The sequence below is a fragment of the Arctopsyche grandis genome, chromosome 1 (genome assembly GCF_051622035.1).
Source record: "Arctopsyche grandis isolate Sample6627 chromosome 1, ASM5162203v2, whole genome shotgun sequence".
NCBI classification, from domain to species: Eukaryota; Metazoa; Arthropoda; class Insecta; order Trichoptera; family Hydropsychidae; genus Arctopsyche; species Arctopsyche grandis.
The window spans coordinates 29,321,266-29,381,273 of NC_135355.1; the positions used below are offsets into that span (position 1 = coordinate 29,321,266).

Below are 60,008 nucleotides of genomic sequence, written 5' to 3' on the forward strand. Positions count from 1 at the left end.
TATAAACCAGTTCGTACTTTAAACACCATTGCTTATACATAAGTACGAAGCAAACATGCTTCATTTCAGTCTATTATCACAGCTGAATCTTTACGCTAAGATCGCTTCATTAAGTTCATCTACGTGTAGTGTTAATTTATCTTATCCGAGCTATGAAATGTCTTATCACAATCGTATTGTTGCGTATATTAAGTACACAATGTACTGGATTATTCTAAGACATGATCTCGAACGACCTCATATGTAGAAAGTTTATAGTTGCAAATGAATTTGAAGTGTCATGGTACGAGGTTGGGATTGGTGGGAAAGTTGAATTGTGATAACAAGTTGTGTGTGTTTTGATACTGAGCTACGAGTAGTGGAATATTACGGTTGTGTTGCGAGATAGAGCTGCTATCAACTTCGATAGCAGAGGGCATTACTGCCGACCGGAACTTAACGCACAATCTTGTTTGTGTGCTATGAAATTACATATATGTACATATATATTACATATATGTATGTATTTAACAACGTAAAACAACCATTTGAACTTTGCCAATTCCAAATTGGAATCCAAAGGATACAACTTGAGCCATTTTGTTAGCGAATGCGAAGCGACCATCGGTCTTATAGTCGGTTTACAAAATTTTATGAAGTGAAAAAAATTTGCAGGTGAAATTTTTTTTCGGATGTTTGAGAAAACCTGGTGTAGAATATGAGCTTAAGGGAGTAATCACAGAGGGAAAAATGGCAGGTCGTGTGCGTGGTTGTGTGCAGGGTGGTCTCCTTCAAAAATGGGATACACCGTTATCGATCACTGTCAAGCAAGGATAAATACAAGGATACAATTTTACCGAAAACACTCCAGAGGGTCATTTTGGGGCGGGACGTGCTGGGCGTTCCATGAATATGTGCAAGGCACGGCACATTTCTTTAGAATGTTTAAAAGTATCTAAAAAACCACGTGCCACGTGCATCGCTGTGTGTTTTCGCCATAATGGGTCACCGTTCGGAGAGAAATGTCTTCAAAAGTCTTACATACAAAAGTCAGACTGTTTTTCATATTTACATCTTAGTTTTGTTATTAAAATAACTATCGCTAATTTCATTTTTATTGTAAATAAAAATTTAATATCATAAGTAGAGGTAGGATAGTCACAGTGCTATCCATTGTTCGGCAAACCTTTAACAATGCATTTACAACCTTTGAACAATACACGGCCCCCTCAGGCTCCGGTGACTAATCATAAGGAACAGACTGTTGAGATCGATAATCTAACTTGAAAATTTTACATCGTTTGTTTTCTAATTCTGTAGAAAATTCCATTTCTGAAGCCAAATCCGACCTGCTACTCAAACATGCCAATACATAATCAAATGATTTGTTGTAATTTTTGTTTTGAAAATGAAATAAACTTAAGTCATTGACTTTAGTAATTCGGCACACTTTCCATCGTTCACCTAAGGCAATTAATTACATCGCTCGTTTTACTCTCGTGCCGGCCCTGGTAGAAACCCAGGTTTTTAAGACTTTGATTACAATTACATACATACATACCAATTTTCTGTCGACATTTACTTGTTAGTCTTATCATTAACATATTGATATATAGTAATTATCAGAATTGCAATACTAAATACTACGTCTCTTCTTTATTCGAGAGTCCTGGATCATTCAGGTACAATCGAGCTAGAGTTTATAACAGAATACATATGTACATATCTATAAGTACATATGTAAATAATTAAAAAATATATTATTGCAGTAACTAAAAGTTTCTGCTTTGTATGGATTGCGTCAAAGATGGTTATTGACCATGTATATTTTTCCAATATCAATGAGAAGTAATCATCGGTATTTTATTGCCATAAAATGTAAATATTGTTTATAAATGTAAATGTAAAAACGTATGTGTTTTTTAATACGATATTCATAAATGTTCTCACGTTTCCGAAGAAGAAATGCGAATACTAATCGGTTATTTAATATAATTCGTCGAAATAGTCTCTGTAACACGTAATACACAATAAATTCAACTAACCACTCAATTTACTTTAAAAAATCTCATTGATAGTTTATAATACATTTGTATGTACTTGAAAACTACCACATGTACATATGTACATACATCACCCATCCTTGTACTTCCTCCGTGCACATTTCTGTTTCTGTTTTGGGCAACTCTTATCCATCTCGCTTCACACATTTTTCTGATTTCATCCACCCATCTCCCTTGCACTTCCTACATTCTCTTGGGTACCAATCGAGCACTTATTTTGTTCTACTACCAACAGTTCTTCTAGCTACGTGACTCACCCATTTCCATTTCAATCTCATTACCTTCGCCATTACACCAACCACCTTTGTCATACTTCTAACCCATGTATTCTGGTTTTTATCTCTATGTCAAACATACTGCGTTCCATATTGCTTGAGTGCAGTATGTAAAAAGATGAATTATTTGGACGCCGGAATTATTTGGACATATGTATACATGTACCAATATTTTGCTGGTTATAAAATTGAATCATCTTCGACGAATAAAAAAACGAAACTTGAATCGAGATCATATCAATGGCAGTATGAAAAATTATTGTAGTTATTGATTTGGAAACACTTTGCATGATTGTAATTTAGCACTACAACACAGCTATTGTCAGTATTGACATTAATTATCTTATTAATCATTTGCGTAAGATGTTTTGGAAGCTGTCGGATTTCGACACGAACATTACCACCACACAGTGAACGTCGTACGCAAATTGAATTTCACATCTTGCGATGATTCTTTTGATGCAAAAATTTCTAATTACCATTAAATTGGATTATTATAGCGGCGTTAAATCAAAATTGGAATTGTGACGCAATTAATTGCAGCTAAATGATGCAACCGGAACGAAACTCCGAGTCAATACGGTCTCCACTATCGCTCGATGCGATAAAAATGTATGCGATGATTAGAGTTACATGATATTATGTTTAATTTTTCATTACACGATTTTCAAGTGGAGAAAAAACGTGAGTGGTTGATGTATTGACCATTCTTATGGCATTGTTTACGCAACGCAACTAGCATAGTGAACGATGGACGACAATTACAGTGTCATTGCTCCTGCATACATACTACAATCTCAAAGCGTTTTAAGCTACTATACAAACACAAATAAATGTTAAATATAACTGCAGTCGATGACTGATAACAATACCAAGGAGCCTTTGCACAATTTATGAAGTTAGTACATTCATACAATTGCTAACATAGCAACTTGAACCGCTTATAAAATATCAGAAATTTGTTCTGGTGTATAAGTATTGAAAAAAAACCGTCCTATACAAATTTGGAGGTTTTGTTTTGAAAAATATAGATTTTTTACGGCGAACAACCTCATCTTTACATAAAAGATTTATTTAAAGGAAAGTTTTGGATGACTTCTATTGAAAGAAAGCCAACGTTTCATATGTAATTTGCTCCACAGAATGCATTGAAACACTAGCAATTTCGTTTTAAATTTGAGGTTTAATTAAAAAAATAATGCTCAGTTTAATTTCAATTCCTTTATTTCACTGCATCGAAAAAATATATATATTCCAACCCGGGCAAACATCATAAACAAAAAGTTCTGTAACAGTTAGTTTTTCTTTTGCTTATTACATATTTCACTGGTCATTTTATTGTTGTTATTATTTTAAAATAATAATAAATTAAATAAATAAATATTTGAACCAAAGAGATAAAACTTCGATTGCAATATTCGAGTAAGGCCTGGCTTAATTTATAAATTCTAATGTTCGTATTCATGATATGGCAGATATGGCAGATATGTGTATAAATACAATGTGACCAGTCGCTGATAACTTTAAATATAATTAGACCACTACTGATAATAATGAATTATCCGTTGAGTGTTTTTACACCGAGCATCATTTTGCCAAACATCATTGTGACTTATTTCGTTGGTTTTCTAAAACTGCGGATGTACATATGTATGCAGGCTCAAAAGTCATTCATGGCATTGAAAATACATATTCAACGACAAAGATTATTCTATTATAAAAAGTAATAATATTTTTTATTAGCGTTTAAAATCATTATCTCAAAAAAGTTCTTCCGTCAACTTCTTTGTTCTGACCGCAATATTATCTCTCTCCATATATGTACATACATATTTTTTAAAACCATTCGCATGATTATATTAACTATGTATGTACTTAATTTTCATTTGTTTTTATAAGTATTGAGATATTTAAAAGCAACCAAAACTATACGCATTTGAAAAGGAGGTTGCATACAAATTTTCGATTTTCTATTGGATACATCATGGTTAACTTGTAGGATTGAATCAGCATGATATTATTTGTAGGTGTGTATTTGTACTCTACATAAGTATGGACTTGTAAGTATGGAGTAACTGAGACTTTCACTACTGAGAATTAACTGATCGTATCTAAATTAAGTTATTTGAGCTAAATAGCATATTATTGAACGTTTTGAGAATCTGAGACGTAACAAAGCGTGCACATATCAACCACTTTATTTACACACGCGAAGCACTGTTTGCCAGTCGTTCTGCTTCTGACCATTTTTTGTTTCAATTTGTTATTGCTTATTTGTGTCTGCCATGCTTGTTGGCCGTGAATCAATTGACTCTGAAAATTTCTGGAAGACCTATCCGACGAAGGATGAAGGATAGAACACAAGTCACTGTTTTCCGATGGGAAATTGCGGCTCTTGTATTGAATTTATACATATTAACTAAATACCTAGGTATGCATTTCAATGTAAACGATAAATATTATCATTCCTAATAAAGTAAACAAAACATGTATCAGTGTTTATAAAGAAAATATTTATTATATGCCTAACAAATAAAATACATAAGTCACAAAGAAAATTTGATTATCAACATTTAAAACAATTAATGAACAGGTGATATTTTTTAACAAAGATTCACCACAACCTTACAAGTGTAAATGTATAAAAAATACGACAACGGTCTATTTTTTCAGGAAGAGTTGGAGTGAATTATTTGACATTTCATCCTTCCAAAATTGGATCCTGCACCAGATTTGTAATCATTCCAGAATATGTAGCTATTCTCTCTGCCTTTTTTATTCGCTTTCTTCGATTACAGGTTGGTGACCACGTGTTCTGTTGGAAACGTAGTAAAATCAATTCCTCGAGCATCTGTTGCAGGGTTTTGATAAGTTAATGTTTATTTGCCTATCGATTTGTTGAACAAAGATACATGTACTTGAAACGTGACCCAAGTGGAATGAGTAGCCTTCTAAGAATATTGAATTCCTTTTAGTGTTCGTCGATAAATATCCTTTCGTTCTTAAAATAGATATTGTGCAATTACTGAAACTTTAAACGGTTACCCATTCTGCAATGTTTATTACACATTGTAAGAGCAGTTGACTCGTTTCTCGCGAACAAAAGCCACTCAAAATCGACTTGCAACCACTTTGCAAAACTTGTTTTCGTTCGAAATCTCGCTCGTCGTCACGCAGAGTTCCTTATTTTATTATTTATTTCTTCCTTTATGTTTTTCGTCTCGCATATGCTTCTTTTTTCTCCTTTGTGTGAAGAGAAATTTTATTTTCAAGTATGACTCAATCAAAATGTGCATACATACGTACATACATACGTACATATATGTATATATTCATAAACAAAAATAAGTACATACGATAATTCTCTTTCTAAAATGAGTGAAAATTATTTACTTTACAAATGCAATAAAACATATAATGAATGATAGAATCAATAAAAGGATATAATCGATAACTATTATTATATAGGTACACATGTATGAATTAAATTGTACTTCTATACCAGCATATGTACGTACATAAATGACTAACTTCAAATTGATCTTTTCGAATTATTTACATATATATAACATGAATAACTATCGACATCCTAATTTTAACATACGTAAATTCAAATTACTTCCGAGATTAACAGATCATTCAGAATAGGTGAACTAAACATACAAGCATAAATCAAGTAGTAATATGTACAGTGGTGTAGTGCTAAATAAAAAAAGAACCAGGTCGGTTTGAATGTTTATATCAAAAACAATGTTAATATCAATAAAAGTGCCAGGGCGGCGATCTGGTCCAACCTGGCCCGACTACACCACTGAATATGTACATACATACAGTAGTCTTGACTTGACTTAACATTGACAGTATAAATTAATTTTAAAGAATGATTTGTGAAAATTTACAGCAGAAAGTCAATTATTGGTTTACCGATAAACCGATAAATGGCTCAAATATAAATTCACGTATGTATTACATAAGATGAATTTCAAGTGATCGTCAATAGTCAATTTTTAAATTTTGACTTCGCGTTGGGTGCGTATATTTAATTTAATTCCTATATTATCATCTGTTTTTATCACACTTCGTCCATGTCGTTGATACATATGTACATATGTAGTTTATGTTTTATGATTTTTATCTTGAACAAAATACAAATTCATAGCTCCGACCTCTAAACGAAAGCGATTTAAATATATCACAAATAATTTAATTCAAATAAAATGAACAGAAACGCACACAAACATTATGTGTAACTTTTATAATGATGCAATAAATCGCTCGAATACAAACCAAAGATATGCCAAATATTCCGTTGAGATACATAAAATTTTCGTCGCTGGAATTAATAGTCCATTTACAGCGACTCTTCGATGTGAAATTGCCTTTTGAATTGCCGACAAACGTATACGTAATAATTTTTTGTCTTTTCCGAGATCAAAATCAGTTTTTTGTCCTTACTGTTTTAAAATGTAAAATATGTTTCCACATACGGACAAAGGGTTGTTTGTATACAAATACAAATGAGTTAGTTTTTACATTCCTTTTCTATTTTATCTCCATATATTTTATGATGTAACATTGGGATAAAAAATATTTTAAAGTGAATTATGGAAAGGAATAGGAATAGTAACGACAAAACAATCACATACCACGGTTAAATTTTTGAGAACATTTGAGACTTTTATTAATTGGTAAGTACCTAAGTAGGATGAAAACTATATAATAAGTAAAATAAAATGGCCAGAAATTAAAGAAGATAATACAAAAAAATTTTTTTTATTTATTTTATACATTTAATTATTATTATATATTGTTTTATTAATATTTATTTAGAGATTTAGAAATGTATATTTACATACTATGGTGCCATTACGGGCTTCGCCCCAAAGCAATACATTTGGCCAAATTAGTACATACTTTATATAAATTATTATTATAAATTTGAAACTATATTCAAATAATGAAAGGTTTTGGAACCGTTTCATCAATGTAAACAGATAAATTGGCAAACTCTGATAAGAAATAATCGACTTGGAGTCACATACATACATATTAGTGGCGTGTGGTGAAATTCTCTCTCTTTTTGTCGTACAGCCTTATTTAATGTGCGTGAGCAGGATTCTAGAGGAACAGGCTGTTCCCCTTGTATCCTGCTCACGCACATTTAGTAAGGCTGTACGACAAAAAGAGAGAGAATTTCACCGCACGCCAATGATTCATATATCGATAAACGGGTTACATCCCAAATGTGAATCGCTACCAGGGTAACTGCCGCTACGAAAATCGCTATCACTCGCGAGGGTTTCCCGTCGCACGAAAATTCGTCACACAGGAAAATTGCCGTACAGAAAACTGCCCGAATATTAATCAACAAATGTTTTTTTATACGAAATTTAGGTTGTTTTCTGTACGGCACTCTCCTGTGTGACGAATTTTCGTGCGACAGGAGATCCGCGCAAGCGATTTTCGTAGCGACGATTATCCTGGTAGCGATTCACATGTGGGATGTAATCATCGAGCCATATACATACATATATTCATGGTATGGCTAGCAAAACCGAGTCAGGGATAGACCCCATGACACCTCAGTTGATAGCATTATATGCAATCCACTGATTTATGTTGCTATTTATAATTATTTTTCGCATTAAAATAATTAAAAAAAAAACAAACACAATTCCGAACTGTTACATTTAGTAGTAATTTACATATACATAAGTAAATATACTCAAAACTGCCTTCTTAGAAATAATAATAAAATATTGCCATTATCTCAGATTTTTCGGTCGTGAAAATCTTAATTACAAAAGAAACATACATATATGCGTTCCTCGACCCGAACGTGTTTAACATCGATTCGATATAATGATATTTAAAATCAAATAAGCAATGTAAGTATATGTATATGCATGTGTATGTATTTACATATGTACATACATACAATGTACCTATGTATGTACATGGGAAAAAATGATTCAAATATTTGCATGCATAAGTGTAAGTATGTATGTAGAAGTGACATTGTATATCAATGGTTATTCACCTGTCACATAAATTTTCAAAGGTATAACGTAAAAACAATACAAAGTATTTGTAAAAAAACTATTTTGTTTTCCGACTCTGTAAAAGTTATTCCACTGGTTTTTTTATCGAAGCCGTCAATGGATTTTTTCACGGTGGTTCGATATCGATTTTCCGCAATCAATCAGCAATGGACCACCTTCGAAACGTGGAACAGAGATGAGAATGATAAAAAAAAACAAAAAACAAAACCATTTGGTAAACTAGTTTGCGACAATGCGACTGATAAACAGGCGAGATAGTGCGACTCCATAATGCGCCATCAGGTTCATTAACATTTCCCAATTGACCTCCACTTGATATCGGTGAATGTACACAGGAGTTGTGATGATTATTGCTTTATTTCTTATCGCGCGACATTTTATTGAATCTTTCACCTACAATATGGGTAAACCCTTATTGCAGCAGGTGTCTCGACACAAGTGGAAGGTCAAAAAAGTCGATATGAATATGATTTGGGATGATCTCGTCGATATATTATGTAAAAAGTTGACTTAACTCCGGTTGTCGAGGCTGTGCCAACCGGTAGTTAGACTTAGAATCCTTGAAATGTTCTACGACTACGTGATTCGACATCAAATAACACATCGGCTCCTCACACGAAATTCTCTATCTGCTAAATATTATTCATTATACATATGTACATATACAGTCGCAAGATTTTATAACATTTATTTATCTCTAGTGCCCGTTTGCCCGTTGATATTTCAACGGGTGGTTTTAGAAAAGCAATTGATACATGAATTGAAATATATGTAGTTATATCTAATACATAATTTCGAAAGAGACTTTGTATATACATACATATATAACATTCGTTGGGAACTTTGTAAACAAGTTAAAGTTTTCATGACGACGTTAGGACGGGGGACGGGCCTTCACCCCCGGGGCGGCGCGCCCTTCTCCCCTTCACGCCCTTCACCTCCGGGGGCGAAGGCCCAGGGGGGCGCTGGGGGTGAAGGCCTGGGGGGGGGGGGCCGCCGGAGGCGAAGGCCTGGGTGGGCCGCCGGATTATGGTATAATCTAATATATAATTTCGAAAGAGACTTTGTATATACATATGTAACTATCGTCGGTTCGTAGAATCCGTGACGTTAAATTTAATAAAACAAAAACAAATGAATATTCAAATAAATTTGGCCATTTTTAAGCGGTTTATATTACAAACACCGAGCAAAGCCAGGTAAAACCACTAGTGTATAATAATAATAATAAACAACAACAATTATCATCGTAATCGTAATCGCAACCTAGGTTGAAACCGAAATCGAAACCGATATCGAAACCGAAATCGAAAATGCAATCGAAGCCAAAGAAGTCGAAATCGATATAAATTTGTTTTTTTGAAATAACATATCCACAAACATCCCTTTAATTTGTATATATATAATAATTATCTAATGCATGCGTGCGTGCGTGCGTGTGTACGAAGTACCCGCCGTTAACACGATGCTCCGTCTCTCTTTCTCCCCTTGAAATCGTATATTGTGGAAAGGGACCCGGCATATCAACTCGTTCACATAAGTGGCCGACAATAACAAGAGTTTTTTTTTCAAAAAAAATAATTTAATTTTAAATTATTGTTGCGTAATGGTAGGACGACCAGTGCACGCCGCCCAATCAGCGTGCGGCACTCATCGTCCACTCAGAGAACCCGACTCATTGACCAATAAAACCGCGCAAATACCTGTATGCGCTGAGCGCCCAATATGTATGTATATGTAAATATGGGCACTCTCGAACTCTGATTCATTCGGAACTTGGCGACCAACTGAAGAGCAGCAATAAAGACCTGAAACCTACATGCTTGTTTTCTTGTACCTCAACCTGACTCCACTTACCTCTGAATACTATTCATTATTAATTCCGTTGATCCGAATTACGATCATTTACCGAGAGTACAATTATGTGCACACAGAACACTAGTATATTATAATTATAATGTCACAAATATGTGATTCAACCAAAAAGTTTATTAAATGATGCCCCATGAAAATTTTTACCAAAATAATGTTGTTTTAAGCTTAACTCAATTCAAGTTAATCTTGGTTTTCGCCAATTTTCATAAATAAAATAAAATTGGAAATAATAAATCTTTTGTCCGTTTCTTGAGATAGTTCTAAAGAAAATTATGACCTACATATACACACATATATATGTACATATATGTACGTAAGCCTACCCTTTAACTTGGCGTACAAGTTGAGATACTTCAACCGAAATTTTTTTGAATTAATTGATACCTTTCAGATTTACGAAGACATGCTATAAAAGTTCGTTTCGTAATCATTTTGCCTTCTAAGAACTCCTTAATGTGCCCAGTTCTTTTAAGTTTCAAATTCACATACATATATACCTCTGTAGAAGCCACTTCAACAATTATTTAACAAATTACTAATTTAATTATGGTAAATTTCATTTTTATATACAAACGTACGAATGTTTTGATTTTACAATCAAGCAATGTACATGTTACGGTTGAAGTGTACCTTTGGCTAGTTAGAATATACATATTCCAACTAACCTGGTACCAACTACTGCTATGGTTGAAGTGTATTTACAGTTGTAAAATATTTTGACCAGTTGGAATATATATGTACATACATATATCGTAATACGATTATAATTCGAATTACCTATCAAATATTAACGCATTATATAATTATAAGGCATTCGTAAAAACATCACAACCGTCAAAAGTCAACTGTTATAACTTATATTACAAATTACAACTGGCACACATTGTTGAAAGTGTATTTGCGTTTGTGAGACTTCATTTACTAGTTGATTTGTATTCGAATATGAATTACCTTAAACGCTAATTGGAATATATTACAACTGAAAATACACTTCGACTGTATCATACATAAACAAGCGACCAAACCGATTGAACCGTTGCAATCTGAAAATTAAAACCTTCGTTTTGCAGAAGATCAGTGGTTCGCGAGCCGGATGAGGCTTACCCAAAATAATTAAGTACACACACATAAAATAGCATACAATGGGGTTTTTTTTGAATAATTGAAATGTGAATGTGTGTGGGCGATGAATGCCAATGAAGGTCGAGCTGATCGAAGGAGAGTTTCTCGAGAATTCGCAAGCATCCGGCTACATAATGTCACACCATTAATTTTATCGAAATTGTTGAAAATGGTGTATGTATTTCAACAAAATACAATCCATGAAATTTTATTCTAAACAATGATGGCACCCGTCCGTTTTCTGCTCAGAAAAAGAAATGTAAGTGCTCGAGTTAAGCGTCAAACTGAAAGTGAAAACGTCTCAGATTCAATTTCTAATATAAATTCAACAATAAATAATGGAGCTAAACAAATTCGATTAATTTTACATTTTCCATTGGACATTTGGATAATTTAATTTGATTCAATTTTTTTTTTAATTATGATGATGAAAGTTGAAAAAAAAGCTTCTAAGGATTCCTAAACCTTGGCTAAAACCTGTCTGCGGTTTAAGCCTTTGACCCCAAAGCATTAAACGCATTTTTAGATTAATTGCGTAATTATTTTGTGCATAAATGTCTGACCGCACTAGGCGACAGTGTGCTGCAGCGACGTAGCGCAGCACATCACAGTTGGTACAAAAGGCGAATTTGACACGCAGTGCGTCGCTACTCGTAGTGCGTTCTATCTCATACAATGTCATACAAACAATATTTGACCGCGCTGCATCACTGCAGTGCAGCCTAGTACGGTCTAAGCTTAAAGCCTTTTGTACCAACCTTGTCAGATTTGCCTTTTGTACCAACCTGATGTGCTGCGCTGCGTCGCTGCAGTTCACTGTCACCTAGTGCGGTCAGACCTAAATGCAAAACGCACAGTGTGGTTTGTTCGTAAGTCAAAGTACCATGAAATAGTACCTGTAAACTGTAGACAAATAGATGCATACATATGTACATACAAACAAATGTTTCAGATATCTGGAGCAACCACTTTTTTGAGTTGCTCCGCTCTGACACCTCAGTACTTGCTCCAACTCCGCTCCGTGCTCCGAATAGTTTTAATAGGAATCATATTATTTATCATCTTTATTTATTTAATTTATTGATTTTATTCATATATGTACATATGATAAAAAAATTATAAAATTTTATTTATAAACAATTTATTTATTATTAAAATATTTAATATACATCATGAAAATACATACATATGTATGTAAATATAACTACACGGTGTGCACATGGTTGTCCCATACTACCATAGTAACAAGAATAGAGAAAATAATCACGAATATAATTTGATCACGATGGAAAAATAAATAAAAACATTAATTTGTACAAAACAACAATAAATGTATAAAGTGTATAAAACAAAATATTTATAAAATAATATAACCAAACTACATGATGTGCCACATGTCAAATGATTCCAGTATAATAAACCATCAAATATTGAATTAATCTTAAATTGAAAAACAAATTTTAAAAAAGCATTCATTTAATTTTTAAATTCTGAAAGGGATTCTAAAATATCCATAAAAACCAAATATCGGAGCAGTGGAGCGCTACAAATTTTCGTGCTCCGACATCGCTCCTGCTCCGGGCAAAAACTCGTTGCTCCACGCTCCGCTCCAGATCTCTGTAAGGTTTATTTTTGAAGGCATACATGTATTTTTTCGGTTTCAATGTTATAAAAATTATTGCTAGCAGTCATATATGATGTGGTATATGTATGTACCTACATATGCATAAGTATGTATGCACATCCCTACTGCTTGTAAAAGAATTCGACCACTCCAGAAGTGAATTTAATGTTATTTTTACGACCGACAACGGTGTATTGTTTTCCAAGTCGACGATCCCCGCTTTTGCACGCTGCATTGTTTTCGCGCGCTTTTTTTCCCGTTTGCCTTTTTTCAATTCCGCAATTTCTTCCGCCATCGCAACAGCGAGATTTGGTCTCGAGCGGCGGACGATATCGACCATTGTCGACGGATTATCGTCAGTGAAATTTTCACGGTCATAGTCTCTGTATTTTTTTTCAAGCACAAATAGCGAAAGTTTACCATTGTTTTAATGGAACGTTTCAATTTTCAATTTTCAGTACGTATACGACGCATTATGTTTTGAAATTGAGTAGTTGAGTAAAAAAGAAGGGATTAATTATATTAAATACATATATATTTTTACAGCACCTCCATTCTAAGAAAATGGCTTTGACCTATGAGCGTAAACAAGTTTCATACAATGGATTTGATCAACTAATTTTCTGCATGCTATCAAATATCACTTTGGTGTGTAATGCTTTCAATTAAATGTTCATGGGCCCATTCCTTGGCCCGATGTTGTTGGCCAGACCTTAGATACACGTAACTACAGGTTGATCGTTTCCTATCAGAGTTTGCCAATTTATCTGATTTCATTGTTGAAACGGTTCCATCAAATTTGGTTCTACCAAACGGTTCCACCAATTGGTAAACTATCATGTTTCTCGCAAATTTGCTGTTTATATCATCACGAATTTGTTGATTATTGTGTAAATATGCTACCCACGCTGTAAAATGTATGTATTTTTGAATTACTAGCATTATCGAATTTATCCATAGATGTCTCTATGATATTGTATAAATATAATTGTTTATCGATGTTTGTAATTGGCCAGAAAAGCGCATTGGATATAGTATGTACAAAATAAATAAATTTGCCAGTTTAAAATACACACAACTCAGTAGATAGAACGCACACAAACTGTCAATTGTTAAGTGAGTTTTTATTTATTATAAGATCCTTTATTTTTTCATATTTAACAATATATAGATGGCTTGGTGCACAGATATTGTATTTTTAGTGGATGCTGGAATAATAATAATAAGTTTTTTTTTTCAAGGTAATTTATGTATACCACATATATCCTTGAATTATTCCAGCATCTACTAACTTAAATTTCGATACAAACTTAAAATTTGACACAAATTCAAAAATGGACATACAATGTCTGTGCACCAAGCCATCGATATGTTGTAAATAAAATATTTTGTACCACATACATAACTTAAGTTCAAAGATGCGATCATTTTTTTTTCAATGTGATATCAAAAATGTATTTGACAAAAAAATCAAAAAAAATATTGTAAGTAGTGATAGAACATCAAACAAATCGGACGGTAAATCGCTTTGTCTGAAGTCCTCATTAATCATGGTATCAAAGGACTAGCTATCATATGTACATAGATCTGTCTATATGTTTTGCTAGAAATTAAATTTATCTATGATTCTTCACGCGTGCTGTCAATTGAATTTGAATGACGTTTATACGCAATAGAAACTTTTAATTAAAAAAAATGCAAAGTAAATCGAAGAAACCTTGCTCAAAACACTAAAAGGATCGTACACCACGCTATCTAACAAAAAAACGAAATTTATAAGGCTGGCCATAGTCCATTACCGATCGCAACAGCCGATCATCCCTTTTAGGATTAGCGTTATCTTATTTCCAAAAATGGATAGATGCCTACTCTTCTAAATAAATGGCTTCTTAAGAAATGCACCATAACTTGGCTATCATGCAAATTATGATGTTGACTGCAATTGCTGTAAGTTGGGTGTGCGTCTGACTTTACTGGAGTCGTGCGTGTGATTGTCAATTATGCACCGGTCAACGACACGACGTGCAACAGATGCACAGACGCTGCACCAGAACAGATGCACCACACACCATTCTAATTATTGCAAATGTTGCATCCATTCTGGTAATGTGATGGTGAGATCTCTTTCTTCATCGCCATCCTCAACAATTCTGCCACTTGTTTCTCAGAGGGCCAATGTCTAAGCATTCAATTCTGAGAATTTTAAAATGAGTTGAGATATTCACTGCGTTAATAATTCGCCATTTTAATGAATTAAGGTTTTCCATTTATTAAGGTTTGCCCACCCCTGCTGTATTTCTGAAGAAAGGTGATAGGTCGTTATAAAAAAACGAGTCCTTTTGAACTCTGATTTTATTCTAATGATGGATTTTTGCACTTATCGGTGGTAGTGCTGGGTTGACAGTTTGATATCGAGTATGTGCATATTTCTAATTCTGTATCTTTAACTGACCTGACGCTGACCATACATATTTTATTTAAGAGGACAGTCCTTTAATTCACTGCTCTGTCCTTTAAATTTGTTTATTCTTTAAAATTACCTTAAAGTATCCTTATATTTAAAATAATTGAAGCATACATTAATTGAAAAGTTTTTAATTATAAATATCTAAAAAGTAATTTTAGATTTAGATGCTATGTTAATGCCAAAATATTGCAATCCATACATTTTATCAAACCTGTATTGATTAATTATTTGAATAACTGGGACAAATGTTTCGTGAAAATAGAAGTATTTGATCGGGTCCTATTACGAGATTTCCCTCACTAGTCGAAGATCGAGGAAAACTATTTGTTTATTTTTAGTCACTGGTTCTTAAATATAGTACTTGCCGGCGAATTATTCGATGAAGTTTCTTGCATTAAAATTTATGTGAAAAATGAAAAGGTCGAAGAATAGCGACAAAATGACTAACCCTGCCAACATATGTAGGTTGGTTGAAAAGTTCCTTTCAAAATTTTTTTAAAATCGATGAATTTTTCTTATTACTTACTGGATCTAATGCCCCCCCCCCCATTGAAAGAATTGAACGAATATTTTAATTAGTGAAGAATTTGTGTACCAGTGAAAAAACCTAATTAAAAATAGACACACAGAAGCATGCATTTATTCCATCATTCTGCCATTCATTATTAATCCAGAAATACGACAACCAAGGGGCTGCACATACATAGTACATATGTACATTATTTCCATGATCGATCAAGCAATTTTTTTTTTTATTTGATTCTATCCTGTTTACAAGCATTGATTTTTTTAAAATAAAATCAATTGAGTTAAACGTAAACGTGTTTTATTTACTCAATATGAATGCTAAACATCATTGGATTGCGTGAGTGCTGTCAATTTCGTCAGCCTCGTGTTGTTGACAATACATAAAATTAAAACTGATCGAATTCGTACGCAAATCGGTTGAGAAACAGCGGATCGGTCCTCAATTCAAAGAAACAATCGGGTTAAAGTTGACACAATCGACGATGCGAATGTTGCAATGGCGAATTGTCGATTTTGGATCTGCAATTCTCAAACTAAGATTCGCTGATTCTATTGTACCAAAATCAACTCGAACTGAATTGAAAACATCATTTATAAGGGTATTTATTCCATAATATTTTTTTTAAATTTCTATATGTTGATACGTTTTAAAATTGTTATGTCACTGACAATCGAGCAAAGTTATATTGATTCTACAATAATACGCTTAGAATTTAGATCCCGTTGTATTTATATCGCTGTTTTATGTCAGAGTTAAATTCAAAATCAAATGGCCAATTCAAACGTTATCACGGATAAAAGTTACAATTAAAGAATTAGACAAATAAAATGTGTGGAAGCGCACTGGATGAAATCTTCCATTTGTGAAGGCTTGTTTCCACTCCATGGAAAAATATAGCAGATACAGAAGAATTCGCCAATCAATGGATGGTTAATATTTAATTACATAACTGCATATGATAATGATTTGTACCCACGCGAAGTAGAAGAGATTTTTAATATGTAGTTGCTCGTAACAGAACGACTGGTGAAAATCGAATTCATTAGGATATTATTGAACTATCCATTAATTTATTATTTGTAGAAGAAGACGACGAATCCCCTGATATGATCATTGTTAGTTTCCGATCGAAAACCAATAATGAATCCAAGCTATAAATATTGTGAGAAAAATTATATACCAAAACGAAATGTTTTTGAAACATTGTAAGGTGTGTTTGGATCAGTGGCGTGCCGTGGCTTTAAAACAGGGGACTAGGAATGGACAAATATATTAAATTATTATTTTTTTTAATTATAATAATCTGTTTTGAAGTGATGGGTATAATTTTTAATTTTTTAGCTAAAAGAAATATCCTAAGTAGCCTACCTATCTTAATAACATATTGTTTGTCTTCAAAACTTAATCTTCTGATTGACTTGTCGAACAATCGATCAAGAATGCAAAACTCCAAGTCCTGGTTATTTGTTTCCGCGAAGTCCACTGATTTGTTCTGAGGGAATCGTTTCACGAGCCAAGTCCCTTGCCATATTTGTACTCAAGAAACTCTGAGTAAATATGTATTATTTAAAAAAAATATATATAGTTCAGAATGATGTTTGATAGCCACAAATCAGAATATTCTTAGTGAAAATTCCATAAATGCTTGAAGAGACGATTAAATTAAAAAATGTATTGTATTGGAATGCTTATACGTAAAAATTCGCCAGTACCACGAAGGGAACAGAATTGAGACGGTGGGTCCGTGTAAGTGAACGACGCGGTGGACCATACCATAACAATCCACTACCACAACCACTACCTCAGGTAGGACCGATCCCAGTTTTTGAACTTCGCTAATCTGAATTAATTAAATATCAATATGGACAACGATTTGAATTGATTGTAATTGAATTGTTGATATTTTAAAATTTTGGGTAAAAGATTTTAGGGGACTAGCCTAGTCCCCCTAGTCCAATGACGGCACGTCACTGGCTTAGATGTATGTACATATATGGTATTTTTTTGTCGACGATAGTTCAACATGAACATTCAACATGGGCATAAAAGCCATACGAACACTGTAATTACAAATGAGTATATGTACCGCACCGCGACAGGAAGGAAATGACTTTCTAATCGATAGTGTATGAATACAGCAAACTGTTATTGTACCATGGCTCATTATGATATGCAACATCCTGCCATACTGCTTTGATATACCTATCTACGCATTTTAACATCGTAAACCAAAAAGAGCAACTTTTAATTCGGCCAAGTGCTTAGCTGACTATTCGGCTTCGACCCAGTAAGTAATGCTTCAGCACCTTGAAAGTGAGAAGTTGTGTAACATTGGTGCGGTTGAGCAAGCGTGTCACACTCATCTGCTCTCGCCCAAACGGTGGCTCTCTTGTTCTTGGGTAAATATTTGGGAAATCGTTTCCACACGTATTCTCATACACATGTAGGCTCTGAGATGGAACTGTATGCTATGAAAGCACTGGAATTGACTGTGCATTATATATGTATGTATATTATGGGAATGCCGTCGTATCAGTACTATCCATAATGATGGTATTTTGTCTGGGTGAGTAGATATCAAGTTAAAACATGAAAATTAATAATGAAATCAGATTTGCTTGCAGTATATTTATTAAACACTATAGTCATGATCATTTTTACAAAAAGTAGGAGTAAAATTCCCACATAAAGAATTCATAATTTTTGCATCATCATTTTTCTAATTTATACAAATGCTAATGCATTTTATTTTATTGTTTTAATTCATTCATTTATTTATTCAATTAATTTTAAAACTCATATTTTTTCTTTTCTTTTCTTATATTAATATTGTGTTTTTTTGTTTTATTGTTCTATGTATTATTATTGTTCAATGGTCCTTGCGGCCGTATATAAAATAAAATAAAATAAAATAAAAATAATATGTACAGATGTACTGTATGCTTATTTATTAGAGGTTACCTTTAATAGGCTTAATTGACCGAGTTTACATACATAAAAACGACATATGACCTTTTGAACCTTTAGAAACGAAAGATAAGTATAAATTTTATATAAATAACTAGCACAAGTTGCTCTTGTGTATATTTCGTTCCCAAATTACTAATAATAATTTATTTGGTATGCACACATACACTTGTATGCACAGAGTGACTGAACGTCAAACGACGTGTCATCTTCACTTTTTACTGATTTTCACTCTACTAGCCCTTCTCATGCGATGTCTTCGATAACAACGCAAGACAGCCAAAAACCAAGTAAATCTAATGGCCTCGGCGATCTGCCGGACAATCGATTGGGTAATTTATTATTAACTAGCTGAACACGGCATGCGTTGCAATGCCTCAATAACGTAACGTAACGTTCCCGTTCCCATTTGTCGGAAAAAACGCAGGCGGCGAACACATTATTCAATTGTTTATTTTACCCAAACAACGCAGGTGGCGATGTGAACACAATTCCACAATTCCTGTATCCTTTTCCTCCCGTATTCTGCGCGCGCACATTAATACGGGAGGAAAAGCCCGTTCCTCTTGTTCCTGTTGTATCCTGCTCGCGCAAATTAAGTGAGTATGTACCGTTTACCATGCACCCTTTTTTTTATCTTTCAACTTCAGATCTTTCGATTTTCGATCTTTGCCTTCCGATATTTGTGTTTTCTGTAATTTAACATTCTGGCTCGTCACGGAGACCGACAAATACATATATCGACTACATGTCTTCAAATTTCTTTGTTATGCTTGTGACGTTTTTTGGCATAAACCGTAGTTGATCACCACAATTGATCATGGAATATTTGCTTCTTACTTTCAATTCTACATAGCTCATGCTTCATCAACGTATTTTTAACTTTCGCACTCTTCCTGTCTGTGTTGTCTTGGCGTTGAAGATGATGATCCTTTTGACTTATCTTAATTTTGAAACGAATAAGCCTTTTGCAAATGTATTTATGCTATCCTGTGTTCAAGGTCGCCAAATTCTGGTGTGTTTGTTGCCACTAAAGAAGTACCACATATGTATATATGTATGTAGGATGTGACAGAAATGACCAAGCGGCGGCCATCTTTGGCAAACGCTGTCACGTCTGGTCAGCGGACGAGAGCTGAATCGTATGTTACGAATGAGTATGTTATGCTAGTCCAGGCTGTCTGTCTGTCGGTTCAGTTTCATCACATCGGCTTTCACAAGAGACGACGACACCTTTCAAAACTTGGGCTGGCGGCAGCAAAGGTCGCCGGAGTGAAGGTCGGTTTCAGCATCTTCGATCTTTGACGCTTTTAAAACCTTGCTTGGCAGCCGGCAGAGTCAACAACCCATTTATGAATTTTCTCAGAAGTTATATGGCTCCATTCGAAGGTCGCCATTGTATGGAGAGGAAGCTTTACGGTCGACTTTTATGCCCCTTGCCTACCTCGTCTTCTTCCATGGATCTTTTCCGCAACATGCGCACCAACCTTTTCCATATACATGTGTATCTCCCTTCTTCCATGGTAGTCAATATAAGGATTCATCTACAAAAATTATCTACCTAAGTTAAGGTTGGCTACTTAAACATATTAAGAAACTTTTTCCTGTCATAGTAGATATAACGATTACACGGTCCTTATTGGAAATGTATGTACATAATAATATTTACGAAATTCCATGAATTCCTCAAGATCTTGTGCCATCGATATACATATAATTCTAAATCGATATCTTGTGCACAATGAAGGGGGGGGGGGGGGATACAAAAACAGTAATAATTTGAAGACTCGTGGGTAAGTGACGACAAAGTAAAGCTTACGGTGGCATTTGGGAACGCGCGACGAAGATACGAAGATAATATGGATGTCCAAGCAAAATCATTTTTTTAATATTTTTGACATAAAATCTAGACAAGAAACTACATATGTAACTAAATAAATAAAGCAAGATTTAATGATTGAGGAAAACGACCGAAAATACACCGAAAAATCTATTATAGAGGAACGTCAGTCACGAAAAACCATTTTGATAAAAAAAAATTACACCGTATCGATTAAGCATTTCAGAAATCGATACTTTAAGTTTCAGTTCGATAGGATTAACGGTGTTCGAAAAATCCCCAAAATACACACACACACATACTAACAGATACACACACACACACACACACACACACACACATTTTTTCTAGATCATGAAAACGTGCGCATCGGTCAAAATTTCGAGTTCGAATTTTTGCATGATCATAAAACTTCATCTATTGTTACTACGTACATACAAGATAAAGTAAAAATTAAGACACGACTGAATCACCAGGTGAATTAATATCTTTGACTGTCCTGATGGTTGTTAGGATCAAATGAATATGTGGTTTTTTTTAATTATCATATTCTTAATTTGTAGTACATATATATTTAATTTTTGATCTCAAACACCAAATTTAATTATAATTTAAAATAAAGTTTATGAAGATTGCGTTTATAGGCCTTATTACCCTACCATAGTATAATAAGGCCTATAATTTCTCTTTTTAAAAAGATTTAATTTTTTTATTATTTTTGGGAGAAATTCCATTTTAATTTTTCAGCTGGTGTCTATGATAATGTTAGATTAATGTTAATATATAATTTCGAAAGAGACTTTGTATATATGGAGGTTTTGGTTCGTAGAATTCGTGACGCTAAAGTTAATAAAAATACAAATGAATATTCAAATAAATTTAAACAAAATAAAACTATTCAAATAAATTTAATATTTTTTTTACTATTAGATAAGCCATGTTGAGCAGTTTATATTACAAATGCCGAGCGAAGCCGGGTGAAACCACTAGTTGATTATATGCAGTATTTTTCATTTTATTTCAAATCTCCCTTAGTTAGACCATAATACCTGAAGTTACCTAACATACATACATACATGTGAACTGATTTTTGAAAATAATAACGAGGCTTTCCTCCTACTTTATGAATCTGATCAAATTATCGTGAAGTTCAAACTGGTAGATGACCAATAATAAAGCAGAAATTGTGAAAGTGCAATTTTAATGCGATTCCTTTTAGTATTGGCGTATACCCAATTACGCGTCAGTCAAGAGCGATACAATGTACATATGTAAATCGAAATTTCTCAGGTTTCAATCTGATTCAAATTATCATTTGTGTATGTGTGTGTGTGTGTGTGTGCGTGTTTTCAAGGTATCATGTGTAGGTGTATAATTATGTCCAGCGTGTACCATGCACTTTCAGCCAATTTAAAGTGCATCATCCCTCGATTATTAAATCAAGATTTGATACCTAAAAAAATTGATAATTGAGAATTAGATCTGGGTAAAGTTCGTAACACCGTCCGATTGATCAGTTTTATCAGTTCGGTTTGGCGTCTTCGTTGTGATATAATGGCCGAAAGTTCGGTACCGAAGCGAGGCGGGGGAACGCTTTGTGTGAAACAAAAGTGAAATCAAAAACATCTGAACGACGAGTCGAGATGCTGCAGAACCTGTTCTGGCTCTCCCTCCCTCCCTCTCTTGCTCCCCCTCCCACACCCATCCACTCTTGGACTACCCTGGTCTGACTTGTCCGGTCAGACTCTGACCGCTACTTCACCTCGAAGACCAAACTGACGCCAAAACTATTCTTTTTCGTCTTCTTATTTCAATCTAATTGGAGGTTTATTCTGTGTTTATTTGGATGAACTTATTTTCATTAAAATTCACCGACTTTGATTTGGAATTGTCCTATTCACTTCTCGCTATAAATATGAACAAAAATACTAAAATTCTATAAAAAGGATTATAAGTATGTATGTATGTATAGTCACATAACAGACCAAAAAGAAAAAACATATATACTACGTAAGTAACCAGGTGCACGCATTCGTGCACTTGATAAAAAGTAAGCACCGTTTAAAAAAACTGGATTGTCGGTGTATTCAAACAATCAATGTGATTGATGAATGATGATACATACATACATATAACCAGCAATATAACTCAGTGGTTAGCGTGTAATGCTTTCAACTGGTTCATGGGTTCATTCCTTGACCCGGTGTTGCTGGCCAGACCTTGGATATGTGTGACTCCAGGTCGATCGTTTCCTATTAGTTTTTCGAATTATCTGAAATGGTTCCACAAAAATTGGCAACCTATCCTGCCTCTCGCGAATTCGAGTTTATAGCATCGTTAATTTGTTGATTATTATATAAATATGCAACCCACTCTGTAAAATGTATATATTTCTCGAAATATTAGTATTATATCGAATTTTTCCGTAGATGTCTCTATGATACTGTATAAATATAATTGTTTATCGATGTTTGTAACTGGCCAGGAAAAGTGCATCAGGATTACCTGTTAGGCCTTCCTGATATACATATATACATACATAATACATGTATGTACATATATATAATATATCATAGCTCGGTCGAGGATGATACGTGTATTATTAATCAATTAAAAAAAAAAACAGTTTTATAACATCTTAACATATGTATGTGGGTATATCTTTATTTGGCCGCAAGCATCACTGTTATCGATTTCTTAAATCCACATACATATTATTTACTTTCATACATTCACATAAAATAAACAAATTGATGCTACAAATTTTATAAATTTATATTATTATATTTTAATAAAAAAAAACGATGATACAAAAAGCAATAAGTTAAACCGACAATTTTAGGTAAAAAATTCGAGGCAATGTAGATAGCTCGGTCGTTAAGCTTCTGCTTAACACCGAGAGGCGCCGTGTTCGATCCCATGAGCTGACCTCGATTGGAAAATATTTTTTCTGAGTATGTAGTGCTGCTGGTCAGACCTGGATATTTGTGACTCCAGGTCGATCTCTTCCTATCAGAGTTTGCCAATTTTCTCTGATTTCATTGTTGAAACAGTTCCTGGTAAAATTGGCTAAATATCCTTCCTACCTACTATGTCACCACTATTTGAGATTGATTAATGTATGTACAATAAAATTTATGTACAATTCATAGATGTCTCGTTAATTTGCGAGTTTTTCAGTGTCTCGTAATTCAGCGACTTGTATAATAAAAAAAATGCTGCAATGTTTGTAATTGGCCAGGAAGGCGCATTGGGGTTACCTATAAGGCCTTCCTGGTATATATGTAAAAATAAAAAATAAAAAATATATGTAAAAATAAAATATAACTTATCTATCTCGCCAACATTTTTCATGAAAATCTTAAAAATTTTATACGAAAATTGTGAATATGATTTTCCTCAAATGCTATCAAATCAAAATGATGCCAGTTAAATTAAAAGAAGTATAAAAAATAATGTATTAATAAGTATAAAAAAAATGAAATATTCTTACAGTTAAACTAACTCCGCTAGTTAAATTTCTTACCTTAACTGCAACCTAAAAGTTAAATATAATATTTTAAATTAAAGGTATTATTAAATGAAATTGCATACAAATATAAAACAGCGTGAAAAATCACCATCTATTTATACATATACATATGTATGTAGTCTCCATAGCAATAGCGCATTGGCTATTGCTATAGCAATAGCAATAACTATTGCTATGGAGACTACATACAATAGCGCATTGGCCAATCATTTTCGTCAATATACATTTAAAAAGATTGTACATAATTTAACAAACACTGATATTTATTGTTGATACCGTTTAGAATTATAATAATGATTTTAAAAATTTAAATTCACTTCATACAAAACAAATGAATTTATTTTTCAAACACGAAGAAAATTTCAACATAACTAATTAATTTATTATTAAAACCACGCATTAAAATCACTTTTTTTACAATACGCAGCTAATATAGTCATTAGTAGTCACCGGAGCCTGAGGGGGCCGTGTATTGTTCAAAGGTTGTAAATGCATTGTTAAAGGTTTGCCGAACAATGGATAGCACTGTGACTTTCCTACCTCTAGTCATTAGTAACCGGTGCGAGTGATGATCTATGTATCTGTACAGAAAACGCGGATGCTGTGTAAAAATTACGGATTCGCAGATGACTATGCATGTACATATGTATGTATATTCAATAAAACTATAGTTAACACTTGAATTGCGATTATTTTTTTTGGAAATTTTCAGCTTCATTTGTGAACGATATAATTGTATTGATCGTATTTAATATTTTTGATGACGAACAATAGTGTGATGCTTGCCCATTATTCGTTGACTGGAATTGAATAAAAATAAACAAGTTAATTGAATGTATTTCATTTCAAATGCATATTTATTTTAGAGCTTTTTGTATCGTTTGATTATTATATTTGACAAAAACATTAAGGCGATCTATTTATCCTTATTTACATACATATATGGATTACTCGTAGAGTTCATTTAATTGTATAGTAGCAGAAATATGTGCCTTACATCTACATATGTACTTATACAATGTAAATAAAGTAAAAATTCTCAAGCCTCTGAGGCGTATGTGATATATTTCATTGTTGAATTTGAATATACTTTTTAATGTCCAACTCATTTTCCTCTTATCTCTCTACTTTCCAAAACGAATAAAAACAAGCTTTCAAGTGTTTCACAAATTGAAAGCAATTGAATACGACAAGGATATGAAAAATGACGATCATTCATGTACAAAAGTACATATGTACATATGTACATAAACTGTCATTAGACAGAAATTTATAATATAAGGAGATAAGCTCAAACTTCATAGAAATTGACAACATTGTATAAAAGTTTGATGGCAAATCTTCTGCGGAAGAACTCGTCCATATCGAATGTTTTTTTTATCAATATGTATAAACAATGTGTAGGTATAAAGGAGTAGTCTATTTATTATACTCGGTACACATAAATGACTATTTATGTGTACCGAGTTAACCCATTTGAACCCAGAGCTCGCGTGAAAACACATGTCCCATGTGCCCAGGACTATTTTTTCGTTAATTTTCCAAAATCTTTGAGTTATATCATGGGAAATATTTTTTATAGGATAGGGATGGATAATTAATTGGTTTTTCAACATTTTTAATTTTTTTCAAGGTGGTGTCGTGAACGACCTTTGGGGCTAATGAAACATGTTTTTTAAAATAAAACAAAAATCACAATGGAGTCACATAATCAGTTATAATACTTTCTCACTGGTTATTTGTAATTTTATTGTTAAGAAATTTATAAAATTAATTTTAAAAATAACAAACACGCATCTCTTCGATAAAATGGTATTTTCAAATCGCATAACATAACACACGTAGGTACATATATTGTGACATATACACATCGTCAACAAAAAAAAGGGTGCACCCTTTTAAAAGAAGAAATGTCATAAACGAGATTTTGGGTTCAAAAGTCGTAAAAACAAAATACACGAAGACAAAATAATTAATTATTATGATACGGTACAAAACATTTGTCATGCAATGGAATTTCACAGTTACCACAAGCGGAAAACGTTTTATTTTTACAGTGTCCACAATTTCTCCTTTTCTGTTTGACCAATATCAAATGTCTTCCAACTTTTTTTGCCGGGTCTGAATGGGACCAATTATTTTCGTTTTTGACCACAACACTTGCACAACGTCTCTGTTACCTGTCTGATAAATCCTAATTTATCAAATTTACAACCAAAACTTTTGCTTAGAATCCAAGCGTTATTCACAGCTACATCGATGTTCCAAAACAGAATAGGCATGTACCATTTTTTCCCTCTAATACTTATATTATAGTTAGAAATATGGTTATCCATTTGATCAACCCCACCCATATATTTATTATACATATTTATACTAAATGGTTGATTGATTTCCACCCTACTTTTTTCTTTAACCGAATATCAGTTTCCAGGGGTGGTAATATGTATGTATGTGGAATCCGGAAGTTGAGACTCGTCCCAATTATCAATTTCTTCCCGTATCTCTGCAGTAGTAAAATTGCATTCTCTGGAAAAAAATATGTGTCATTATCCCAAGGAGTCATATACGACTCCGTCGACTTTTGATTTTTTTTTTCAGGAATATGAGATATATAAACGCAATTTCTCTTATGCATATTATACAATAAGTCCTACTGTATTAGAAACATAAAGATAAATAAAAAATATGTAAAAATAAAAAACTTACGTATGTTTTCTCTTCGACATATCTGCAAGTCGAAAAGCGCTCGATGTTATTCCCTCAAAACTCCAAAAGGAACTGATTTAATTTCGTGTGACTTTCTTAAAATTCATCACCAACATCTAACCAAGCGTAACGAAAGGTTTTACGGCCGGCCTGAGTGATCCCTTTATTTTACGACGCAAAATTGTAAAATGCCGTGAATGACCGCGCTGGCATACATCGTGTAAGTTCATAACTGACCGCGTGGGTTCAAATGGGTTAAATTATGAAAAGAGAAATCTCGTTGAAAACTCGTTCGACTGCAGTGATTATTATTAACATAATAAATTCTGCTTCACGTGGAGCCGAGCAATAGCCGTGACGTCACCTCGAATCATAAATTAATTCCATCATTACAGATTCGGTTTTTTTTAATGTAATTATTATGTAAAATTTGGCTTATAGTTTGTTACGAGGCGTTTTGCTAAATGTGTAATTAATCGGCGATGATTATTACTCAACTTCATTATTGAAATTTACATTACAATTTCGAATGTACGTATTTTTAGCGATGATTTAAATCAGGGCTATGGAATGGAAGCCGAAATTGAAATTTGAATCGAATCAGAGTGTGTTAAGGATTTCTACTGACACTACATAATTGATCTTGCGATTTCGAACCAAGCTCAAGCACCCACTGGTGGTCGCACGGCGAATAAGTAGTAAAGATCTGGATCCTCATAGGGAAGTGTAAAAACCTCTAGTTTTATTACACAACGTATAAGATTTTTGCATTCATCTTGAAGATATGAAAGCGAGTCAAGATTTAAGTGATTTTTTATTATTTTTTTCATTCTGGTATTTTGGTAATAGAATTAATTAAGTTTTTTCGACATATTCCAATCCAGCAGGTAAAAATTTACAATCAAAATCATATTTTATGAATTTTAATGCGGAACTGTAAAACTAATCATAACACAAATGTTTCATTTAATTGATTATTATTATTATCATTATATTATATTTATAATTCATTATTTATAAGTATTACCTTTATATTATTTTTATGAACGATGGGGATTGCAGTATTCTCCTTATCGTCTGGAATAAAAAGTTACTGTTATGTATAAATTAGCCAATAAAATTTTTATGACTTTAAAATTTAGCCTCCGATATTATGAGACTATGTTTTTATATAATTATTCAAATAAATGCGATGTGTGATGTCCGTATTTTTTATCGCATTTTTTAATACACGCATGTTTATAAGACTTACATATCATTTGATAGGAGTTTTTTTTATATTAAGCCAAAGTATGATATGAATTGAATGATTGCATACAATAAAACTAGTTATTATTCATATATTTTATAGATTATATAGTTATAGTTATTAATTTAATAAACACATGTAAGTATATACATATATGTATGTACAATAATGAAGTTTCAAGTTTTGTTTATTTATTTTTTACAAATGTCAAATATACCAATACTAAAAAAGAGTCAACTATAAACTAACATTTATAATATCATTTCTTAATTTAAAACATCTAATACGAGACGGTGAGGAACTATATATATATGTATATATGTATGTACATATTAATACAAACAAACTGCTTTAATTTTACATAGTCGTATACCTTGAAAGTGTTATTGTTTATAGAGTCGTTAATCTTATAAATAAAGTGAAAAAATAATAAAATAAGCTTACAATAAACAAGACGATAAATATTCGCATAAATTGTACAACAATAATAATTATAATTATTTTGCTTGTATATGTAATAAACATGCATACATATATATTTCAAAGATTAATTCTAAAATCAGTTTATTTCCCAAATAATTTATTGAGTGCAGTGAAGGTGGCGCCAGTTAACTTTTTATTAAAATATTTATTGATTATTATGCAATTTTACTTTTACGTTCCATTGGTTTTAATTAATTTCGACTGGTAGCACGAATTTATCGATAGTAAACAAGTATATTGACTTTGATTGGTCAATTCAAAAATACTCTCTCGACTGTAATTGGTCTAAATTGCCACCATTTCTTGTATGTAATTCACTACAGGCTTACTGGAAAATCCTTGCAATTTTGAAATATTATATTATAAATGCTGACTCAAGGACGTGTATTTAAGCATTTCCAGGGAGGGGGGGGGGGCAAAAGTTGCGCAATTTGTGGTTGCTATTTATAAAACTTTTTTTTTTTGGAAGCTTCCGATTGATATTCTGAACTTATTGCAGTTTCTACAATTTTATGAGCAATATAAACTTGCTTTTGATATACACTACTAAAAAATGAATTTGGGGGACTTGGACCATATTTTAAAATATTTTCAGGCAAATAGACCATTGTAAAACAGACATATAGAACGTACATACATGTATGTATTTCTGTACAACGTATGTACATGTATGTATTTTTTGGTTTTTTAGCACCAAGGCCCTTTTTTATTTACGGTATTCATATGTACATATTTCAAGAATAGTACATACATATGTACATATATGTATGTATACACATTGGCGGACTGGGATTGAAATCAGTGTTTGCCGGAGTCAAAGGGGGCCCACTCAGGGTTAAAAAAAATTGTCTTCCCCCTCTCCCATATAAGAAAGTTTTCTTCTTTCCATCACGCTTAAAATCAAGAGTAAAATATAATTAAAATTTTCAAAAATGCACGAATCAAAAATTAAAAGTGCAATTATAATCAAATGTTATTTTTAAAGTATGAAGTAAATTTAAATCGCTGGTTGATAATGAATCGTCCTATCAAAATTGTTTTAAGCAATTCTGTCGAGAATTGCTTAAAACAATTTTGATAGGATATATGTAGGTTGGAAATGGTCCGCGCAAAAGGTGCCGCACAAAAGGGCCCGCGCAAAAGAGCCCACGCAAATGTTGAAAACTTACATTTCGATCCTTATAAAAGAAGTTAACTAATCATTGGGCTGTAAAAGCAGGTATTAAGTTCTTTGTCTATCGTAAGAAATACCAAAAGTGCAATATCCTGTAAAATTTGTAATCCTGGATAGTTAAAAAGTTATTTAATTTTACTGAGGGCCCATATTTTCTACAGATAGTGGGGCTCACTTAGGCAATGTCGATTGTATGTACAGTCCGGCACTGTGTTTACAAAATATACCTACTTATATTATACCTACTTATATTATATTATCATATACAGATGACCATGAGAATTAAATTCTACGACAATTCATATTAAGCGTGTAAATTGAAATATTAATAAAGAAGTTTTTATAATTACTCAGTAGTTGCAATACAAAATGATGTCGTTATTTCGGCCTGTCACTTCTCAGTTGTGAGATAAACGAAAGCACAATTAAAACATAACAATATGCAATTATCTTACAAACAATAAAATATATTAATAGCGTGTTAGTCGATAAAAATAAAATATAGCATTACATTTTGTTATCTAGAGACAGCCATATTTTTGCGTGGAGTCCAATATAAATGTATGTAAATACGTTATTTATAAATGAATCGCACACTTTATGCGATATATGTATTGTTTTATCAACTTTATTTGTATCGTTGTATGTATCCTGTTTCGTAGAGTAAACAACACAGCTTATAGTATTTAGAAAGACCACAAGAAATTTACAAATAAACTTAGTTTCATTTTTTTTATACTATTGTTACGAACGCCGCGGATTGAGCGAATTGCACTTAGACTAACGGATATCTGTTATCGGATTAACTAAATGCATGCACTTACTTCCAAAGATTATATCTGGACTCTAAGTGCATTTAGGCTAAACAATGACCGTTATTAGTTATTTCTCAGAATCGGTACGGGAAGACCCAATGTCTTGGAAATAGATATCCGAATACGTGACTATACAACAGGTAAACAGATTAGGCGTCCTGAGAGATCTACCCTTTATAAGGCGGTACGTAGGCGATATAATTCATTCTGGACTTAGCCGTGACACTGCGTGTATCTCCTTAATCATCAATAAATGCTGTGAAACGACTGTTGGTCTTTTACTTGGATCCTCCACCCACCCCTACGCAACACTATTATAGATATATTGGTGAATTATCCACTAGCTATTAAAGATCTGATTACTACATATATACATATATATGAGATATTTATGTACATATGAAATGAAAATGGAATGCATTCGGATGAATGAACGCCGATTTTAAATCAAAAAAGCCATTGCCTGAAGAAAAAGATCTTCAATAAATGTTTTTTGTCAGTGATGATGTATGGATGTGAAATTTGAACTTTCAATGCCAAAATGTTCATCAACACAAAATTCAATGCACTCAAAGAAGTATGGAACGCTCTACGCTTGGCATAACGAGCAGAGATAGAAAACGGAATACGTAGTTGATAAGTATGAAAAGGGTAGTAGATATAGTGAAGAGAGTGGATTGAAATGGCAATGGGTGGGTCACGTAGCTAACTAACGGAGTAAATGTAGATAAAGGAAGTGTTAGAATGGTACCCGAGAGAATGTAAAAAAACGAAAAGAAAGCCGCAAGGACAATGGGTGAACGAAATTTGAAAAGTGTGTGGGATTAGATGGATGAGAGTTGCCTAAAGCGGAGACGAATCGAAGAGTATTGGAAAGGCCTTCATCCAGAAATGGGTGGTGAATGGTAGCAAATGTTGATGATGATGATGACATAACTATGTATGTATATGGTTTGTTTCGGGGGTACGGATTCGGTTCAAAAGACTTCGACTCCGACTTTATCTTATGATTGAACTCTGACTCTGAAACCGACTCCAAACTCCGACTACAACTTGAACGATTTTGGTATGATCTATTTTTCTTGCCAACGTATAAAATTATTAGTATTAACAATAATATCGTATTAAGGTAATGAAATAAGTGTAAATAAAAGTACATTTATAGAATTTCATACATAAACAAATCAATTTAATAACTAGTAAAAAAGTACGGGACGGAGGAAACAATCGGTTTTGGCCACAACACATCGAAATACATTCAATATCGAAATTATTAAATTTCAATTTATTGGGGGGCTTACTTCTATAAAATTGGAGATTGCGTAGTACCTAGTTGACACATAGGTACTACGCAATCAAGAAAATAGTTACAAGGAGTCGGAGTCGGTTGACTTTTTACGATGCCGACTCCGACTCCACCGGCCCAGTTTATTCACTCTATTCCGAATGAGAATTTCTGATCTTATATTTATTCTGGGTGCGGCTGAAGTTGATCTGAGCTGTTTGTAATACAATAATCATAATCAATTAGCAATAACTTAGTTATTTGATCAAATGTAGTATCAGAACTATACATACATAACTAAAAACAAGCTGTGAGCATTAAAAATTAATTGTGTATGTAATTGCAGCTGTTTTTAGATAATACTCGTATTATCTAAAATATAAGAATTTAGATAAAACTCAACTTGAAAATTTTTCATTTGTTTGACAATTCCAATTTTATTTATAGTATTTAGAAAATATAATGACACAGAAACAGCTTGTCAATCAATACCATTTTTAATTAAAGGAATATGTAAGTACATAATTCTTATCAAAATAACGCTACAATTAAAATAAGGAGTCAATAACCACTATATTCTAACGATCAAATTGCAATTATCGTCAATACCACATTGGCATACGATTTGAAATTAATTGCATATCAAAATTTCGTAAAGTGTTTAGAAGTTGAATTTATGTAATACATGTTATATTTAAACGCGTACTATTTATATGTAGATTCAATTGTGGACTAAAAATTGAGAGTGGTTCCCAAAAAAGAAAAGAACAAAGTGGTTCATAGATTTAGTGTGAAGAGATGGGCGAAGTGGGTACATTTATGATCGGTAGGTAAGTGTTAACGTCCAATTAAGGAAAATTCCGATTTGGGGTGAGCATGATTTATGCGTTCAGGCCTCTGGTCATACCCATGGGCAATTATTGTTGGTGCACCATTCATTTTGGTTGGTTCACCGGTCGAACAGGATTTCGGTGAGCTTCGGACGCGGCTCGCAAATCTTGTTAATCATACATCTCACTTTATATTTTCTTGGTATTTTGATGTAAAATAATCATATCAATAAATAAGTTTTAATTATTCAAACGCTTTTAGCAACTCTTGAATGTGTAGAATTTGGTTTGACGAAGTTGCGCAAGTAGTTGTTGACTGGTATGTATACATAAATACACTCTGTAGGTACATACCTCCTTGCATCAAACCAGTTTGAATAAATACGTATACTTTATTGATTTGACAATATAACCGTGTAAACTGCCATTTCTAATAGTCCAACTTGAAGTTTTAAGAATACATTTCATATTTCAAATCTGTACGTTCATCAATACTAGATTAAGTAGACTAATGGTTCGTTTATAGTACAGACCGACAACTACGGCAGTACGAATTCACATTCATGTGTTCCGTAATGTATTAGTGACGTTTCCAAACAGCAGTAGCCGACACGATCTATTCACATTATACAGCAGTACATATCACCGAAACGTATCAAGCAGGACCGGTTTTCCTTGGCCACTGTGAAAATATTCACGCATGACGTGACGTCATAGTGGCGAGTGTACCCGTATTAACGAAAGTGCTGTCATGTGCGCATGAATATTTTCGGGAACTTCATATTGTGACAATATTGACTCGACTATATGATATAAGCAGGATCGGTTCAAACGTGCAAGAGACTAAGCACGTGCCTAGAGCGCCATAGACAAGGGGCACTATTTTTCTTTTTTTTATTATCAAATTGAAAAAATAAAAATTTCGTCAGTACAAATGGTCATTTGGAATTGTATTTTTTTATAAAATACCGCTGAAACATATGTAAGTATATCTATATACATAAATACCAGGGATGGATTTGCTTCATGAAATTAAATATCTTAACCAATCATAACCGAAAGAACAAATGTCACTCTATAAAACTCTTCAATTCATTATTGAATATAAATTTATGTCTTCGTCACCGAATGTATTCATAGTTATCCGTATTTTATTTTATTAATTTTTATACATAAAACGTGACTATTTTGAATATAAAATTTTAAATTTAATTTTAATATATTTTCCTTCAACATAAAATTTCAAGAACTTTCATGAAATTTATTGTTTAAAAATTTAAAGGGGGGGGGGGGGGCGCTGAATTAATCTGCCTAGGGGCGCCATATACCCTCGGGTCGGGCCTGGGTGCAAGCAATATTGCACCGTATCGTCGCGCTATGTAATGTATATGTAAGCCAATTTTTCCTTGCTCTCGTCCAAAACAAGTATGGACGTGCCGGAAACGGGCGGTGCTGTATAATATGAATATAAGTTGTATTTTCCGTGCAGTGTTGTGCCGAGATTTTACGTGCAGTGCTGGATAATATAAACGGACCTTAGCAAGGAATTTCAAAAAGAATATTAACGGAAATTAAAAATTTAACCTTCATATTTCTAGCTTACATAGCTTTCGGTCATAGTCAAGGTAGAACTTTAACTCATCAATACATTTGTCTTTCGAGCCGAGACTGCAGACATATAGAACTATTTCCAACATAGTATACATACAATTTATTTGCTGATTCCAATCTCATTCTTTATCTTCTAATTGAATGTAAATATTTTGGGATGTTTATGTGACTATTTTAGTTCGCATTATATCACAGAGATTCAAATCGTTCCAAAGCGGGTTTCATTTCAGTATTATTTAGTCCTAGTGGTATAAGATTGATTTTATCAAGTTTTTAGAAAAGAAAGACTTTTTTTTAGTCGTTTTTTGAGACGCTTGGCTTGGCGCATCCATCGACATCGTCTACGACTCTACGTTTTTCTAAATCTTCTGCTCCTACTTATAAATCTTCTTTTTTTTAACGTCACAACGTTTTGTGTTCTAAACCAGCTCCTCGGACAAGGATCGGGTCGTTTTTAACACCCCTTGATTCTCAAACAGTTACATATATGTATATACATATATATATATATATATATATATATATATATATATATATATATATATATATATATATATATATATATATATATATATATATATATATATATATATATTATATAATACAAACAGCCTGGGGCAAAAAAATATTTGTTTCGGTTTATGCGCAATCTGGTTTTCACTGCACATTTTCATATTCAAATAGAAGATATTTCAAAATGAAAATTAACAAGTTGTAAGTAACTTAACGTGATAATTAGTGCTCTCTCGAATACATTAGCGTCTACATATATATGTACATACATATGTACATATGAATGTATGTCTCAACATTGGATTTTGAGCGGGTTGATTATAAGGATACTTGAGTCAAATATTCGATTTTAAGATTCAGAGTGAAAGTATGTATGTACAATATTAAAACTTTTTCTGACCTTTCATAACATTTCCTAATCTAAATACCTACATATATATTCAAATTTAGCTATTGAAAGTTCATGTATACATACAGTACATAGATTTGAATAATCTACTTTCATTTACTCCCAATTCCCAAGAAGAAATAAATGATATAATACTTTATGAAAGGGGGTTAGACGCATTTAAAGATAGGCATAGATATATTTAGGCGTTATCAAATCATAATTGGATTTGTCTAATATATATTTGACGTGAATCGTTTTCAACTGAATTGGTAATAAATTACATATATTATTGCATAGTTGTACTCTGATCGGATCCGAAAAGTAAAAGCGCAATCACACATCTCGCACCACTCCCACATTTAACCAGTAAACAGCAAATCAGAGATAGTCAACACGATTCTATAAAAAGTTGAATTTAAAAAGATTTTGTTCAAATGCATTATATGTATGTATGTATTTGTGATTTTTAGTCAACAGTCTACTCGATTTTTGTGACCAATAAAGCGTTACTTATAAGGAAGGGTATGCAGAGCAATACACCTTTAGAGAATTAAAGCGTCAGAGATTTATTTACAGGTGGTAAAGTAATCAAAATCACGGCCAAGCGATAAGAGTTTGTAAAAGTTAATGACAGAGAGGTGCGTAGAGTTTAACCTTCTCGATAGAAAGTTGAATGAACGACCACGTCTCGGGTTCACAGCCGCGTGCCATGTTTATTTAGTTAATTAGCGAGCTGTGTTAGTTTGCGATTTAACTTGCAATGGAAGTACATACATACATACGCAAATGCCATAAGTCAAGCGAATTTCGCGACAAACAAACGAGACACAGCTAGAGTTGAGATTCCGAAGCTTTCTGAAAAAAATTAACAAAATAAATAAAATGTAAAAAATCGGAAATTCCTGTGTGAAAAACGAAAGTGTGCCAAAAAGTGATAATTCACGTTAAATTAATTTCAATTTAAAAAAAATGTTAAATTTATTTTTAAGCTTTCTTCTACAATCAGAGTCGTACCAAAAAATAGTTGTGCACGGAGCAAAATCCCCCCCCCCCCTTCCTATAAAAAATATATTTTTTATACATTTATACATTATACAGCAGTGATGTGCAGTTGATCTGGTGTCATCTGTGTACATATTATATGTAGCTGAACAGCCGCCTCGTTCTCCGACGAAAGGTCTGTCAGACTGTGTTAGTTAGGGGGATTCCTATTGAGGCTTTTATAGGTTAACTTGATTAACCATTAAAACGACTTTAATAATGTAATATATAATTTCGAAAGTGACTTTGTAACTATGTATGTAAGTAAGGTTTGTAGGGAACATCGAAAACAAATCAAAGTTTCTATGACGACGATAAATAACACTTTGAGTGAACTAAAAGTATATATGAGAGATAATGAGAACCTATAAAGCAAATTTTATAAAGTACTAGCTGAACCTGGCATGCGTTGCAACGCCACAATAATGCATGCAATTCCCGTTCCCGTTCCCTATTCCGTTCCCGTTCTCGTTCTCGTTCCCGTTCCCATTTGTCGGAAAAACGCAGGCAGCGAACACGTTGGTCGCGACGCGAAAACATTTGAAATTATAGCGATGCAATGACACCCATTCCCGTTTTTTTTTCACGGTAATCTTCCCGGACATGCATACAACAAATCCTGAAAGTTCCATCGTAATCGGTTCAGTGGTTTAGGAGCTTATTCGAGACGCACACACAGACATTCATTTTTATATACATATGTACATATATAGTTAGAGTGAAAAAGAAAAAGTTATAAGCGTTTAAGCAATTAAAATCTGATGACGGCGAAAAGGGATATACAGCAAGAAGAAGGTAAAGCGATCGATGTGGACGAACAATGAGAACAAACATTTTGGACGATTAACGTCACCGTGTAATGCGATGCAGTATTTTCAAACGTGTCTATTACGATTATTTTTCACCATCGTAATGGCGGATGACACCTTTACTTATATTGATGACCAAAATGAGCGAAATGGCAGAGTATGGAAACGATCGGATAAGAGGCAAAAATTTTCCTTAATCGTTAGTGAAAGAAAGAAGAGGTTAGTAATAAAAACAGCAAATGAATATTTACTATTAGATTGTTTTGCCATGTTTAAACTGTTTATATTACAAATACCAAGCGAAGCCGGGTAAAACCACTAGTAATATATACATACATATACTATACTAAGACATTTATTCAAATTTTCGTTAGTTGTGTAGAATATATTTGTATATATGTATGTTTTATTGTCAAGAAAAAAGACAAAAAAATGTTGTTTTACGGTTTAACAAATGTATGTAAATGCGAAAAAGCATCTGATATAATATATGACTATAAAAATATGTAAAAAAACTATGATTAATTATATAAATAAAAAAAGTATTTATTCGTTTTTAATAAGCATTGCTGTAATTAAATATTTTAATTAGTTGAAGGTCTTTTAAATGGTCCAATTTTTAAAGATTCTCATCCAAAAGCAAGAACAATATACATATTGACATTTATTATTTCACTAAAAATTCGGAAATTTATCGCATTTGCATTCATTTTTATTTATATGTATGTATACTATTACTACATTTTTTTTATAATTTGTATTATCTATGTATTGTTTATATGGACAATAGACATCGCACTATTTTCCCTTTGGTCTGGAATAAAAATTATTATTTTTTAAATTCAAATGTGTGATGACGATTTTGGTGCCTTTTAATTTCGGCGCCCGGGGCCGCCAACCTCGTCGCACGGCTCTGTTTTTACATATTGAAAATCAATTTGTATAATAATTGTTTTAAATATCTGAGTTAAGAATAAAATTCATTTAAAAACGAATAAAAATGAAATATTCATACAAGATATAACTATGTATGTATGTATGTATGTATTTATCATTGGATTTAATATTTCCTCTATTTTAAATATGTGCTAATGAGATGCAATTTTTTAAATGTCAAGTCCTAATCATACGAAATATAATATTTTGTAATAAACGATTAAGAATTTCCTTGAAAATATAGGTTCAGATCACAATTAAAGTGTACGTTGAAATGATGGAAAATCCTGAAACATTACAGTTTACTAAAATGTAAAAATCCCATCGTTAAAAATAAAGTCTCACGAAAACAAAAAATAAATCCAAGGATTTTATTGTTCATTAAACAACAGCAATAATAATAATAATTTTGAAAAAACAAGACGACGCGATAGTTCTTTTGAAAATCGACGATTGTTCAAATATGCGCCCAAGAACAGTCTCGCACAATTCACGAATGATGCAATAGGCCTTGGACAACAACCGGGCAGTTCAGAGATAAAAATCATCTGAAAACGCTTTGTGCCGACCAACCGGTATACTTGTTTAGATTAGAATGCAACTTCGAACTTCCTATTAAAAAAAATCATTGGCGCGACCGAAGCGCGATACTGTCTCATTAAATTGAACGGACTATAGCTAGCTAAACGTACGTGTTTTTGACTTTACATTCGTCTGTAGCCTTGAATCTAATGAGGTGATACAAAATCGTTCTAGGAATATTACATTTTTTGTTGTACCATGATATACTACGAAGTGTATCGTAGTAATAAAAAATACTACCTATTAAAATAAAGCGTGATACCTGGCCTGCAGCATGGAAGCTGTCTCACACGAAGGAACACGATCCAATCGGACAGTAAAGGAAAAAAAATAAAAAAAGCCTCGAAATTTTTAAACCAATAGGTGCAAGATTAAATTTTGACAAGCATCAGATCTTCTTGTTTATTTTTTTTAAGACAAAAATGCAATCAAGAATAATGTTTCTTTCGATATCAAATAAGTTGTTCTAACACTATTATCCAGAAGTAATTATGTATGTAAGTATACGTATTTTGACTAATGACATTTTATTTCACCATTGAGACATTACAGATTCTTTCAATGAAAATGTTGTCACATCGAAATATGTACATATGTATATGTTACGGTTGAAGTGTTTCTTCCAGTTGAAATATATTTTGACTAGTTGGAATATATTCCATCTAACCTAACATCAACTACCTTTATAGTTGAAGTGTATTTTCAGTTGTAATATATTTTGACTAGTTGGAATATATTCCGTCTAACCCATGTAAGTTGATTCATATGGCGTATTACATTCCGACTGGTCAAAATATATTACAACCGAAAATACAGTTCAACTATAAGTTGGTATCAGGTTAGATGGAGAGGTCAGGTTTTCATGAAAACGTCACTCGACTAGTAAATTGAGTTGGGAAGTCACCCTATTTGTTCTTAGCAAATATTAACGCATTATTGAATTCTAATTCTAATTCTAGCCAGCAGCATAGCTCGGACGTTAAAGCTTCTGCTTACCGTCAAGAAGGTGCCGGGTTCTATCCCTGAATGAAAATGAATTTTTCAGAGTATGCTGTTGGTCAGACCTGGATTTGTGACTCCAGGTTGATCGTTTCCTATCAGAGTTTGCCAATTTTCTCTGATTTCATTGTTGAAACGGTTCCCGGAAAAAAAAATTGGCTAAAAATCCTTCCTACCTACTATGTCACCACTATTTGAAATTTGATGGATGTACAATAAGAATTTATGTACAATTCATAGATTCATAGATGTCTCGTTAATTTGCGAGTTTTTTCAGTGTCTCGCAATTCAACGAATTATAATAAAAAATGCTGCATTTGTATTTGTAATTGGCCAGGAAGGCGCATTGGGATTTTCCTGTAAGGCCTTCCTGGTATATATGTAAAATAAAAAAAAAATAAATAAATAAAGCATTCGTAAAAGGTTGTGGCTATTTGCAAGTACTGTATCTGCGAATTATTGGCTATTTGCAGGTACTATATCTGCGACTGGCGCATAATTTGCAGATATAGTACCTGTAAATAGCCACAGCCGTCGTAAAAACATCAGAACTGTCAAAACTTAACTATTATATTATAACTGGCGCACATTGTTTAAAGTGTATTTGCGCGTGTTGGGTTATATAATAATTTACTAGTTGAATTTCATTCGAATATGAATGACCTAAAACGCCAGTTGGAATATATTACAACTGAAACATTTCGACTGTAACTTATACATATATATAGTGCTTTGTCTATACATTACAATTCGTCAGTACCGCGAAGGGTAATGAATTGAGACAGCAAGTCCGTACAAATGAACGAAGTGGTGGACCATACCATAACAATCCATTACCACTACCTCAAATGGACAACGATTTGTATTTATTGTAATTGATTGGTGATATTTTTAAATTTTAGGTAAAAGATTTTAGGGTACTAGCCTAGTCTCATTTGTACAATGATGGCACGACACTGCAGAACAGAACTACAAGAACTCATTATAATTTAATATTCTTAGTGGTGAAATCTGTGTGTAAACGGAATTGAGAAGGTTAAAAACAGACCTGATTTACCCTCGACACATTAATGAGCACCCGTCATCTCGTCAGAGGATTTGGACCGGCGAAACCTTCACAGCCTTCACACGAATGCACTTTTTAAATTTAAATATAGTATAATATACTATGAGCTTTGTTATAATCGAATCTGCAATTATTCACACAGCATCCTCTCCGACGAAACATCGTGATGTCGACGAATCGTGAACCATCCATTTGTGAGCAAAGTTCACGATCCACAAAACGACAAGTGCACACCAAATTATGTGTAATGTAGTACATATATCAATGCTTCGGTTTTAAAAAAATCCAATGTCGAATTGTAAATTATATTATATATGTCAAAGTGTTTACTCTCATAGACTTGAATGTTAATTGAATGAGCCAAAAGTTCATCTACGCACCAGTGTTTGAGTAAAGTCGCATTTAAGTTGAATATCTGTCAAAATTCAACAAAAATCAGATTGAATACAGCGCTATTTTTGTGGGACGTGGGACGTGTTTATTTTGGATACTTTTAAACATTCGAAGAAAACCCAGCACCCTTAGCCTATATACATGGTACACTTTCCCAAAAATCACCCCCTGGAGTGTTTTCGGTAATATTTTATCCTTGCTTGACATTGATTGATAACGGTGAATCCCATATTTGAAGTAATGTAGGAGAAACTTGTCGGTTGCATATGGGTATGCATACACGTGCAACTTCCCAAACATATGTATTCTGCAAGTACACCCGGATTCGGTTCGGTGAGCACTCACTGTCTACGGTCACAGCGGGAAGCCACATTTTATTTATTTTTATTGTTACAAATCAATATACACTCGTCATTACAGATTTGCTCCAATGCGACGGGTGTATGTTAACGAAATACAGAATACATAAACAATCAGAAATCAGAAATACAGTAATACATATACAATCAGAATATATAGCATATAACAATTAATCAGAAATAATAATCATAGAGACATCTATGGATTATTTTTAGATTTTTTTTTGTGTACAATTTTTATACATACATATAATAAATACGAAATTATAGAGATATCTATAGATTTCAGATGACTGTGTAAAATTATTACAAATTATACACAGGCAGATTTTGTGACAACAGGAATAGATCTAATACCAATTTTCATGAACCTTTTCAGCAATGATCAGATAAAATTGGCAAACTCTGATAGAGAAACGATCGATTTGGAGTCACAAAACCCCCAAATCTAACCAGCAGATGGCGAGGACTCGAACCTTTGACCTCAGTGGTGCTAAATATATACGCTACCACTAAACCAAACTGCTGGCTAATATACATACACATGATGCCCCATTCCACTCAGTGTGTTTTCGCCCTAAAATGCTACTCTATCGGGTTTGTCAGTTACCTGAGTCGTTCGCCGGCCATTTTGTTTGACTGTTCCCGATTAATTTCAAAGCTATCATAAAGTGAAAATTTATAAATCATGAATGGAAATTTCGACATCGTACCTTTTTGAATCGGTTTACGGATAATGTTCCTAATCGGCCGCCGGCAGGTTAAAAAATATATTATTTGAATCGGAGTGTGACAAAAAAGAATCTGCTCTGTCACCGCGGCAATAAAATGAATCGAAATTACGAAGTAAATCGTGTTTTTTTTGTACAATATCCTGTAGTCATTAGAGCGTGACTATAATTAGAGTGACGCTCACTTTCTAGACACAGCGTTTGTATTGTGTGCGTTACGAGAGCAGAACGCATGTTCACCCTACGCGACACAAAATTACAAATACGAATCATTCGTATGTTTAATAAAATTATTATTCCGGGAGTTATTCTTACAATCAAATAATTAATTATAGAATCAATACATTAGGTGCGATGAAACGTTTAGATAAGTGTGAATGCTATTCATAAATTTAAAATTTTATAATTGGGGGGATTTACGCTATGCTAGTAAGTATACAAATTGATAAACATAAATATAAATATATACACACAATCATATTTATCGCAGGAAACTGGCCGAGGTTATTAAGCCAATGGATTTAACGGATGCTCGTGTCTAAAACGTATGTAAAATTCTGAAAATGCCATAATTTATGGTAAATAAACTTTGGTATTTTTACGAAAGTATCCAACAATCAAATCACTGGTCTAATCAAATCGAATGTTGATTAAATTGAACTGTTACCTTGATTAAAATCGAATCGAATCGATTCGAAATCGAATGTTGATTAAATTGAATTGTTATATTGAGTGAATGCGACAGTTGCGCTGCGACCAGATAAAACGTGTTTTAAATTGACAAAATCGAGGTTTCGTATTCTACTATTTTCTCCTCCAAAACTGGACCAATTTTTAAAAAAATTTCATCATCGGTATGAGAAAGATATTTTCTGTGCATCTATCGGCGTATTTTTTTAAAAATCGACCGTTAAATAACCACGCTAGACTCTTTTCGTGGGTGTAAAAAAGAGGCGATTTTATAGATGTTTGGCGGCTCCTAGCTCCTATAAAAAATAATTAATCAAAAAAATAAAACGATAGATGCACTCCAATGGTGGATATCCATAGCATATTAAAAAATAATTTCTCTAGTGCCATAATTGAGGTAGGGAGAAGTATAGTACGTTTGTATGGACAAGGCGCTGCCGTCCAGCCCTCTTAATGTATGTTAAAGTACAATTGCATGTAGTACATTTCGTTCGTTCATGAACATACTAGTTTGTTCATAAACGAATCAATATGGCTAGTTATAGCGTTCACAAAAGAACAAATTGACAAACGAATTAGCTTTTTCATGCATAAACTATTAGGCATAAGTTATTATAAGTATTCTCAATCGATTATTCATTTGATTATGTTTAAACCACTATGTTTATATGCTTACCCGGAGTTTCAATATTTTCAATATTCATGGAAACGGGAATTAAAGCAACGTTGTGATGTAGTTTCCATGGGATTTCCTTTTTGAACACTTGGCATTTTGACATCTCAAAAGTTTTGACAGCTCTAAAGTTTCATGAGATTTTTTACTGTTAGCACTTTAACTAAAACCAATGGTTCGCGTATGAACAAACTAGTTTGTTCATGAACACTTTAATTGCAACATATGTACATACGTACATATATAAAGACAGATTTTTTCTACCTACCAAACTATGACAAAATATTCAATCTGCCATTTCACATTTGTATGTGTTTTATTTTTAATTGAAGAAGTCTTGAAACTAAAAGTTGGTTAAGACTTGTTGGTTGGTTTTTTAGTATTACAGAGTTGTTTTTGAACAATGCTATTTACTAATGTAATATCTTAGAACATGTGTGTGACAGATTTTCTCGTTGAACAATTTACTATACATACATATATAGTTGCTAATAATATAAGTATGTAATGGCACAAAAGAATGTTGGTTTACTTCATAAAATATTTACATTTAAAAAATTACACGATACTCATACTTGTTTTGAACTAGTTCAGCTGTAGTTCTTGGAATGAAATCATTCATTGTCAGTGCATTAAATATTTCGCAAAACATGTTCAGAATCAGAAGACATTTAAATTTACAAAAAAAAAAAAATACGAGCTATTATTGTGTATTATTGCAAATGCGATAATTTTGACAAAGTCACTCAGTAACATATGAAACTGTGTCAACTTTGATAACTGTGATTCTTGGCTGCTGAGAGCAAAGGTTCGCCGATAACTTGATGATTCGCATGTGTACATATGTCGGTGAACCTTTTACATTATAAAGTGTTGTTATTGAGAATTAGTACTTCCTAGTTGTCGGCAAAAATAGTAAAGTGGGGGTAAACGACTATATTCAAAGATTGATCTCCTCATAAATTGCTATTGAACTTAACATTATATTTGAAAAGTCATTCTGTTACATTTATTTTTATTATGCAACGAGTATACAGAGTGCATGCCAGTCACACAAAGTGTTTGAAAAATGAAAAGTTGCATTGACCACGGTCAAGACGTTCGCATGACCGTCGCAGGATATGTGGGCAATTTGCATTAGACAAATTGCATCAAAACATAGCTCGTTCTCGCCGTGGAATATAACAAGTCTTTGACGTTAATTCTCGTAGTTTCGTAGTGTGTACTTATGTACAAACAAGGTAGAAACTCGTGTCTCCGATCTATGGACATAGTATAACAGGTTATGGAAAAACGCAAAAGTTTTGTGTGACGTCACTCAGATGCATGCTCAATTACGTCAATTAAACGAGACGTGCATGTACTGCCAATGTTCAATGTGGAGTGGTATTGATGCAATTATAAATTTTAAATAACATCAAGTACTAAGCGATGTTTTTAAACTTTATTCAATTTTCTTAATAGTTTTGGGTGCTCTCATAGCTGCTGATTTGGATCGAATATCATCATAAATCAAAAGATTATTTTGCATTTTGTCTTTTTCCGAAGTCGAAAAAACTTTCTTTCTCTAACTGGCAATCGCAATTGAGTATATTTACATAAAAGGATCGCGTGCATGAATAATTGTTATTATTTATAGTATTATCTTATTTCAATGTTAGTGTATAAACTATAAAGCATAATAGGAAAAAATTCTCAAACACCTATTAGCTATTCTAGTAACTATATTTTGATTGTTTATTAACTCCTGTAAAATTGTATTTGATAGCAGGGACCCGAACCGTTATTTTTTTCGTTCTGGTTCGGTAAAAAAAAAAAATTCGGATGTGACCAACCCATGACTTAATTTATGTATTTGAGGAATATAAGAAGGTCACAAAATAAAATTCAATAATTAAACATATGTACGTACACGTTCACACATTCCGGTTATGAGAGCATTTTCGATACAAATTGAACACGAATATTCTACTTCCGGTTGTCGGAATTTGTTCAAAATTTTTTTATTACTTAAAATCACCATAAATATTGTACACATTAAATATCAGTGATCGGTTCCGAGTTCAAATCAGCCGAAATCTCGAGTTCGAATTTTCGCATGATCACAAAACTTCATCTATTGTTACTACGTACATATGTACATAGATAAAATAAAAATATATCGGTTCGGTTCCGGTTTTTGGTTCTCATGTATTTAAATATTATAGCAAGATAATGTAAATATACCCACACCGTATTTACCTCTCTTAAATGGCTTTTTGCTAATTGAGATCATATATGTATGTACATAATTAAAATGTCAAAAGAGAATATTTCCTAGCGTGTGCAGTTTGCCGCTGGTGCACTGCGGAATAGAAGGCGGATTCTGATGTAGCTAAAATGCAGACAAAATATATTTTTTTTATTCGTACTTAATTGACTTTCTCTTTCCCTGCTTTTAGGAACAAAAGTGAGACAACAGTTTAGAAAGAATCTACTAGTTAGCATTATTCTAGAAGTGAATTTTTACAGGTATGGGTGTATTTACTCTTGCTTTTCCGTTCACAGGTTTTTGAATTGCGCACATTTGATAGCCAATTTATAATGAGTTCATTGACAACTCGCAAGCTTCACATATAATTGTATTTAAATCGGAATCGTTAAAAGAATCTTTGATTGCTAATTGTAAAGTATGTGCCACACATTTTATTCCGATGAGATGAGGGAAAGAACAGTTCTCAATGGAAGGTAGCATATTTGCTTCATAATCTCTTTCATAATTAATATTATGGTTTTCCTCGTCTATTTCGGTTTCTAACAAGTTGACAAATTTGATCATATTAGTTCCATTATCTTCGTAACAGAGTAGATTTGTTTGATATTGATATTATATTTTTCTAAAAGTTTCAAAAACGTATTTTTAATATAAATTCCTGTATTTTTGTCCATTAATTCTATCATTCCCAAAGTATATATATACATATATTAATTTTACCGAACTGAAAAAATATCGGTTCGGTTTCGGTTTTGGTTCCGGCAAAAATAACGGTTTTTCCAGTTTTAGGTTTTCAGTTTCGGTCCCTGTTTGATAGGTTAATTTAAAAACAACTAACGGCATAACATGAAAAATTAATATAGAGACATCTATTGAAAAATTGATAAAGTAAAATGAATATTCATATTCCAATAAAAATACAGGCAACTGTTTTAAAAGGGTAATAATATATTTATTAAATAATAAATAAACAAATGATTATTTTATTGACTATATTCTAAAGAAAATATTGATAGTAAACAGTGATATTAGAGTTATCATGAATCGTGTATGTAGGTATTAAGTTTGCAATAAATTATGTTTGAAATAAAATAACTTGGACTATTCATACAAACATTTATTATTTGTACCTACTCTTAAAAATGTTCATTGCAGATTATTTTGTGGTTTTAGTGTGAATACAGTTAATGTATTGATATATTTTTAAGTAATTTAGTTGCAATTCGATATCTTCCGCTGACGGTTCGTTTCACTTAACCTTTATGCAGATTTATTAAAGCGGCATAAAATCATCGTTAAAAATGGTAATTTTAGTTTTATGTAGATGCTCAAAAACGAATTGAAATCTTTGTCATTGCTTTTCGAAGCACTAGCTACAAACTGCTTGATGCGAAAACACTTGTGACAATATTTGCCTATAAAATTGTTTTCGAAAAAAAATAGGGACGCAACAAGCAATGCCTACACATTATCATTGACATTGAAAAGTTATTTTGACAGAGTCGAGATAAAAATAATATCGCATTCAAGAGTAAATTAACTAAGAATGAGACTTTACTAAGCATAAAATGCGTTGAAGTTCAATTTATGTATAATAATTTCGCTCTAAGCAAATAGTGTATAATATTATAATCCACCATTTTTTTGTTAAAGAATGAGCAAAATTACATCGTTTTAAAATTAAATGATCAGAAACTGTTACGCGTATGAACATATGTATATGAAAAGAGTTTCTTGATTTGAAGCTCACACATCTTCAAATTATTTACGATGATTGAGCTATTGTTGTTTGCTGTACTCGCTGAAATCAATTGAAGGATGAGGGCAAACTGTAGTGAGGAGCTTGATGATCTATTTTATTATATTATTATAATGTGAACAAAATATGTTTACCGAACATAATATGTATATTTAAATCGTTGAAGCGTCCCAATTTCGTTAGAAATGTTTATAGAGCTGTTAAATTGGAAATCATATCATAAACAAAACTCATTCTAGAATCTAGAGCATGAATAATGTATGATCGTCATTCTAAAAAAATAAGGATTTATATAATAGAAAGTAGAAGCTATACAAAGGATAACCATAAGGGCATTAAAAAAAACAATACACAACAAAAACAAGCAAAAAAGCTTTTAAAAATGGATTTTTTAAGAAGTTAATAATAAAAAAAACCTTTGCCTCAATCCCTATCTGTTGTCTAGTTATTACTAGTTTTCGGCAGTGGAGTTTCCATTTCACAAGGAAAACTGTTGTTGTTAAGAGAGCTGGACACCAGCGTCTTGTGCATACAAACGTATTAGACTTCTCCCTTCCTCAATTATGGCACTAGAGAAATTATTTTTTAATATGCTATGGATATCCACCATCGAGTTGCATCTATCGTTTTATTTTTTTGATTAGTTATTTTTTATAGGAGCTAGGAGCCGCCAAACATCTATAAAATAGCCTCTTTTTTACACCCACGAAAAGAGTCCAGCGTGCTTATTTAACGGTCGATTTAAAAAAAAAAATACGCGCATAGTTGCACAGAAAATATCTTTCTCATACCGATGATGATTTTTTTTTTAAATTGGTCCAGTTTCGGAGGAGAAAATCGGAGAATACGAAACCTCGATTTTGTCAATTTAAAATACGTTTTATCTGGTCGAAGCGTAACTGTCGCATTCACTCAATATATATATATATTGATATACATATATTGTCGCATTCAATCAATATATATGTACATTCACTCAATATATATATCGAAGAAAGGAACGGCAACAAAATTAAGGTTTCGGGTGTACAGCCCTCTTAACTATTGTCCTACAAAGTTAGAGAGCAAAAAAAATAGAATAGAAATTGATAGTAGTGAACACTTTTTTTGGGCAAAAGCATCCTGACCACATTTCCTTAATTAACAATTGTATACTAGTGACAACGCTATAGTTGTTGGTTATTGTGAATTTTTAAGCTATAAAATAAGAGTCCTGTGATATAAACTGATAAAACAATAATCAATTGTGAAATCTGGAGTCTATTCACTTAACACAAAAATCCTAGGGTAATAATTCTTTAATTATAAAATCAACATGTTCAAAATCGAGAACGCCAGAGTGGGGACATAATCGTAAAGCGTAAATAGACACCGTCCCAGTATGCCAACACCTACCCTTATAGACGGGTCTACCCCAAAGGAACGAATTAGAAATGCACGAAAAACCAAATATCGAAAATCGAAAGATCTTAAGTCGAAAGATCAAAAAAAAGGGTGCATGGTAAACGGTACATACTCACTTAATTTGCGCGAGCAGGATACAACAGGAACAAGAGGAACAGGCTTTTCCTCCCGTATTAATGTGCGCGCGCAGAAGATTTCCTTGGTTTAAACTATTTGATTTTGAAAGCCTTCAGTAGGTAACTACAACAGCGTTTGTCCTACGTCCAATTTAGCAGTTCCATTATTTGATGATGATAAAAAGTAGAGTATCAGCTTTTTAGCAATGATACTGTACGAAATGTCATGCGTTCAAGGTTTACCACCGACTGGGGGTACGACGAGTATATATTCAGACTACTCACACGTATGCAATTAGTAAGAGACGTACATATATATTGCTATCTGACAGCAACAGGCTGGTAAATTGAAATGAATTTGAAAAATATGATAAGCACTTGGAGTGTTGACGCTCAACTTATACCACCTTCAGGTCCTTCCACGGCATCCACGACCATCGCAACATGGCTTCCTCACTCCTCAGGGTTCTAAGGACAGAAGTAAGGGGACTATCACTCATCAACACGGCACTCACTAACCTGCTTTATACATAACCTATAATCATGATCGTACTAAAAAGTCCTATTGAGAGTGCAAAATTTCTTAACAAAATGTAATCAAATAAAATAGCAGGATTTGGTATACTGATATTATTAATTGCCATTTAGAGATCATTATTGAAGTATCACTTTTGGTATTGAGCTTTTTGAATGGTCATGTAATGAATATTTTATTGTAGAATTTGGATATTTACTCCAACGTACAAAATCCCGTGAACAGTATGCTCTTGTAGGTAAAATTAAATATCTAAACAAAACGGTACACTCTTAGTTGAAAAACTAGATAAATAGCATTTTTTTGTAAAAGTTGTTCAATTTCTGGATTTTAATTTCGATATTTCGGTTTGATTTTGATTTTTAAATGCTTTTTATTATTACGAAATTATGTTCACAATACATCTTATATCTATTTTAATAGCTACTGATCTACTGATCATTTTCTATTTTACAATTTAATTTAATTTGGTTAGTAATCATAGTATTATATTATTCTAATGTTAATCTACAGCATAATAGGAAAAAAAGAGCTCAAAAACCTATTTACAATCCTTATAAATGCTCATAATACATCTAATACATAATATTAATTAAAGACTCCCTAAAGTCGATGACCTAAAGCAGATTGTGTTTAGGTAATCTGTGTTTATACCTGAAGGGTATAGACATTTTGTTGTAATCACCGAGACTCTTCACAAGTGTGTTAGTATGGTTATTAGTGATTCTGTCATAGAATCTACTGGTTAGTTTGTTAGTAATGTCTGTAACAAACGGAATATTATATATGGCATGCAGTTTTTTCAAGTTAGTATATATGGGTGTATTATAAATTATTTTTAGGGATTTATTTTGTATTACTTGGAGCTTGGAAAGTTTAGTATTCGAGGCATTATTCCATACAGGTGAAGCATAGGTTAATAATGGTAATATGAGCGCGCGATATAATTTTATTTTATTTTGAGTTGATAAAGAACTATGGCGATTAAATATTGGATATATTGAGGATATACCCCGCATCGCCTTGCATTTCGCTCCCTCAATGTGAGGTGCCCATCTCATTCTTTTATCGAACGTTACTCCTAAATATTTTATTACTGACTGCCATTTCAGACTTTCTCCAGAGGAGATTTTCAGATCTGAAATTGGCTTATGCTTTCTAACACTAAAGAATATGGTGTCTGTTTTGGTTTGATTAATTTTAATTTTCCACTTAGTGAAGTGTTCAGTCATTGTTTTAATTGCAAATTCAAGATTTTTAAGAATAATATTTCGGTTTATTGTGTTTATAGATAAGGCAAAAGTATTATTCTCTGTTCGGGACCCAATCTGTGGCAGTTTTTATTTTATTTTATTTAAAAGCGAACAAAGAATATTTATCATTTTTACACACCTCCTTTACAGTTCACATGGTTTTCGTTTATTATTTCATCATTTACAGCCATTCACCGTCCACTGCTGGATGAAGTCTTCTACAACACGCTTCTTTGCGCAACTCTCAACCATCTCACCCCACACATTTTTCTAATTTCGTCCATCCGATTGCTTGCGGCCTTCCTTTCACCCTCTTACATTCTCTCGGGTACTATTCCAGCACTTCTTTTATCCATCTTTCCTCCGTTCTTCTAGCTACGTGACCCACTCATTGCCATTTCAATCTACTCTCTTCATTGCGTTTCACCCACTTATTCCGTTTCCTATCTCTCCTCGTTATGCCGAGCAGACAGCGTTCCATACTTCTTTGAGCAGATTTTTTTTTAACTTATTTAAGTAATGCACATTGGGAATAATTTCTAATTGAAGTTGCAAAATTGATGATCAATGAAAAGTGGTTTTTATTACTTCCGCTACCCAGTATTTATTGTAATGTAGCTACATAGTTAAGAAATGGGGCCCAGGAATCAAAAGATTTTATATTTCAAATAGTTGTAAATTGATTATAATATAAAAATTGGCAAAGATTAGTCTCTGAACAGAGAATGGTACCGTTACTTTACATACTCATTTAAAAAATGGATATTGTAGAACATAATATGTTTATCACGTATAATATGTTTATTTATTTCCTTATTGACATTTTAAATTTAAAAATAACAAATAATATGAAGTAATTTGTATATCAGCCATTAGTTACAGTTATATTTCTTACAATTATTAAACTTTATGATAGTCTCACGTATCTTTTAGTAAACATAACTGTATATTTGATCATTTTTTTCATTTTTTAGGATTAAAAACATTGCCAAGATAAGGTTATTTTTTGTTTTCGTTGTGATATAGTCAAGATAAAAAAATATTGTCGTAATATATATATGTATACGTATCAATTGTGTAGTGATTTTGTTCATTTTCAAGTCAAGTTGGGTAATAAGTGTAATTATTATTAATATCCTAACATTTGGTTGCATAAGTGTATAAAAAATTATCGAATAAGAAAATTATTGTCAATGAATATCATCGTAATAGATAAAATTTATCTGATTTTATTTAGAATAATAACTAAAATATCATGTTACATTGATAACTTATTATTAAACACACATAACAAAGACAAAAAAATCAGTTATGAAATAAAAGGCATTGTTTTCTTGTTATTGGTGAGAAAAATCTCTCGAATTTGATGCGAATAATGAATATTCTAATGCACCGGTAAGTTATTTATAAAATGCAACATAGATGAAAAATATTGTGAATAATCGGACATCCGGTGAAACTACCGGAATAATTCATCGAATAAATATCCATATTATAATGATAGAAAGTTTTTGAATAATATTTTGTTTTTTACCATTTCTTCACATACTGGAAATTACATATACTGTTTATAAAATATTGAAATTTGAAGAAAGAAAAAAGAAAAGACACTCCTTGTTGTTTCGATTACATTGTATTGAATACCATATATTATCATAGTAATGTTTTTTAATTTGTTTTTATTATACAAATTGGGAGAAGTTGCATTTCAAGTTGTTTGTGTCCAAGATGTGTGTCGATTATGAGCTTGTATACTTGATGTATTCGTCAATTATACAACTTGATGATTGCGAAATCGGATCACGTGCTCATCACCGTGTTGGGAATACGGTGATTCTTGTGAAATTTGCTCCAATTACATATAGTTATTTATTTTTCATGCATATTTCATTGCATGTCATTTGAAGTCAATTTAAATTTTTACATACCTCTTATACAGTTCACATGGTTTTCGTTTAAGAAGTCATTTTTTATATCTCTTATCTCTTATACAAATTCTTTTATTATACAATACTGCTGTCGGACGTCACCTTATTTAAATCATTCTAATGTAAGATTATTTTTTTTATTTCAGGTTCCAAATGTTGTACGCAGATCATATTCGAGCTCAGTGCCGACTACTAAAATGTTTATCGATGGACAGTTTGTAGAATCGAAAAGCACAGAATGGATAGACCTATATGATCCAGCCACAAATGAACTTGTAACAAAGTAAAATATCATTTTATAGAAGATTTCCATAATATATTTAACACGGTTCGGTGATCATCGCCCACAAAGCGCTCGTCCAAAAGTCACTAAAATCTCTATAACGGAACATCTGGCAGCCGAAAAGTCCATAATACTAACGATATCTATCTTACTAACGAGAATTCGAGTGCAAAAATTGTCTTTTGGGCGATCGCAATGTGCGTAATAATCCAATTACCAGTTGAAACACAACAGAACATTCTGTTATTTGAGTTCTAAGGATTATAATGTGAATGTGTTGTATAAAATACAAGGAAAATTTTTCTTAGTTTTTTTTTATCATAATATAGTTATTTAAATTATCAATAAAACATACCATCCTTGGAATGTCATTCTTCGTTTCATTATGGACGAGAAATAATTTAATTAAAAAGGTATTCAATGGCCCTAACTCCAACTCTTAGGGCCGAACTACACTGAATGACTTGATCTGATCGGTGACTTTGTTGTGCGACTAAATCAAATGTATGCAGTTGTATGGAGAATGCCACTCTGAGCAACTCACTGGTTGTCCAAGCAATAAAATCCCCCGTCCAGTGAGATCAGTTGAAGGCGTTCGGTCTGGTCACGGTGATTTTATTGCTTGAGTGACCAGCAAGAACTATCAAAATTTTAAGTGATGTATTGAAGGGTGTCACATTCGGTGATTAGTCGCCTGCGACTACATAGTGGAAAACCTATGAACATTTGCGACTGTATCGTCATATATTGAAACAAGAATGACTACAAGCAACTACACTTGGGCAACCAGTTGCCAACCTAGTTGCTCGCAAGTCACCCGGTATGGCTTGGCTTTTAGTTAGAATAATGTACTGAAATGAATAAGTATTCTAAAATATCCTGTATATGTTGATTCAATTATGTATATATGGTTATGATTTTATGTACATAAAATGTAGGAATCGGTGAAGTATTCATATAAATTGTAGTTTGATTTTGGTTCTGAAATGTGATCTCTGTTTTTGGATTTAAACGGTTTATTATGAATTTGCAGAGTTCCAAAATGCACTCAAGCTGAAATGCAAGCAGCCGTTGACTCGTCGAAAGAAGCTTTCAGATCTTGGAGTCAAACTTCGGTTTTAACTAGACAACAAGTTATGTTGAAGTAAGTTAATAACATATGATGATATAAATCTATATTCCAAGGGAATGTTGAAATGTATTCACAATTTGATTTGTAGATTGCAACACCTCATCAGGAACAATATGGGAATGCTTGCAAAGAATATAACAAAAGAACAAGGTAAAACTTTGGTAGATGCTGAAGGAGATGTACTCAGAGGACTTCGTAAGTAAATTATTTTATATTTTTAATAATTTCGCATTTATTACAATTCTTGTGTATAATTTGACATTTTTCTATATTTCAGAGGTTGTAGAACATTGCTGCAGCGTAACATCTTTACAAATGGGAGAAACTATGCAAAATATCGCTAAAGATATGGACACGCACTCTTACAAAGTACCTTTAGGTGTCACGGCAGGTAGTAAAATTTACTTTCTTTAATAATAAATTATTGAGATTTTAATTTAGAATTATTAATTAATAATATCTTTGATTATATTTTAGGTATTACACCATTCAATTTCCCAGCCATGATTCCTTTATGGATGTTCCCTGTAGCAATGGTCACTGGAAATACTAGTATTATCAAACCATCTGAAAGAGATCCCGGTGCCACTATGCTACTTATGGAGATGCTTAACGAGGCTGGAGCACCCAAAGGAGTAGTCAATGTTAGTCAAAGAATATTATTATTATTTTTTTTTATTTAATTTGCATTTTTTTTATTATAATTTGTTTTATCATCAGGTAATTCATGGTGCTCACGATTCAGTTAATTTCATCTGTGATAATCCTGATATCAAAGCAGTGTCTTTTGTTGGATCTGATCAAGCTGGAAAATACATATACGAAAGAGCATCTAAAAATGGTACAGTATATCTTTGCAAATTTTTAAATTTTATTAGTTTTATTCTGGTACTTATACATATTTCGAATGAATATTGTTTTCTTTTAGGAAAACGAGTTCAATCTAACATGGGTGCGAAGAACCATGGTGTTATAATGGCCGATGCCAATAAAGAAAATACTTTGAATCAATTGGCTGGAGCAGCTTTTGGAGCAGCTGGACAGAGATGTATGGCTCTCAGCACAGCTGTCTTTGTTGGTAAGTATGGTGGGACTAATTTTATTCTATATTTTCATTTTATATTTCTCTAACAATATTATAATTGTAGGCGAAGCAAAAGAATGGATATCTGATTTAGCCAACCGTGCTAAGGCATTAAAAGTAAATGCTGGACATGTACCCGGAACCGATCTTGGTCCCGTAATTTCTCCTGAATCTAAAAAGAGGATATTAAGTCTCATTCAATCCGGAATCGATCAAGGAGCTAAAGTACCTCTTGATGGACGCAATATAGTTGTACCAAACTTTGAGAAAGGCAACTTCGTCGGTCCAACTATCATCACTGACGTCACACCTGATATGGATTGTTATAAACAAGAGATATTTGGGCCCGTTCTAGTTTGTCTCTTCGTTGACACTCTCGATGATGCCATCCAATTGATTAATAGAAACCCCTATGGAAATGGAACAGCTATTTTCACAACTAACGGGGCTACTGCTAGAAAGTTTGTGCAGAACATTGATGTAGGACAGGTCGGTGTTAACGTTCCTATTCCAGTTCCACTGCCGATGTTTTCGTTCACTGGATCTCGAGGTAGCTTTTTGGGTGATTCCCACTTCTATGGCAAACAAGGTATCAACTTTTACCTTCAAACAAAGACTGTCACCCAATTGTGGAGAGAAAGTGATGTTTCTCATTCTAAAGCTGCAGTCGCTATGCCTACCATGCAGTAATTTGCAATCAAAAGAATTACATACATATAACTTCCACATTTATGCAATAAATATAACGATTCACTGATTTTATGCTAGTGAGATGCGCGTTAGAAAAAGGTGCAAGTTTTATTGCTTATAAACATATTCGAATGTCTTCCTTATACTGTTGTATTTTTGAGAATAAAAAGTATTTTCGAATAAAATAATAAGTTATGAATTTACTGACCCAATTTTTTATACCCTCATTCTAAAGACCATTTTTATTTTTAAATATTAGGCAATTTACTTAAATCATATCACTATAAGTAGGGTGACCATACCATGTTTTTTTATGTGCTTTGCGTTCATCCTGTCCCATATTGTCCATCCACTGATGCACATAAGCGTTTTTTTGTCCCCTCTTCGTTTCACTCATAGGATTTATAACAAAGGAATACAAGATATTAATTTTAAAGTAACAGTTACATATTTTGTTACATGATTAATTTTTAATTTTTTGACAAAAAGTCGCTATGTGCTATTATTTTCATCATAACTATTTTAAATAACTAAAATACAATGAAATTATATCAAAATTTTCAGTTGCACATAATTTTTGTTAATTTTACAGCTATTTTATTTGTTAATTTTACGCGATTCAGAAAAAAAATCAGACTTCGGCGCATGATTATTGAATATTATATTAAAATTTTCAAATCTTTTTTCTATTTTCTTTAATATTCTGAAAAAAATATATAATGGTTATTTGAGGGATAAATGATAAAATTTTTGGACGTATAACACATTTTTTTTATATATAGACAATTTTTTTGCGGAGCGGCCGTTTTGAGTTCTGGGAAATATGGTCACCCTTACTATGAGATATATCAACATAAGCTCACTGGTGCTAAGCATATACATATTTCATAAATTTCATACAGAAATTTTCAATCAGCATCCACTGAAGAATTCAATAAAAAGTTTATTACAAATAAAAATCAAATTTAAAACTGATAGGCATTTATATTTTGTGTTGATATATTTTAAATTTATATTAGCATGAATTTCAGATAAATATAGGGCTATCACAAGTACATGCTATCTGATGGTAGCATGTTTTTTATCCATTTTAAATGTTTGAAAATGGGTAGGAGAAACATCAATCGTGCTAAGGCCGTGGGTCGATTGGATTTTAAAGTTAAAAAAGACACATTTAGACAACGATTAGCATCTCTTATTAAGTTTTTGAACAAGAGAGATATTGTAATTGATATACCACTTTTGGACTTATATAGTTTTAATGAAAGATATTTTTCAAAAGTTTGTATTATACTGGTTAGTATTATGGAGAGATGAACGAATGAGACGACTGGCATGTTAATGCACGTGTTTATTATATGACAGCTGAAGACAGAGTGAGTAGCGGCTGTCCGAACCCAGCCGGGTTGGTCCCCACTCGCAGGAAGGCAACCAAACTCGACCATGTCGTATAAGCGAGCCGCCACATCACTCCCCCCCCAGCATCAGCGATACCAAAATTACAAAGAAACAAATTTTACAATAGAAAAAAAATTATTGTTACACAAAGAGAAAAAATTATTACGTGGGGAGAAAAAAAAATGTTGACGTGGGTCGTCCGCTGTGTACATAGGTGTACCGCCCCGAATGGTCGGTAGATTCGAGGGCGGTGACGTCGCGAGCAGGACGGTGGGTGGTCCGATGGTCGCGCCGATGCGATGCGATGCTGCGGCGGCGCCGCTCTTCCGAGGCTGATGTCGGTTGGTGGGGCGGCGGGGGCGGCAGGGGCATCGATGTGGTTGATGATACTCCGAGCTGGACTGTGAGTCGTTGTGGCTCGTGGAGGTGTTGTAGCGCTACCGCCCGTCTCGGCGTGACGACGCTCGTGGGGACGGACGGGGCCTTGATGATGATGATGATGATGATGATGGTGGTGCTGAGGTGGTGTATGTCTTGTGGTGCTGGATGACCGTTCTATGTGTAGTGGATCGCGCATGACTCCACATCCAGCTGTCAAGATCGTCGTCTCATTCGCTCCCCCATTTTTTTAAGCACCTGTCATCGACGTTGTGGCTGGACGTCGGTAGGTAGGTAGGTAGGTAGGTAGCCGTGTCTGCTCGTTTATTGTCACCCGCGGGCCGCGGCGTGCTGTGTTGATGGCGATGGGGGCGCGGCGAGGCAGGAATGAGCGGCATGTTGAAATTGATCGAGGCTGCGTGGCTCGATGTCGGGGGTCACCAGTATGGAAGATGAACGAATGAGACGACTGGCATGTTAATGCACGTGTTTATTATATGACAGCTGAAGACAGAGTGAGTAGCAGCTCTCCGAACCCAGCCGGGTTGGTCCCCACTCGCAGGAAGGCAACCAAACTCGACCATGTCGTATAAGCGAGCCGCCACATCACTCCCCCCCCAGCATCAGCGATACCAAAATTACAAAGAAACAAATTTTACAAAAGAAAAAAATTATTGTTACACAAAGAGAAAAAATTATTACGTGGGGAGAAAAAAAATTGTTGACGTGGGTCATCCGCTGTGTACATAGGTGTACCGCCCTGAATGGTCGGTAGATTCGAGGGCGGTGACGTCGCGAGCAGGACGGTGGCTGGTCCGATGGTCGCGCCGATGCGATGCGATGCTGCGGCGGCGCCGCTCTTCCGAGGCTGATGTCGGTTGGTGGGGCGGCGGGGGCGGCAGGGGCATCGATGTGGTTGATGATACTCCGAGCTGGACTGTGAGTCGTTGTGGCTCGTGGAGGTGTTGTAGCGCTACCGCCCGTCTCGGCGTGACGACGCTCGTGGGGACGGACGGGGCCTTGATGATGATGATGATGATGGTGCTGAGGTGGTGTATGTCTTGTGGTGCTGGATGACCGTTCTATGTGTAGTGGATCGCGCATGACTCCACATCCAGCTGTCAAGATCGTCGTCTCATTCGCTCCCCCATTTTTTAAAGCACCTGTCATCGACGTTGGCTGGACTCCAGTCGTAGGTAGGTAGGTAGGTAGGTAGCCGTGTCTGCTCGTTTATTGTCACCCGCGGGCCGCGACGCGTGTTGATGGCGATGGGGGCGCGGCGGGTAGCTTCCCCGCCTGGCTCGGCGAGGCAGGGATGAGCGGCATGTTGAAATTGATCGAGGCTGCGTGGCTCGATGTCGGGGGTCACCAGTATGGAGAGATGAACGAATGAGACGACTGGCATGTTAATGCACGTGTTTATTATATGACAGCTGAAGACAGAGTGAGTAGCGGCTGTCCGAACCCAGCCGGGTTGGTCCCCACTCGCAGGAAGGCAACCAAACTCGACCATGTCGTATAAGCGAGCCGCCACAGTATTTAAGTTAATTTTTGTCAATATTGAAATATGAAAGGTCAGTATTTATATAAAATGGCCAGTATCCATGGTTCAGTATAAATAATAAAAAGTCAGTATTAATATTAAATGGTAAGTTTTATTTTGACGAATGGCCAGTATTACTTTTTGATTGGTATCAAGACGAGATTGGTAGATAATTCCATTCGCCAGGCATTGCTATTTGTTCTGGCAAATGTACGTCAGACAGAGAAATGTAATAATAATAGAAGGACCCTTACGAATAAATAATTGCTGTCAATATTACACGGTACGTCTCTATAAATACGCCACAACGCACGGAATAAAATCAGATCAATTTACTTATAAAAATGTATTCCATGTTTATTATTGTGTGGTTTTGAATGCATTGTGCAATTTTTACCGATACTTGCCCATCTTGCGAGTAATATAAACAAACAGAGTAGTTTTTATCGGACATACGTCAAGCATCAAAAACGACTGATGTTAAAATTATTTAGGATTGTCTGTGGACAATCGTCACTTGTCAACAATATGACGCCTAAAGCCACTTGTAACGCGACGTTCTCCCGAGTGTCCCTTC

The 60,008-nt window shown here is 33.4% G+C and overlaps 1 protein-coding gene across 1 annotated transcript; it reads left to right on the forward strand.

Annotated features, from left to right (window-relative positions):
• The first annotated feature begins 48,631 nt into the window (after positions 1–48,631).
• Positions 48,632–57,651, forward strand: LOC143909881 (putative methylmalonate-semialdehyde/malonate-semialdehyde dehydrogenase [acylating], mitochondrial). The gene is made up of 9 exons (XM_077428130.1): positions 48,632–49,687; positions 53,070–53,206; positions 54,240–54,350; positions 54,427–54,533; positions 54,616–54,729; positions 54,816–54,982; positions 55,059–55,179; positions 55,267–55,416; positions 55,487–57,651. Exons 1-9 carry the CDS (start codon positions 49,652–49,654, stop codon positions 56,110–56,112), a joined length of 1,569 nt encoding a protein of 522 aa, XP_077284256.1. The 5' UTR covers positions 48,632–49,651; the 3' UTR covers positions 56,113–57,651.
• The last annotated feature ends 2,357 nt before the right edge of the window (positions 57,652–60,008 follow it).

Excerpts from the sequence above, each read along its gene's own strand:
- LOC143909881 (XM_077428130.1), top strand. The coding sequence starts at position 49,652 with ATGGCTTCCTCACTCCTCAGGGTTCTAAGGACAGAA. Across the intron at positions 54,534-54,615 it reads AGATGTACTCAGAGGACTTC|AGGTTGTAGAACATTGCTGC; the intron begins GTAAGTAAATTA and ends TCTATATTTCAG. Across the intron at positions 55,180-55,266 it reads CGAAAGAGCATCTAAAAATG|GAAAACGAGTTCAATCTAAC; the intron begins GTACAGTATATC and ends GTTTTCTTTTAG.